This window comes from Borostomias antarcticus (genome assembly GCF_949987555.1).
Source record: "Borostomias antarcticus genome assembly, chromosome: 13".
NCBI lineage: Eukaryota > Metazoa > Chordata > Actinopteri > Stomiiformes > Stomiidae > Borostomias > Borostomias antarcticus.
In genome coordinates this window covers 10877555-10949643 of record NC_140246.1, presented here as the reverse complement: position 1 = coordinate 10949643, position 72089 = coordinate 10877555, and the positions used below count along the sequence as shown (strand labels likewise).

The 72089-nt window shown below is 45.4% G+C and overlaps 3 protein-coding genes across 3 annotated transcripts; 2 read left to right on the top strand and 1 right to left on the bottom strand.

Moving 5' to 3' along the window:
- Window positions 1–16367: 16367 nt before the first annotated feature.
- Window positions 16368–24472, top strand: e2f7 (E2F transcription factor 7; the record flags this gene model as incomplete). Its single annotated transcript, XM_084447768.1, has 11 exons — window positions 16368–16616; window positions 16924–17089; window positions 17468–17716; window positions 19167–19325; window positions 19453–19590; window positions 20324–20509; window positions 20768–20852; window positions 21398–21776; window positions 22834–23002; window positions 23237–23616; window positions 24320–24472. The coding sequence occupies 11 exons, from the start codon at window positions 16368–16370 to the stop codon at window positions 24470–24472; spliced, it is 2313 nt and encodes a 770-aa protein (XP_084303894.1).
- Window positions 24473–36087: 11615 nt separating this feature from the next.
- On the top strand, window positions 36088–41950 carry csrp2 (cysteine and glycine-rich protein 2). Its single transcript, XM_084447532.1, has 6 exons — window positions 36088–36229; window positions 37556–37677; window positions 38723–38891; window positions 39742–39871; window positions 40430–40523; window positions 41713–41950. The coding sequence occupies exons 2-6, from the start codon at window positions 37566–37568 to the stop codon at window positions 41787–41789; spliced, it is 582 nt and encodes a 193-aa protein (XP_084303658.1). The 5' UTR covers window positions 36088–36229; window positions 37556–37565; the 3' UTR covers window positions 41790–41950.
- Window positions 41951–44571: 2621 nt separating this feature from the next.
- On the bottom strand, window positions 44572–71569 carry zdhhc17 (zDHHC palmitoyltransferase 17). Its single transcript, XM_084447627.1, has 17 exons — window positions 71498–71569; window positions 63462–63565; window positions 61504–61626; window positions 59376–59453; window positions 58146–58290; window positions 57484–57548; window positions 56643–56805; window positions 56175–56300; window positions 53497–53639; window positions 52934–53034; window positions 49294–49418; window positions 48516–48578; window positions 48199–48292; window positions 47038–47121; window positions 46394–46551; window positions 45007–45101; window positions 44572–44830 (listed from the first exon to the last, which is right to left on the bottom strand). Exons 1-17 carry the CDS (start codon window positions 71558–71560, stop codon window positions 44692–44694), a joined length of 1869 nt encoding a protein of 622 aa, XP_084303753.1. The 5' UTR covers window positions 71561–71569; the 3' UTR covers window positions 44572–44691.
- Window positions 71570–72089: the final 520 nt, after the last annotated feature.

The following is a 72089-nucleotide window of genomic DNA, read 5'->3' as shown; positions in this document are numbered from 1 at the left end:
TGTTGCAGGACGCCTTAACCATAACTCTGATATTTCTAATTCTACAATTCCATTTTTTCAATTTATTTTCCTTCTCTCCCTGCTACTGTTGTTTTATAACTGTGTATAATGGGTAATAAATACACCTTAATGGGTAATAAGTACCATATAAATTGCTTGAATGACACACAATGAACATTTTGCAAAATCAAAAAGAGAACATTATACCCTTATATAGCCAGTTAAATTTAATGTCAGAAAAAAACGAATATTTCCAAGTTTTTGCTCTCTGTAAAAACCATTATATGAGCATACTAGTACAGTATTCTGACTCCAATCTTCTCTATCATCAATAAATTTAATGAAAATCAAAGCTGATATTTTTTTTAGTGCCAGGGTGGCCCTCATTTCACTTACTGTATATTATTCATTCAACTGAAGCCACATTTGCATTCTGCAGTGTAGACAACAAGGTGTTGACTGCTTGTAGGCTACTGTAGCTGCGGCTTTCGCTCCTTTGGAGGCCTACTTTCCTCACCACACAGCTTTGACTGTGTCAGTGTATTCCCTCATGCCTCTCTGTGCCTCTCCGCTCTCAGGCTTGAAGAAAGCGCAGCGCTCCAGCACCCAGCACTGCTTCAGCATATCTCACAACACGCTCATCTAGCCAATTGGAAGGCCGCAGGCTTTTAATATTGTCAAAGAACTGCTGACATTTTTTTTTCTTTGGAGCTCAAGGCTCTAAAGACTGTGGAGATGGTTGTGGACGTCAGGAAGATCACATACCAGTCAAAACAAGAAATGGTCTAAGTGCACCCGGCGTGGAAGTCCTGTGGCTACATGTTCATCTACCTCATCTTAAACCTATATTAGTGGGCTGTTGCTACAGACAGTCACTAATGATGATGATGATGATGATGATGATGATGATGATGATGATGATTAAGGATGGGAATCGAAAACGGGTTCTTGTTGAGAACCAGTTCCCAGTGAATCGATTCCTTGGAATAGTAACCCAAAATCCTGATTCCGCTATCGATTCCTGTCGTTGCTGCGCATGCGCAATGTCGTGGTCATCAGGTGTGCCTGACTGCAGCACAATGATCAGGCACACCTGAATAATCATTTCATCCAATAGTGTGAGACAGGAAATAGAGAAGCATGTCTAATTTCAGGAAGTACTGGAGTTGTGCATATAGTGAATTGTAAGAGGGGCATGTGATGACCACAGGGGGGCAGCATTGCATTTCGCACAGGTCTCACATAAATACATTAGCCTACATTGATTAAAGGTGGGGTAGGTAGTTTGACGTCAACAAGGCCTCCGATTGGTCATCTTTTTCATGATGTAGTCCCTCCCTCCAAACATGACTGGTAGGTGTGGCGAGATAGAGACCCTGATTGGTCAATACATTCGGGCGCGGTGCATTCTTTGAATCCAAAATACAGAGGCAGCGGTAAACACGGAGATCCAAGTTTATTCTCAGAGCACTTCTGTTAGGCTACTGATAGCTGAAAGGATATTATACCAATTTTACCAAATAAAGACAAAAGTAAACGACCTATCCCACCTTTAACCTACTAGCGCAAATTTTAACTGTGTATGAGCCGACATAACAAAAACATCAGCAGTGGGGTCAGATTACAATAATAATAATATTCTATTTGTTAATGTTGTATTTTTCTCATCTTTATCTTCTTTTTATTATTTTATCTTCCATCTTATTTTCCCTGCTTTTATGATAATTTCATGTCTATTTTTATGTGAATGTAAATGTCCTGTTGTAAAGCAGGTGCTATCAACATATTATATCTATTATCAACATATTATTATTACATTATTACTACACTGTAGCTATAGCTTACTCACCACTTGGTAGAGCTGGAGTCTGCGTTTCCCTGCATTGTTGAATCTCCTCATAACTGCCTCTTTCCATTCGTTTTCAAATTAGTCAAGTCTCTTTCAAAGGCCAGTTGCACTAAATGTGCTTTTCGTTGGTTCAGCGTGTTGCCTGGTCCTCCATGCTGCTAGCTGCCTGCTCCGCTGTGCTAGCGGAGAGATTAGCATATAACATACATGTGTGTCCTGTAGTTTCTAAAGGGTAACACACACTGGTAAATATACAGTAGCTGCTCTGTCAACTGGGCCTAGCAGAAGGGTCATGCTAAGGGGTCAACTTTGGGAATGCAGACTGGGAGAGAGGCCTAATCCCACCGTCTAAGATAATATCTTATTTAGAAAAAGGCTCTCCTGAAAGTCGTAAATTCATTTATGGTTGAAGTCTAGGTTGCATCATACGTGTTATGGAACCTTCATGTCTAGACCAAGTACACTGGGAATAGCAAGTAAGAGTCATCTTGGCCCCCCTAGCACCATTTATCAGAACCCTAGCTGATACCGATACGCAGGCAGGAAAACAGTAGGCCTATTTAAGGGGCATTTTTGCCTCGGAACACTGATTTGGCTCTGAACGTGGCCTTTTCATGATTCGCTGTTCAAATGCAGCTGGATTTGAAAGTTAACGCACTGTCTCCGCCCCTATGCCCATGATTTGTGGCGCTTGACTCCAGACTAGTTTCCATATGACAATATTACATGCAAAGTACAGAATTCATAAGCTGAATCATAGATAAGTATGCAAAGAGAAAAATCATCCGCCAGAACTACTACCTTACCCCACTACAGCACCTTCTCACAACCTTGTTCTCAGGTTGCATCACATCAATGTCATTACAGTGGTCCCTGTGGGTCTACACCACTTTCCATAACATTGTTAAAGTGTTGAACTAACAATGTGTTGATGGCATGCTAATTCTACACACTGCCAAGGGGAACCTGACATTGCTTGTGATCTTCCTTGTCTGATTCGAGGTGACCTTGGGAGATGCGTTCAAGCATGGCTGCACTGACAGATATAGAGTAATACAGATGAAGGTAATGAGAGATGGGGCATATTTCACCGCTGCCAAACTCAAGATCAAATCAGACTCAAATCAGATCAATGCTGGCACAGATGTGGATAAGTGGGAACTCTCATCCATATGTTACAAATAAAACATTTGTATTTGTCATGCAGTGAAAACACAGCAATGCCAACACACACGCACACACACACACACACACACACACACACACACACACACACACACACACACACACACACACACACAACAGGAGAATCCACTAATGAAATATTTATCCTGCTCTTAACCCATCCTGTCGTCCTGCCTCCAACGGCAGCAGGGAGCAGACAGTAGGCGCGTGAACCGCGCTCGGGGACCAATCCAAGCACTCCTCTTCGTCAGGGATGGACAGCGTTAGAGATCTGTTCTTCTGTATGTTTTTCTTATTATGTTATTTATTAATGGGGGAAACTGAACACAGGGAGAACATACAAACTCCACACTAAGGCCCGGGAGTATGGAAGTTTGTTGGCCTCTTTATTCAAATACAGTGCATTTCTAGAATCATCCACTTGAGTGCAGCTCCCTCCTGTTTCCCCCTCCTCTAGGTCATTGTTGTTGTCATTGTTGACATGTTGTGGATTCTGTAGTTCAACAGTTGCTGTTATTGTTGTTGCTGCATGTGTTGGGTCTTTGTTTGTGAAGATGTGAAGAAAAAAATATTATAAATGGAGAAAAAAAGAGGGTGGCTGTGGTGGATCTGTGGCTGTGCTCCAGTACTTTTAGAAGGAAGGAAGGGAGGATGCATTTCATGCAGTGCTCAAACATGGCCGTATTCTGGTTTGGACTGCAGTACCCTAAAGCCATGGGCTTGAGTCTGTTTAGCATACATTTTAAAAGACCTAGAGCTCCTATCAATGTTTACTGTATGCTGACAGCACATAGACTATATCCACTCACAGGCTAAATTTTACTAGTTAGACCACATATACAAATGACATGATCTGGAGTGTGAGCATAATTGCTTATGTAATACATTTAATGCATACATATATAAATGCACTATGAATTTTCAAAAGTTAGGATTTCCTCTACGGGGCAAAGATAGACTATAAACATTTATGTTTAGGATGTTTGCAAGCTACAAACTGGAGAGGCAAAGCAAATGAATAATCTTTGGTCGCTCCTCCCTAATCACACTAGCCAAGCCTCTCTCTCCTGCAATATTATCTTTTAAAGGCCTCTATTCCGAGAGCACTCCATAGGCCTCGTCTGTCTGTATCTCCTACCTCTCACTATAAGATTAATCACACATGCTAGTCAAGCAGCAGCCATGGAATGTACCCAGAGATACCCAGAGATGAGGCATCTGAATGCTCATCTCCAATGTAAATGAGGGAGGGGGTGTGAGGGGGGGCAGTCCAGGCTGCTCTCCTTTCCTGAAGGAGAGGTCAGGAGGAGCGAAACGGGAGGAGCGAATAAACTTGTGTGATCCTCCTCACTGTCTGTGTGTGCAGGAGGTGTGTACAGTATATGTGTGTTTGTGCGTGTGCTCAGTTGCTGGAAAGGGCTGCATCGATTCCACTAGGGGGAAGGAGAACGAGAATAAGAGCAGGAAATAAACAATCAGCTCCTCTGGTTTTAGGTTGCTCAACCCTGAAGTTGACATCTGTTGGGTTTTTTGTTGGAAAACAAACCATACCTTAAATTCCCACCCTGATTCAGTTCTTTCCTCGTCCTCCTCCAGTGTCAAATGTCGGAGCACATGGTCACAGATCAAGGCAGGTAGGAGGGACACAGCATGGGGCTTTTCTTCCGCTGGCAAGACCTTTACCTCCTCTCTCTAGTACAAAACCTCAAACCCTCAAGTTTCTCCCTAGCCCTTTGAATTCCAGACCTGTGCACTACATTGTAGCAACGTAGGCTGATCTCTCTAGGTCGTCCTCGGACCTAGCGTCCTCCATTGGTGCTTCCAGTCACCCTGATCCTCCATTCATCTGGCTAGCTCACCGGTACTTTCCGCTTCTGCATCTTTCTTGGGTGTGTTAGTGTGTGACACCCTTGTGACCGATGCCTGTGTTGATTCCCACAGCACCAGTTTGCTGGCTGGAGCCTCCTGGTGGGCAGTGACTTGCCAGCCTAATTCTCCTGGCTTCCATTTTCTCACTCACCCTTGGTCACCCCCTCATACAGATGCTTGTTGGCAACGCGCTCGCTCTTGTTGATGTTAAGTACTGCACGCAGCATCTTTTGTAGCACCCATCTAGGGATTTCTGCAGGAGGGCTTCATGGTCCAGCATTCACATCCATACAAGAGAACGGACTCTACCATCGCATAAAAGAGTTTTATTTGTCTGGGGAGGTTGGAGATCCACACACTGGCCGTGCTGAGGATCTGTCAGCTGCTCCATTGTTTATGTATCATGTTTACAGTGAAGCACTAATGGAGATGGAGGGCAGCGCTGACTGATTTGTGGGGAGGGGGGGAGGGTCCAGTCATGGATAGTGCCGAGTCATGGTTGAGGAGGGGTATGGTCCTACTAGCAAGCTACCACAGAGGAGAGATCATGTGGCAGCAGGCTTTTTGTTGCCATTGTCTTGGCTGCCAGAAAATCTTAAATAAGGAAAGCTTATCTGTGGGTGAACAGGCATTGGTTTGCATGCCTCTGCCTACGTGTGTATGAATGGAGAGGGTGAACGTGCACACCGTTAGAGGATGGCGGAAACATAACCAATTACAGCTGGATCGACAGCACTGGATCGGGGCGTTTTGAAGCGGAAGGAGACAAAATGACAACCAATTACAGCTGGATCGACAGCACTGGATCGGGGCGTTTTGAAGCGGAAGGAGACAAAATGACAAATACATGAGGGCCTCTAAAACTTCTTAAATTTAAAAAAAAATCTTTAAAATCATGTCAGATTTTTCACTCCTCCTGACCTCTCCTTCAGGAAAGGAGAGTAGCCTGGACTGCCCCCCCTCCCCTCACACACCCTCCCATCTCCCTTGGAGATGAGCATTCAGATGCCTCATCTCTGGGTAAATTTCAATGCCCAAGTAGGCATTAGCATGTTTATTCTGCACCGCCCGGGGATTTAACTCACAACCAGACACCAAAGTCATGTTCTTGTTTGCGTCAAGTGAGAAGCTGGGAGCTTGACCTACAAAGTATAAATGTCACAGCTAGATATGCACATGGCAGGAATCCAGCATGAACATATAAGCAGGCCTACGTACGCTGATGGGAACGAGTTGTGGGACTCTGGCCTGAGCATGGATTAACAGATTGATTTGATTGGATTGAACACAGGTGGGACTGATTGAGGTAAGCAGACAAAAGACTGGACAGATGAAGTGACGCAAACATGAAGAAACAGCTACAGTACAACAAACAAGATGAAACGGTAACAAAGTAACACAAAATATCGTTAAAAAATAATCATGTCACAGAACAATGGAGTATGCATTGGCATTCTTATTCTGCATCCATTGGGCTTGAACTCTTGAGCTACCTGGCATGTGAGAAGACAGATGGTTTCACACTCACTTAAACATCACAAGCACAAGGGTTGCACAGAAATGCCAGAGGTGCGTGTAACATGGATGTTTCAGTTTCCTCAAAAGGTTTGTTAAAATAAAGGCACCACGAGAGGCAAAAACCAAAACCAAAGACTAAACAATAAACCAAGGTAAACACTCAACAAGTGGAGAACAGACAATACACAGCTTACAAACATACAGACTTACAAGTGGGCACAGGACACCACCAGGGACAACACACAGCTACAGCAAATAATGAACAGACGAACAAGAAGGGAGCTACATGTAGTCTATATACACACAGACTAACAAGACGGGTGGAAACCAATCAAACAATCAGTGGCACAGGTGTCCTCTCAATCAGTCATTTTAGCCAGTTGTAGTCCTAGGGTCCGGGTTGCCAACAGCAACGTCTCTGTTTGGTGGAGACATTGCTATTGCACTATAGGATTGTGGGTTGTGTATTTTTTGCTGTATGAACAGCAGTAGTTTGAGGGGACAAAATTAGGACAGACTTCAAAATACTGTCAAAAATTCAGTTTTTGAGATATAATTCAGAAACATTTCTCACTACATCTAACATGTCATGAAAATTTTCTTTTTTCATGAACATTGGGGATTTATTGAATGAGTATTTGCAGTAGCTGCATACAGTACTGTTTACAGTAAAACATTGTGATGCGCCGTGGGCTCACTTTTTGAAATTTAAAAAATCTGTGAAGATGGAGGACAGTCTGGAGATATAGAGTAGCAATTGAAGTGTCAATTGACCAAAAAATGTGTGAGTAGTAGGGTTCGATAGGTTTTACAGTTTTGACTGACTTCATAATTACTGCCAGCGCAAAGGATATGGAAGTTTCTGCTCACTTGGGCCTACATTTTAGTGGTGGTTGTAAAGTGATAGCACACACAGCTGATTTGTTATGATTTTTTAAGTTTTAAACTTTAGACAGTTGCTGTAGCGCCACCATCAGGACTATTGGCTGAGGCAGCCCGGCCCCTAATGAGTGAAAAAGCCAGTAAGCAATGCAATATTGCATTTATGATACAGGAGGTAAAAGATTGAGGTTTGTGCAAAGAGTCAAGGGCCGGGTTTCCCGATAAAGAACCTTCTTAAGGAACCCTTCTTAAGCAACCCTTTGCATGGGAGTTAAGAAGTACTTTGGAGTTAAGTGCTTCTTAACTCGTTTGGGAAACCCAGCCAAGGTGAGTCTGGCACCACCAGTATGATGATGATCAAAGCACTGCACTGTCTTTAGTTGCAGCATGTGGTACAGGAAGAGAAGGCATGAGCAGCAGAGACACCTAGTGGCTAACAATAAGCTAAGCTGTACATGAATCCCATAAAATCCCAGTTTTGTACAGTACTGACTTTACGTGAGAGGACCAAAGGGATTTAGTTAATCTGCAGTTTAAGATACTACATTATTGCATTAATCAACCAGTTCATATCTACTGGGAGCCAGCTCATTCATTTCATCACATTTCATCATTTACAATAATAATCCTAAACAATTTAGAAAGTGAAAGTACCGTATTGGAAACTGTCTCTGTATCTGATTTGTTACCTATGCAATGTCACAACTGCCTTTTAAATGTTTGTGTTGTTTGTATGAAACTTAATATGTTTTTAAGCTGCCCTCTTGGCCAGATCTCTCTTGAAAATGTAAAATCTCAATTAGTTCTTAGCTGGTTAAATAGAGGTTTAATAATAAAAAATAATGATTGTAGAGAATTAACAACAGCTATTGATCATAGTTCAGGGAAAACTAGCAAACAAATAGCGACCAACTGAACTAAATCTTACTAGAGTAGGGTTATGGAGTGTGTAGCGTTGATAAAGTGTATGAGTAACACAGCCGCCAATTAACTAAATAGTGCTTGCATTCAGTATTCAAAATCCCCTGTAGCAGGTTGAATTCTGAGTGAGCTGTGCTTACAGGGTACAAACACTCACTCAAAATGAAACGTAAACGGGAATACAACCTCTACCGCAAGCTGCTTTTTTCAGGGTCTGAGGCATGAATCTGACACAAATGATTTCCAATTCAACAAATCAGAATTGGGGTCAGCGTTTGTTAATTAAAGGGGTAGTAAAGGGGAAAATCATGTGTAGCCCTGTTTTAAGGTTATTTATGATCGTATACAATGGTTCAGATCAAAAAGTTGACAAAACTATCACTTTTGAGAAAGTCTGATAATTGCTCTACCACCGTTTTGGTCATACATACATACATACATACATACATACATACATACATACATACATACATACATACATACATTCATATGGATGTGGATGGGCACCTTGAAAAATCATTAAAAAAACATGTTAAACTCTCAATTTTAAAGACAAGAAACTCACCGAGGTGTTGGTTGGCGTTATGACATATAATTCGCCATAAAGTAAGATTCTAGTTCATCTGGAAAGGCTTTTTTAAATATTTAACATAGAACTATTTAGTCGCAGCACATACGTGTGTAAACTTCCGCTTCCTGAATCCCCTCTGCGGATTGATCTACACATCTACAACGGTCGCGTCAATACAAGTCGATGGATTTCATAAAATGATCAATAAAACCCTACAGGATTCATACTTTGGCGAATTTGATGTCAGAACACCAACAGACACCAATTACACCCTCGGTGAGCTTCTTGTCTTTGAAATCGAGAGTTTAACATGTTTTTGAATGATTTTTCAAGGTGCCCACCCTTGACCACCATTGTATGACCTAAACGGTGGTAGAGCAATTATCAACTTTCTAAAAAGTGCTAGTTTTGTCAACGTTTTGATCTGAACTATTGTATATGATCATAAGTAACCTTAAAACAGGGCTAAAACATGATTTTTCCCTTTACTACTCCTTTAACCTCCCCATTACAAGGCAAACTCCAAAACCTGTGTCTGAACAGCAGGCCAGGCATACAGGTAAATGGTAAATGGTAAATGGACTGCACTTATATAGAGCTTTTCCACCTTAGCGGCACTCAAAGCGCTTTACAATGGCCTCTCATTCACCCATTCACACACACCTTCACACACCAATGGAGGCAGCTGCCATGCAAGGTGCTAACCTGCATGGCAGATACAGGTACAGGTATCTAAACACACACGTGTGAACGCACACACACACACACACACACACACACACCCTTACTAGATGATGTGAGGTGAAACTGTTGTAATTTGCAATGGATGAAGGGTCATACCAATGTTGGCACCAAACTCAGGGGGCCACAGACAGGCACACCAGGCCTCTGATAGGGTGAGTCAGGTACGCTTCAAGAGTCCCTCCCGGTCCCTCTGGCCTCAGTCAGCCGTTCACTCACAACTCACTGCAGTCAACTCTCAAAGCTGTGAGCCTAAGAGAGATTCACAGAGATGAAGAGATGGAGAGAGAGAGATCAAAGTCAAAGTCAAAGTCAGCTTTATTGTCAAACCACTATGTGTCCAAGACATACAGATGGTTGAAATTGCGTTTCCCTCTTATCCGCGGTGAATGGACTATAAAAACAATAAATAAAAAATAGTAAAATGATATAAGGACCAATACAATATATACAGTATATATAATGGAGAGGGAGTTAGAGTAGGGAAACACTCAAGCACAGCCAACCCATATGCGGTACAGCAGATGCAAAAGAGGGCTCTTAGTAATTTGGAATTCATTGCAGACTCTGGTGTTGGATAACTCAGTCGTGAAATGGATCCCTGGCCTTATAAGCCATTTCACTTGAGCGCTAGCTTCCATGCAGCGTTAGGTTTGAGGCAGCCACTCGACTGTGGGCTGCCAGCGAGCTCTAATACTAATACATCACAAATGTTAGCAGCTAACGCACCATACCCAGTTGCAAATTACACCAAATTATTTCCTTCTTGTCTTTGCTTTAACATAGGTTGGGATGAAAATGTCAGATTCTCTGTATTTGGTCTATTCCAACAATTAAGCACCTACTGTATAGGAATAGGATTTCAGTTCACTGGGACTGAATGCTTCCCCCCTTTGTATGTGTTGTGGTGTGTTCTTAAATGTATATTCACACTACAATGACAGAAACGGGCTGGCTGGGTAGGTCCTGTAGGGTGGTAGGGAGGGTAGTAGGGAATGGGTGAATGAGAGGCCATTGTAAAGCGAAATGGATAAAAGCGCTACATAAGTGCAGTCCATTTACCATCCTGGGGGCCTGGTGGGTACTGAAACCACACCCAGGGACATTCTGGTTCTACTAGGGAGAACTTGGCCCACATTTGACAGTTTATTAGTTCATTACAAAAAAAGCAAACAATTGAAATTGTCTTCAGGCCAAGTCATTGGGGCACAGTCTCTAGTCCAGTGAGTAATACTCGTGGCGGCAGTCCCTGTTGCCACTGTCCTTCACCGCCGACACAAACCGCGAGATAAGTCCAGCAGCAGAGCAGCCCCACGAGAGAGACAGACGTTTTCCTAAATAGTCTGCTGTCTGCTGCTATTAAAAGTGGTGTCTGCTATTACTAAAACTGGTCTATATTACATTATTCACAAGGACTGTATAAAAATGCTTGGGCCAATTAGGGGAGATAAGTGTACAGTAGTTTACAAAGGTGGAAGCAAACCAAAACAAACAATTCACTTCAAAACCAAATTATACACACTCCAAATAGTAAATAATCAAGAAGAAATAAGCTTCATGAAAACACAAAGCAAGCATGAAATCAGTCTATACTACATGAGCCTGCTAAATCATATGTATTTATTTCAATGCAATTGGGGGATAATGTCAAAACCAGAAACCCCAAATGTGATAGAGCTACAAGAGCTATAGAGAGTGAGACAGACTGAGAAAGAAATGTTCACTGTGACGTACAGTAATCTAGATGTGGGGATACGAAACCCCATCAGAGCCTTTCAGGACCTACTGATCTTTTGTCTGTTAAGAGAGCGAGCGAGGGACAAAGAGAGCGGGGTGTAGAGTCCTACAATCAAGTGTTCCAATCATCAAGACTGATCAAAGGCACCCTAGATGACCTCACCTGACTACCTCTTCTCCCAAACCAATTTACCTCGAACAAAATGTGAACATGTCCCCTTTGGATACAAGACATCGTCAAATATGACTCTTTCCTCCCTGTTCAGACATTAAATCACAGAGGGTTATTTGTGGAAGCACTTAAGCGGAACAATCTATGCTCTCAGAGTGGATGGGAGTTGAAGGAGCCAGGTTCTCTTAGCATACAGAAATAGACTGGGACTGGGTCCCAGCGCCAGCCCCATTGATTAAAGACCCCTCCCTCCCTTCTTCCTCCCTCCCTCCCTCCCTCCCTTCTTCCTCCCTCCCTCCCTCCCTCCATCCCTCCCTCCCTCCCTCCCTCCCGCCCTCCCTCCCTCCCTCCCTCCCTCCCTCCCTCCCTCCCTCCCTCCCTCCCTCTCTGTGACTGCAGCCTGCACACCATCTGTCTGGTTAGGACTGGGCCAGATGTACACCTGAGGATTGCTGCAACGTCCAAAAAACGTTGAGAGAGCTGCCAGTGAGAACTTGAACGTGGGTTGCTCAATGAACAGGTAGCTGATTTTGTTATTGAATTGCAATTGAACATCTACATTAAATACTCAAAATTGGTGTTTTGATCTGTTGTAAAGTTGAGAGCAACCCGTGGACCTGTGGTCCCAATATGACTGAGATACCAGCCACTGGTACACACACATATACACACACACCTCAGGACCGTGTTTATGGTCCCCTAGCTACATGCACGTACATGTATTGGCCTTTATTTAACAGCAAACAATGCTTATTCTTGGCTTAAGTGTTCCTCTCATAAGAATACAAATGAATCACTCACTAAACTGCAGTGTATAAAGACACCCCCATTACACTATTCACCTCTCCTACATGTGCTGTCTGTCATAGGGGAGTTTATTTCAGACACCACCACCCACTGTACTGTACATCTGTTGATGGGAGTTGAACTTCTGGTCGCTGAAGAGACGTAAGGTACACTGTCATACATTTAGCTGGCCAGTGGGTGGTGATCTTCTCACCACCACAACAGAATATACCTCTCTTATAACAACAGAGACAAAGTCAATCAGCTGGTCAGGTGAGTCCCTCCCAAACAGAAACCCAGCTGAGTCCCTGTCAACCTAAATGGCATAAACAGAGTAGGCCACAAGGGCAAGCCTCAACTTGTCCAAGGGAACAAGGGGTCCTGTCAAGCAGGGGGTTGTTTAACCTGATTCTCCCACTACTAAAAAGACAGGACAAAAGACGACCTGCCACGCCAATGTGACTGCCTGATTGAGGGGCCCCGCACAGGGCAAAAGAGAAGACTTGAGCTGACTGCTTGGCTAAACTGAACCCACCCTCAGTTAATCTCTTCTGTATGCAAAACAAGACTTTCCATTTTTTAATGCAGTGATTACGGGGTAGAGTGTTTGCCCCAAAATAAATGTGAAGGTGAAGTAGATGAAATTGGAAAAAGAGATCAAGCTGATTCATTGACCTTTTTTGTAAGCAGACATGCCTTGATTTCTATTAGGACGCTGTACAGAGCAGTGTGACTAAACACTTTTACACACTGCTAATACAGGGACTCATGAAATGCCAATCCTTCCAATTTAAATCAATCTGAATCTCACAAAGGCCAAGGGGCTTTTAGCAAAGTTCACTCACAATGTTGATGCAGGGAGAAGGGATCAGCTCAACCTTGTTTATCATGAATTGCCCTGATTGGATTAGGCTGAATCTATTCCTTACTCATCGCTGGTTTTCTCAATGACTCTGATCAACACTACATTCAAGATTGCCAATGCAAAGCTATTTGTGGAGCATCCACTTTAAAATCTCATAGGACGATGAGATTATTTGTCCACAGTTTATGAATAAAAGGCAGAGGGGTTTGGGCCTACATCTATATTCTCCTCTGTCGCAATGCTACAGTATGTTGGTTTGGATATAGGCTACTACTCATTGGTAAAACCAGCTCAGTGTCTGCCCTGAGATTGGGAGGTTGGGGGTTCGATTCCCGGCCGAGTCATACCAAAGACTATAAAAAATGGTACCCAATGCCTCCCTGCTCCCTACTCAGCATCAAGGGTTGGATTGGGGGAAGTCCCTGCGACATGCTAGCTTCATGTCCGGGGGGTGTACTTGTACATCAAGCTGCCTCATGCTAAGGAATCAGGAAATAGGCCTCCTACCCTATGGGCCACTAGGCTTGAGAACCATTGGTTCTCAAGGCTGCTTACTTTACTTACTTATTGGGGGAGAAGATGGGGGTAATCATTCACCTAACCAATGGAAGGCAGATGGCGGACTTGTTCACACCCTTTCAGATAAACTAAGTGTTTGCCTCTCTAACATGCTGTCTTTAACAGGCAGCTGCTATGGCTCCACTGAGCCCTCTGTGAATGTTTGAACCATCTGTGTTGCCATGGACACATGAAAACCCTACAGTAGTGTCACCTGAGAGCCACAGAGGTGATGCTGGTGTCACATGGCCAACTGAGCTCAGCTCAGTCTACATCAAGCCAATGGACAAGCCCTATCACCACCATGCTACTCAATCATTTATCTTCCTGGTCATTTCTTGTTAGGGTTTGTGTCAGAACACAACTCCTCCACTCCCACCTGCAATGGCTACTGTCATAAAAGGTAGCCTATGTAAAAGCAACAACATGGATGACTATTCAACTAATGTGTCAAATATATAGAAACAGCACACACACACTCACTCACTCACACTCACACACACACACACACGATAGAGATTCCTGCAAACTCCTGGTGCAGTACCAGAGACTACTGTATAACACAGCTGCACCATGGGTCTCTGCCAGTCTGGCCTGTAATGGCACCATCTACCAGAGCTTCATCAGTCTGCAAAACCAGCACACTGCATTGCATGTGCATAGCTGTACAACGCATATTCATATTGTATTGCAGTTGGGTTGATAATTAATCTGTTTTTCACAGCCTGCTGCAATTTTGTAATTTATGGAGTAAGGACGTTTTAAAAATACTTTTTGGGGAATCATTAAATGCAACAATTGGCAAATACTGAGATTAGCCTAATACATTTTGCCAGACAATTACAGCTATCAACAGCCAAAGGGCAACTGCTGTCCCATCCCAGCCAAATATAGCCTATAATGTGACTGACTAGGATTAATGTAATTTGGAATTCAATCAACTTTGTATTATAAAATGCATCTAGCAGGACACGAAACACCGTGTAGCCTAGTCAAATGAGCACGGTGGCGCTAATTTGTATGGAAAGAGAACAATTTATTCTGTAGGCAAAGTGCATTCAACCTCATAAATTGTAAAATGTTAAAGTACAAAATGTAAAATGAATACATTCCTCTCCTATCTTGTAGTTGCATAGCACAGCGAGCAGTTGAATTTGTAGTTTTGTGTATTGGGGCGGAATATGTGCAACGATAAGGAGTCATTGCAAAGACTATGGGGCAGCCTTGGGCGGGACCCTGCTCGCATTACAACTTTTCGCGGGGTGTCACAAGTAGTATTAGCGCCACTCTCCTGCCCCATCTGTTACCAAGAGCCACACAAGCTAATTAGACCATGGAGCCACAGAAGGTCTTAACCACTGTACACAACAGCAACAACGCCTACGTGATTAGATGACATTAATATGGGTGTCTAGATGCTCACCCCTGCTTTTAGCAGTTCTCGGTACAAGAGTCGGGACCGCGCCGACTGCACCGCCAACAAATCTCAGTGGGCGTGTTTGTTGCCCCGTGGTCATTGGATTAAAGAATTACGCACCAAAATGCCTGGTCGCTGATTGGCTGGACGCTGTGAGATCTCGGAGAGCGCCAGAAAACAAGCTTTAGCGGGTGTTCTCCAACTCTCCCATCACTATGCGATCCACACACCAGCGGTACCAACAGGAGGATCTCGTAGGAGAACATTTGAGGACAGCCCGCTTATTTTAAAGAGGGAAATTAGCTAGGTGGCTAGCTATGTTGATTTGAAGAGACAACTTGCCACAACGATAATAGTGTAATAGTGGAGAGTCGCAATTGTGATCTTTCACATCGTAGAAAACAGTGAAGGTGAGTAATCCGGTTTACGTTATTATAACACGTTTCTGTTCAAGCTGCAACGTTAACCTAATAAATAACCATTGCTGGTTAAGTTAGCTAATGAGCTCATAAGTTAGCTGGGTGGCCAATTCATTGCAAGCCCAGCAAACTTCTAGTTTGAGTTGCTGGATATTACAAATTATGGAGGGCACATTTGCTTAGACACGGTGTATAGCAGTTTCGTACAGTACCGTAGGCTATCTATCTAGCTTTTCTCTGATGAAGCTAGACTAGCTAACCTTTTGCCTAAACTCAGTTAACTAGCCTTAATCACAGATTTCTCAGTCTTGTAGCTAACTTAGTTAGCTAGATATATCCAGAGACGATGCTAATCAAAAGAAAATAAGGCTTTCGTGCTATGCTAACTAGCTAGCTCACCAACTTGCTAGTATGTGGGTTAGAGGTCTTTGCGCCAAAACCGATTGACCACTGACTGATCTCATGTCATGACCTTGTACTTGGTATATGATGACCTGAAATGACATGTGATCATGCTTGCAGGATGATAGAGAGGTATGCGATTTGTGTAATTTTACTGACTTCTGTGTTTACTTTTTAGAAATGGAAGTTGAATGTTTGGCATTGAGAGACCTCATAAGTCCAATGAAAAACAAAGTCGATGAAGCACGAGGTGAAAGTGAGCAAAAGGTATATTGATACTACCCAAGCTATCAAGCCAGATATGCTTATAACTAGATATAGCCAACTATGCTATATAACATGGTTATACCTAAAGTAATTCAATGCATATTATTCATCCACCATTTCTAAGTTAATGCATCAATGTTCCTCATAGGAGAACATCTGTGTGGAGAGAAGGAGAACCACTCCGCTCAAAAACGAGCCTGCGGCCACGATGCCTTATGGCAAGAAGGCGAATCCCACCCCGGACCTGGTCCACATCACGCCCATAAAGCACCCAGACCCGTCCCACCCCCATCCGGAGCCCTGGACCCCCACAGCTAACCTCAAGATGCTAATCAGCGCCGCAAGCCCAGACATCCGAGACCGAGAGATGAAGAAGGTTCTGTTCAGGCCCATTGAGAACGAGAGGGAAATGGAAGCTGAGCCACAGGAGGAAACAGAGGTGGAGGATCCATGCCAGGTAACCACAGATCCATCACATACCCCTATACTTGACTTATAATGTGTGCTCTGAGAAGAACTGAGTATTGTTTTGGGGATAGCTGGTGCTGAAACCTAGCTTAAACAGCGGCATAACATTGACTGTGTTAATTGTGTTGTAGACTAGCTTCTCAAGATATATTGAGAAGCTTATTCCATGATTGCCACTACATGGAAATTGTGTTTACAATAATTCTTCCCTCCTTCAATGATATCCATGAAACGGTGAACAGTCTCTTGCTGAGTTTGCTGAGGGCTCTCTGCCTGTGTGCTTTCTGTCTGGTCAGTTTGACCCTGTGGAGGAGGAGGCAGAGGAGGATGGAGAGAGAAAGCCCAGCAGGAAGCAGAAGAGCCTGGGTCTGCTGTGCCAGAAGTTCCTGGCTCTCTACCCTGACTACCCTGCGTCTTCAGAAGACATCAACATATCATTGGACGAGGTGGCCACAAGCCTTGGTAAGAAAGCCAGTGAGACCGGGTGGGGTGATAGATGTTACTCCAAACTGCCTGTGCCAAAGTAGCTGCCGTAATTGGGACCTGCAGTGGGGGGAAAACAAATAGCTCATATTATCTCTTTCATGAGCCACCTGAACCTTTGTGCACTGCTGGATTCAGACAGATGGTTGCTATCGCTACCCATTTGTCATGCAGACTTCTCGTGTCCCAGAGTATCTGCGAGAACAGCACTGAGCTTTCAGCCTGGCCACGTCTTTAGCCGGGAACAAACAAGAGACGTGATGGACCTATATGGAATCGTCTCATCTTAAACAATTCTGTGACATCATACGACAGACATCACTCTTGACGCGCTGCCATTTGCATGTGTTTCTGCAGGCGTGGAGCGTCGGCGGATCTACGATATCGTGAACGTGTTGGAATCGCTGATGATCGTGGCCCGCATGGCTAAGAACTGGTACGTGTGGCATGGGCGGCAGCGCCTGGCGTCCACCCTGGCCGAGCTGCATGAGCTGGGCAGGCGGCAGCGCTACCACCTCCACATGGACCAGGCCAGAGAGAGCAGCCTCCGAGAGGAGACCGCCACACCGGCCCCGGAGGACGGGGCCGACGCAGAGTCTGGCTATGGTGAGGAAGTGGGAGGCGGGCGCAGAGCGGCAACTCGAGAGACGAGTGTGTATTATTTTGATGTGTATTCTGTTGAATGTCTGCGTGTGTGGGATTTCTGTTGGGGACGGCATGGGATGAGTCAGGTGTACAATTCAGCGTAGTTATCCCGTTCACCGGAAATCAGAGTAGGTTTGGCCAACTTGCAGCTTCAATCAATCAATCAATCATTCAAAGCTTTATTTATATAGCGCATTTCATACCCAGAGGCAACACAATGCGCTTTACAGAGAACAAGGGAGGTGGGCATACGACCCACTCTCTACATATTCCAGAGGGAAGCAAAAAAACAGTAATCAGGGTATGTTTGTCTACCGGCTGAGAACATTTATGAAGCAATACATTGCATTAAATTACATTTCAGAGTGAGAGAGGCTAAAAGCATCATAGGAGAGAGAATATTCTACGGACATGCTACATCAAGGCACAATACATTGAGATTGAGCATCCATCTGGACAGGTAATACATCACTTATGCACCAGTGTCGTTACTAGTCAAACAGTTCAATACTAATGGGCGTTGAAGATAACTAGTTAATGTGTGCTGTAGTCACCAAGCCTCCCTCTTGTCGCTATGCCTCTCCGCATCTCAAGAGTACTATTATTGACCCGTCGCATTGATGAGGGACGCTAAGTCGATGCACCACACCTCTAAGCTAATACTCTCATTAATGATAAAACTTAGTAGTAGGCTAATCTCTGTTTTGGTGTCGCTATAGCGACCAGGAATTCTCTCATTTATTTGGGCTTAAAAGGCTAATGGAGAGTTTTCATTTATGTAATGTAATTTTGCCCCGGGTGCTGCTGGGTTGGAACGTAATACCCCCTCTCTGGGCATGGAGTAATTAAAGCAACTCCATTTTGTGTCAGGGCTCTCTGCTGCCATTGAAAAAATAATGATGGCAAAAACAATGACAATCATTTTTGTTTTGGTCTGGACAGAATGTTTGCCTCATGCTAGAGAGAGAGAGAGAGAGAGAGAAAGAGTCAAGTGCCTCTTTTGGGTAGAATGTAATATTAAAACCATTGTATACTGCTGCTGTGGTTGTTAGAGGGTGGTGAGTAGTAGCAGCAGCAGCCTGTTGCTAACCTGAGTCCAAAGCTAGCTACTGTTCCCTGGAGGCTGTGGTTACTGGTTGCCATGGCACTGGCTTCCCCGCAGCTGAGAGTTTGCTAGATCTGCCACCTCACGTCCTGTATCTCACCCAGGGGCCACACTCAGGGAGGGGCCTGCTTCAGTTCATACATAATAATCATCATGTCCATCTTGGCTATGTCTTGGTGAGCCTGTTTGACTGGTAAGTCATGTCTTGTGTAAATCCAGTAACACAATGGCTTCTTCACGTCCAAAACATGGAACTAATAGCCCTAATTGTAAATGTCTTGCCTATCTATTTGTATTTATCTGCAGCTGCTGCCAGCAAGAGGAAAGACAAGTCCCTTCGCATCATGAGTCAGAAGTTCGTCATGCTCTTCCTGGTTTCTAAGACTCAGACGGTCACTCTGGACGTAGCTGCCAAGATTCTGATCGAGGAGAGCCAGGACACAGCCAGCCACAGCAAGTACAAGAGTAAGAACCAAAAACCTGTCCTACAAAGTGTGTCATGATACCATCATATGCATATAGACACCATGCCATGGTGCCCTCATTTCGGCAGTTGTACGAATGTGTGACCGTGTTCAAATCTGTCCCTCAGCTAAGGTGCGGCGGCTGTATGACATCGCCAACGTCCTGACCAGCCTGGGGCTGATAAAGAAGATCCACGTCAGGGAGGAGAGGGGGAGGAAACCTGCCTTCAAATGGATCGGACCTACTGACTTCCAGACCAGAGATGGTGAGAGTGACCTCTCTAATTTCTTAGCTTAGATAGGCATCAGCCCGTTAATCTTTATTATTACACGGCAATTTAAAATACTCTATTTTAATTGGACAATCGATACATAATTATTTCTAAATAACTGGCCCACGTTGGGCAAAGGAACAATATTGACCGCTGCTAGGGACAATACTGTTCAATCATTTTTTATCTAGGTAATGTTAAGCTAATTATCTGAAGGGGGAAAAGTGTAAAGTTACTTGCTTGTGCCATTTCAGTGGTGTTGGCATCAACTGGTTGTAGTTGAATGAACGTAGAATGGTGTCGGATCAAGTAGCAGGAACAGAAGATAATATAATTTCGCCAATGGTGAATGGTCCACTGCCCAGTAGTGAACCTAGGCTTCCTGAGTAGGCTACCACATCTATACAGTATGGCCTAAAATGTTGCTATGGGGCCAAACAGCAGCGTTGCTAAGGATGATTTTTCATTGCTGAACCATTGCTTTATTTTTTTTAGCTGAAGCTACAAAATAAACATCAAATATATTGTAATGAATATTTTCTCTGTATGTATTAATGTCGTTAGTATCTGTGTAATAAGCGGGACAACTCTTATTTATCGATAATGACCAGCTGGTGTTAAGTACGCTGAGTTTAAATGTGTCTTCTTAACTGTACTTACCAACTCCTCCCTCTTACCGACTCCTCCCTCTTACTTACCGACTCCTCCCTCTTGCTTTTCCCTACAGAAGATTCCCAGGCCGTAGCGGGCATCTCTCTCCCAGTCACGCATGCAGACAGACAACTATTAGCAGCACATGATGCCAGGAAGCAGAAGCTGGCACGTCACGCCTCCTTCAACGTAGTGCCCACCTCCGCGGCAAACCAGCGGCGCATCAACTCTGCCCCAAGCAGCCCACGCAGAGATCTGACTGGTAAAGACCGGTGACATCGCAAACGCCTCATTGTTCTTCCAGGGTTCAGGGCTGAGTTTCCCAGAGGCATCGTAGAGCTACGTTCATCGTAAGCTACGGCGTTCATCGTAGCGCTGCGATGAACGTAGCGCTACAATGCCTCTGGGAAACTCAGCCCAGTTCTGTAAAAATAGGCCTTAATCCACTCCAATCCTACACAGGGCGGCCTCTAAAATGCCAGCCTTCCAAACTTCATTTCAGTTCATCTGTTCTACCCAGGTCAGTTGCCCCAGCCCATGGACTATTCCAGAAGGAGCGCAAGCAACAGCGCTGTGTATCGGCTGCAGTTTGGAAACACCACTGAGTGAGTCAATTCTCTCTCACACACACACATCAGCCATCAATCCGAATTTTAACCCGCCCATAATTTTTCATGCTCTACAGTTTAATAGGCTGCTCGGAGCTCTCTGAATTTTGTTACTGGTCCAAGTTGTACAGTTAATTGAATTCATAAAGCATTCTTTCGTAGTATTCAACATAACATTCTACTCCGTGGTTGTTTGTATTGGCTCCAGTGGCAAACTTTAGGCTTGGGTTTACGTGAGTTGGCATTTTTTTTTTTTTTTTTTAACCAAAGCTGTTGGTTTACAGTGTTTCTCCTACAGTATGGGATGGTGTGTTTTGCAGAGTGTGCAGTAGAGGCGCATGCACTGAAGGCCAAGCCACAGGAGTCTCAAGGCTAAGGCTGCTTTGGAAGTGGGGGGGGGGGGGGGGCGACAGTGCTTATTAACCGCTGAGAGGGAATATTTCACTCCAGAAGTCTGGTGTCGATTAACACATGGACATTAACACAAGCGAGAGAGAGAGACAGAGACGAACGCCTTGTTTATTTTCCTTTGTCTTTTACAGCACTCAGACCACCACTGGACAGCGGAGCCCCAACCACAGCGCCGGCCCCCTGCTCCGCTCCCCCCGCCCCGCCCCCTTGGCGACGCCCGTCCACCCAGAGGGTCCCTACGGCTCCCTGCGGCCCCCTGCTTCCTTCTCACCGCTCCACCACCTGGCCTACCTGCCCAGCCTGTCCCAGCCCTCCGTGGTCATGCTCTACGGGGGCCCCGCGCCACAGGACGGCCCCGACGGGACTCTCCAGGGTCAAAGTTCACCAGAACCGGGGTCGCGGCGCAGGGAGAGTGTCCTTGGGAAGAGGAAGAGTGATGATGACGATGATGAGGGGAGACTGACGAAGAGAGACAAGTGGGAGTCTGCAGAAGTGGAAGAATCTAGAAAGGTGAGTTTTGCTTAAACAAGATGGTGGCTGTAGCAGGCCTGTATGTGCTGTAAGTGTCATGTGGAACACATCAGCCTTCTCAGAGACGGCCTCCTCACTAGACTGCAATTACACTGGAGGGAAAGAGATCATCATTCAGTTACTGTACTTTACCAACTTTGTCCTCTCGTACTTTGACACAACGTATGCTGGATGAAGAGTAGTCTAACTGGTGCAATACCCAAATGTTACCGGGAATGGTGTGTGTGTGTGTGTGTGTGAGAGCGAGAGAGAGAGAGAGCGAGAGAGAGAAAGTGGGTCTGTGTGCGTTTAATTTGAGGTTTATTACACGTGAAGGTGAAAGGCATAACTCAGATAAATGCGCCGTTTCTGTTTTGTGATAAAATAATATCCTCAACTGAAGTTCCCTCAATTTAAGTGTTGTAAATTTGATTGGATTACGATATTGAGATTTACGGATTATAGGAAACAAGTTTTACTACTTAAGGACAACGTTATGAGAATTTCCAGTACCATCCATCCTCAAGTTTAATTTTGCTGGTCAGGGAATCCTGTTAATGATTCCTGAAAGTGGAACATTAAATTAAATTATATGAACTACTCCATGCTCACTGACGCTGGCTACGATAAGTCATTTCAGTTGTAATTAAATAAGATGGAGTTATCATTTTTGATGATGTATGGGATCTTCTTTAATTGTGAAAGACCATACTATTAATGAAGTATCATGTTATTCAAGATACAAACTAAGAATAAGGTAGGCTATAAGTAGCACCTACGTGACAACAAAACCAACCTTGGCATGCCATGATCCTATGTATGTCAATGAGCCAAACATTTTCATGACTAGATATTTTTCTTAATATGAGAAGTGTGATCAAGGTTTATAACTTAATTTCAGTGAGATGACAGCTAGGAGGATGCACCTGGGACCCCCACAGTGCTGGTGCCGTGTTGGAGGGCGGCCATATTGAAATTGACTGGTTCGAAGGCTGAACTCTACAGCATGCTGGATTTCTGAACAGCAGCATCTCTGTTTTTTCTTCCTGTTTTGCAGAGGCGTGTGGAAGGTCAGAGCGAGGAGGGCGCAGGCCGGTGGTCGGACAGCCCTGGGACCTCCCCCAGAGACGACCCAACCAGGTTACCCGGAGATGGGGAGGCGGCCAAGCGCAGCCCCAGCGACCTGGCCCAACCCTCACACTACCTCTACGTACCCAACTCCGCAGGTACGTGAACACCTGATGTGAACAACTCAGGACATCTCCAGTAACCATACCAGCACGAGCTTTACTTTGTTTGGCTAAAACTTTACTTCATAATGTACTAGTTCACTAGTATTGACATAAGAGTGTGTATACAGTCTGTGTTGACTCCTAGAGGAGCTCGTAACCTTAAGGAATGACCCCAACATGACGTGTTCCTCGGGTGACTCACTAAGTCCATTATTCTATCCCCTCCAGGTTTGAATAGTCTAAATTTCCTGCTGTCCGCTGGCCAGACGCCAGGCAGCCTGGCACTGCCCCCTGGCAGCGTGCCCACCCTGGCCTACCTCCTGGTGCCCTCCAACCTCCCCCATTACCCCCTTATGGCCAACGGCCTCCAGGCAACGGGCACCGAAACCCGTGCCAACCCCAGTTTCAACATGCCCACCGTGGTTTCCCCCGGACACTTTATGGTGGGGGCAGGGCACTACGCTGTGGCAGGGCTGCCAGAATTCAGCGGGTCGGTGCCAACCCCTGCCAGCCCAGAGCAGCCCAGGGTGTACGGGTCAGCACTGGTGCCTCTGCACTCTCCCTTGGAGCCCAGACAGCACATCAGCATCCCCCAGACAGAACCACTGGTAAGACACACACACACACACACACACACACTCATCCACTGTGCATCTATTTAGGAGACAGTCAGTGACTTATGCCAGCATTATGATATATTACCTTTTGTGTATCGGACACCCTCAATATGTCACAGCCAAACCAGAGCATATCATGTTGAAAAGCAATTCCTCATTGGAGTTCAGCTCTTTTCTCATCCATTTAGAACCCCAAAATGTTGCTTTTGTCACCTCAGTAGGGTTGATTAATCTTGAGGTCATTAAAAGTTAATTCATGCTCCTGGTTACGGTACCCAACACAACTCTGATGACAGCTGTGTACCTCTGAGAACACTTCTTCCTCTCTAGACCTCATGCGCCAAATTAAGGGGCCGGTTATTAATGACAGAAGAGCCAGCGTGTACGTTGTCACAAGGCATAAGTCAGGGTACTCCGCTGGCCCCCTATCTTTTCTACCTATAAGCTCCCTACTCTTAAAACATCAACCAAGTCATAAAATATTTTCTGACTGAAACATAAAATACAGGCCATCTTTTTTCAGTATTTTGTTACAGCTGAAATGTATACCACACCTTGGAGATTGGGGAGTATTGAATACTTTTAAACGGATGCTTGCCTGCGGTGGTGATTGAGTTGAGTGAGATGTATTGCAGATGCTGCTGTCCCATATCTGAGGTTTTAGGCCCCTGTGCTCTCTTCTCTCCCCCTGCAGACACCCCTGACTCCTAAGGAGATCGCTGCCGGAGGCTCCAAGGCCTTCTTCCAGACGCCAGGAACCCTGGGATCTGTAGACACTGCCCCTGCCGTCCGCAGAAGAGGCTCTGCCCAGAGGAGGCTGGACATTGGGCACCCACCGGCCAATTAGACATCTGGGAGATCTAGAAGGAGACGTGCCACCTGTTTCTGAGTTTTGGGGTATTTTTCAACAGTGCCCACATAGCGTGGGTGTTACTGTGCATCCATGCCACCTGCTAACATTGCTGCTAGCTGGAGTTCTCTCCCACATAGAAACGCTCAGGTGTTTTGTGACTTGCATTTTGGTTTGAAACCACTGGTGCTTTTATGTTAGAACTGGTAAATGAATGGTGGTCTGTACGGCACCTGTTTAAAGTGCCTAACTGTTGAACTGCTTGCTAAGGAATCATTGAAGCAGTGTTTGTGTTATAGTGCCCTCCTGTGGTGGGAGAGAGGTACTACTGAGTTGTACTTGATTTTGCATTTCCCCCCTAGAAACATAATTGAGCTACCTAATTCCCTTTGACTTGTATCATAAACCCAACTTTAGTTATATATTAGCTAATATATATGTTAAGTATTGGGACTGTAATGAGATTATCATTATGGTGTTACTTTTTCAGCACTAAGTATTTAAAGAATGTACGTCTGATTTTAGATCAAAGTCCTTCCCCTCAAGGAATCCAAAAGGCAAGTAGGAAAACGCAGCAGCTGATCATAGGTTACGAATATCCACGGGAGCTGAATGTCCCTCCCTTGTTACATTGCAGAGGTGGTTATAATTGAGTGATTGTAAAGCCTTCAGTAAACAGACAACCTCACCTGTGTGTTTCTTTGTAGCACATGGATACGGTAGGAGGGGTCTGAAAATCACTAGATGTTTAGCCAGCAGAACAAGTCTAAGCATGAGCAGTCAGGGTAGCATATCAGAAACGTTAACTTTCTGTGTGAGTAGGAACATTTAAAAGGGAGCAACTGCAGTCTTTAAGGACTGTGGTCAGACACTAAAACATTTCTGCCTGGCTTTTCGCTAATAATGGTTATATTATTGAACATCCTTTTGGTTTATAGATAACATATTCCAATGTGCTGTACAGTAAGTGCAACACCAAATGTAACCATTCCTCTGCTCGTGTGTATCTGTTTAAGGAACAGCATGCAAAGGGAAAACAATGTGAAGTCATTTGGTGATGCTCCACGATACTTGAATTCCTTGTGAGAGTTATCCAGTGGTATTTACTGGCAAAGTGAAATATCCATGTACTGTAAATGCATGTAATGATGCATGCGCTTAGCCTCTCTCAAATCAATTTGAGGGTAATTGATTTAAGTTACACCAAAGGGTGCGGATCATCTACCTGGGATGTGGATGTGTAGTTAATGTACAGGTATCTTTTTTTTTAACCATTAATTATTTTTGTATATCGTATTCAAATATTTGACGGCGTTACTTGCCGTGAAATGCAGATTGTTTGTTAATTTAATGCTGCTTTCTATCTTTGTAATAATAATTGCACTGCTAGTTGCTGTAGTTAACTGTTACTTTGTAGGAAACCTTTTATGACATTACAATACATTAACTGTTCTTTTAGCTTTGCTTGCTAGCTACAGTACTGTGTTGTGGGGCCAAACGTTTTTCTGTATTCATCTGCAAACCTTTTTGTAATAAAAATGTCAAAAGCATTCCTTTTGTTTATTGAGTTACCTAATGTAACCAGGCCAGGTCCAGCCTGGCTTATGTGCATGTCTGGCTTGTTTCTGTTCAGGACTGGTAGAACAGAAGCTAGTCATGCCACTGAAATAGCTGTGAATTGAAATGACATGAAATAATGTCTGATAAATTAAGATAGGTCTTGTCACCTGGACACATCAGTTCCAATGCTAATCCAGCACAATAAGAGCGGGATAGCCGGTTAGCTCATGAGCTCACAACAACTAGCAGCAGCTTCCATAACATTAAAGGAGTAGTAAAGGGAAAATGCATGTTTAGCCCTGTTTTAAGGTTACTTATGATCATATACAATGGTTCAGATCAAAACGTTTACAAAGCTAGCATTTTCGAGAAAGTTGATAATTGCTCTACCACCGTTTTGGTCATGCAATGGATGTGGATGGGAAAATTGAAAAATCATTCAAAAACATGTTAAACTCTCAATTTCAAAGACTGGGTGGGAGTCCTATGCTCTCACCACTACTCTACTTGTGCAGTGGAGGTCAGTAGGTTGGTTTTGGTGTTCTCCTTCCAGGGTTGGGGTTGGGACAGGATCTGACCCATAAGTCAAAGGGTAAAGGTTGGAGTGAAAGGATGAACATGTGGAGGTTTGGGGTATAGTCCTATAAAATCATCCCCATCGGGCCCTTGAACCCTGATCTCTCGCATGAGAGTCCATTGCTTTCACTGCTACTCTACCTGTGCAATGGAGATTGGCAGGTTGATTTTGGTGTCCTTCCTTATTTTGGTGTGCTGGGTCTACTGCCTCTTGTGGTGACAACAGAGATATGCTGGTCAACATTCAACGGAGGGAGGGAGGGAGTAATAACCGGACAAACGCTATCCTATGTGCACTGGCTTACAGCCATGCACAAAAACATTCATTCAAGTACGCAACGTGTACATACACAACATTGACCAGCAGATGGCAGCACCCCACGTATCTGAATTCAGTCACTCATAGCAAAGAGTATGGAATGCTAAGAGAGGGCACTTAGGTGAATTTTGGCACCCGCCTGAAGAGGGTGCTCATGTAGCGATTCCGCCATTATGGACTGTCATCTGCAGCCAAATTCATCAAGTCAGGTCAACATGAAGACTAAATCAGCAGCCGAAAAAACGAAAGACAGTGTTCTGCGATAAATTGTCAGAACTATCAGAGTACATGTCCAGAGCTTGCCTTTCTTCGGTTTTCCAAAGATTGTGACAGGTAAATGTTCACAAAAGTATCCTATAGAAATTGAAGTTTACTGGACCTGTCAGTGTTAGCCAAGTTAGCTAGCTAATGTTAACTGTTCACAAAAGACCCTGTCAGGTAGCCTAATTGTTGGTTTAACTTGTTTACAAAAGTGTAGAAATTGAAGTTGACTGGACCCGTCAGTGCTAGCTAGCTAGTTAGCTAGTGTAACCACTGTTAATACAGTTTACAGTTACTGCTAGTTTGCAGTTAACCATTGTAAACTAGCTGGCTCTGAGACTTGTTGATGGTTGACGTGGTTTTTAACCGACCTATACACAGAAAGGCATCACATCACAGCCATATACAGATAGACAAGACGATCCCAGGCAACACTGCTCGTCTGGAACCGTCTTGTCCATCTCTATAGGCTAACTATGGTGTGATGCCTTTCTGTGTACAGGACACATAAAAACCATGTGAACCTAAAGCAAGTCTCAGAGCCATTCCTGCTAGTTTACAGTGGTTACACTAGCCATGACAATAACTATCTAGGTATGTCGATAACAGACTAATCATCGACATGGCAGTGTCAGAAATACTGTTAATACCTTTATTCACACTAACGATAATCTGAATTAGTCAGGTGCTGAACTGAGTAAGTCATATGAGAAAGAATAACTTTGCACACTGTGGTGGTAATACATTGTCCTTTCACAGTGTGTGCTAGACCTGCAGAGTGTGGTGACACCACCGATATCAGCTCCTGTAAACAGAAGCCATGAGAGTAATCAGGTCTGCATCAACCCTGGTCAGGGACGAGCACAACTATGGAGCTAGGAAGACTTCTGATGACCAGAAGAGAAACAGAACATTTCTCAAAATAAGTCATCAGTAAAAAAAACAAAAAAAAAACAGCTTTGTTGTGCAGAGAGAGAGCTGAGAATAATTGTTATCAGGTATTATAGTGAGTGTCTGCCCCTTCATGATAGCAGGCTTGAAGGCAGAAATTAAATTCAGTGAAAAGTCTTGTCGGAGGTAATAAACCTGAGATTGCTGCGCAGGCTATATACAGTAGACTCGTGTTTGGTCCTGTATGTGTCTACGACATTGTAAAACAACAGCCAGATGGACACATGAACGTTATAGGCCATTCAATCACTTTCCCAATGGTCCCACAGCCTATTGGTCCCACATTACTAAGACTTTTTTTTTTCTTCAAAATTAGGCCCAATGGTCCCACAGCCCATTGGTCCCACATTACTAAGACTTACTAAGGCTGTGGGACCATTGGGCTGTGGGACCATAGAGCTGTGGGACCATTGGGCTGTGGGACCATTGGGCTGTGGGACCATTGGGCTGTGGGAACATAGACACGCTCCCATCATTACAATGGACATCATTAAATTGGATTCCTCTAGGCCTACAGCATCTATCTGCTTTTGAGCAGTAGGCCTATGTAGTCGATTACTGTTAAAGCGGTACACAGGCACTTTGCACTAGTTTGAACAATGCACAGACTGGAATGTAGGATAGCCTACTTGTCCTGTAATCTATTCCAGCATTCAGGCCCCAGAGTGAAACTGCACTCTAGATCACTTCTGAATGCCAATATGCCGTTGGGATCACTTTATACTGCCCGTACTGAAGCCATAGGCTACTCCTCAACAGACGTAGCCCATTATGCAAGCAGATCATGTTACATTACACAGGTGTTAGGCTATAGTTAATGTGTGTGGACATTGACAACCAGCCCAAAACAGCATCAATATCTTTGTCTGGAGGAAACGTATAGCCATTGTAGTATGACTCCCAAACAAAGCAAGGTAGCTTTAGCCAATCATTTATTTAGTGCAGTTAAATGTTCAACCACCTGTGCCAACTATAATGCACATTTTTTGGTAGACCAGACTGAATGTGTTCTAGTTATCATGGGGAGGAGGTTTTGAGTTATGAAACACTGAAATATCTGAATTTGCACTATGAAACAATGCCCATTTATAGATAATTACGCCATATTGTCAAGCGGTGGACATTATTATTATTAAAATGGCATCAGCAATTTATCAGCAAAGCAAGCAATATTCTTCAGATCCATTCGTCGCTCCCCAAAGCCAATATCCATAGTTTCTTCTCTAACAGCAAGCTTCCTGAACTCACAGTGTGATAAAGCGACCCGTCAGTGCATGAGCTGACTGCCAACTATCACAGGTGTTCTTGGTGAGAATATTTTCATTGAAGCAGTTCCTCCACCACATCACTGCTGAAACATCTCAGGTCAAATTACAGTAAACACACAAAGGAGGCCTTCAACAAGCTGCTAATTATTATTTTTTTACCTCTGTATTAAACATGGCTCGAGCTTGGGGGACCTTTATAATTTCCCACAGCAATTGAAATCATGTGAATGTGTTCCTCTGACGTTCTACTGTATCTCAGAGGAGAGATAGACTATAAACAGAAAGAGAACATAGGGGAATACGTGTAAAACACTGCAAGGTTGTACTGCCCATTTGGTTCAATTTTCACTTTTATCCCAGTGTGGTTTTGTGGACACTCTCTTTTAGCCTATGATTTTCTATTCCAGGTCTCTCTAACCATGAAGGTATGAGAGAAGAGGCTACGTTACCTGGCCCATCTGGTTTACATTACTCTTCACTTTTTCCTCTCGTCTGCCATACATTCTTTGTGAATGACATTTGAATATTATTATTCACATTATTTGAATTCCAGCTGACAGCTTGAACCATGCCAGACTATCGAAATGAAGAAGAAATAAGTAAAGTAGGCCAGGAGAGGGAGGTTGAGTTGAGAGGCAGATTTTACTGTGCAGGTAGCCTAGGCTAGATTGCTTGTTAGAAATCTTGTTTGTCATAATCGAGAGTAGACGGGAGATGATTAAGAAACACACATCTGCTGACATCCCACCATGCTGCCACATGTCCAAACCACTTTGAGTTCATTAAAAGGGAGCTCAGAGATTTGTCTGAACATGTGTTATAAATTATATGTAGAATAAAGTGTACTAAATGGAAAGTAATTACAGATTATCTGTGTACACTGAAGTCAATCTGATCTGCCATTCATCAAACCTACACCCCTAAATGGCATTCATCTCTGGGTTCCATCTTCCATTTGAGAGTTCAATTCAACCATATCAGTAAACTCTGTGTCGCCATGCATGACATTGTGGGTCACCTCAAGCCAAGTCCTACTGTAGCTCTTGCTTTGCCATGGTAACAGACGTCACCGTCTTTGGGGCATTTTAGCTATTTGTTATGGTATCACATTACGAAATGCTGTCCTTAGCTGTCCTTGATTTTTTGGAGAGGAGTTCAGAAGGGCTTAGGAGAGAGAAATAGAGAGATATGTTTCTCATTGAACACTTTGCCTTCAAACTACAAAGTTATGCCCCTTGTTTATGTTTTTCCTTCTAAATCCCTAATCTTCCTATATTTTGTATTTGAAACCAAACATATTAAATATGTAGTCCCATTCATCAAAGACCCACATGGTTGCAATTTGACTAGTTAAGCAAACTGAGAAACGAGGCTGAAGCTGAACCTTAGTTGTCTCTCAATACTCATCTCCAAAAATGGACTGGGACTGGTGGCTAGAGCTAGGCAGGAAGACACACTAAAACACAGGGAAGACAAGACCACGAACACAAGACAATACACACTAGGAACATCAACAAAACATAGTCACATAAGTGCAGCCAAACATTTCATGGTGATAATGGTGCACAAAGTCTCGGGGTGGGGGTGTGTGCAGGGTAGGAGGGCTGCAACAGGCAGACATGACCCAGAGGGGCCGTTCCCTGCAGCCTACTCCTCTCCGTGGGTGCGCTCAGGGGTGAGTCCCAGGGGAAGTGCAGGATAGGAGGGCTGCAACTGGCAAGCACAGCTCTGGTATCGATGAGGCAGAGCCGTGCCGTAAGCTCATTCACTGCAGCTAGTCCTGGTGCTGGGCAATGAGTCAATATGAGGAGAGGTGCTCAGAGTCCAGGGGGCAGGAGTGAGCCACTGGGAGGAAAGGTGGGGGCGAAAATGGGGGAACCAAGACTGAGAGTCACTCAGAGGCAGGGGCGAGAGTGGGACAGACAGGGGAGTAGCGAGGATCCAGGCTGGGAGCAGGGGGCGAGCAGGGCGGACCCGGACAGAACCATAATAAATATACTCAGTTCCATCTGAGTACTAGCACAGACTTACCTTTCCTATCCTCACACATGGGGCAGAAACCTATACCCTGTGTGCTATCTTGACTACCTGGCATGTTTCAAACATTACGCAATCTATCATCTGCAAGACAGATGTGCAGCATAAGTGAGACAGATAAATGGATAAACATATGAGTGAACACCCAGACCCTGCCACCACTGTCTCAGGTCCTAACCTGGCCTCCAAACATACTGAGAAATGGACAGAGATGATGATGATGATGATGGTGATGATGATGGGAGAAATGGTTTCCCTTTTAGACTAAATTGAATTTAAATGTATTTTATATTCTCTTTTTCTATTCTATTTTATATTTTAAAGAAATGAATGTGACTAAGGCCTTGTTGGATTAATATGGCATCTCGCCTCTGATAAGAAGATTGGTCTCAGGTCTTTGATGTACATGAAGATGGGCATGACATTGGCATCACAGTGTAAGTAAAGGATCTCTGGATAATGTTGGAGCCCTGGCCTCAAAGAGGGGTGGATATTTAAAGTCAGATATAGTCAGAGATTCATTCATTCATTCAGATTCAATCATTCATATATAGTCCGAGATTCATTAAGATTCATTCATATATAATCAGACATTAATTCTTACTATAATTCCAGGAATTGATGATGACCGACGACCGCACGATGTCCGCAATTATCTCAACAACTGGCCAGTGTATAAATCAACTTCATACATTCCTCCAGTATGTTCCTCAGCACCCCTGAGTGTGCAGCGTCACCTTTGAAGTTGTTTGGATCAGCGGTTCTCAACCAGCGTTGTCTGGTAAACCAGGCCAGGTCAAGCCTGGCTTATGTGCGTGACTGGCTTGTTTCTGTTCAGGACTGGTAGGATGGAAGCTAGTCATGCCACTGAAATAACTGTGAATTGAAATGACATGAAATAATGTCTGATAAATTAAGATAAGTCTTGTCGCCTGGACACACCAGTTCCAATGCTTCCAATGCTAATCCAGCACAATAAGGGATAGCCAGTTAGCTCATGAGCTCACAACAACTAGCAGCAGCTTCCATGACATTAATGGTAGCGGTCAGTGGCTAAAGCAGTTACACTGATGATTCCTGTAACGTTAAAGCAATTTTGCTGCAATTGGTTCAACTTCTGTTTCTGGACAAAGGTAAGGGATAAACCCAGTTAACACAAGGCTAGCGAACCTACAGTGGGTCCCCGATGGATGAGCTGGCGGACCTCCGTCCGAATCCGCTGGTGGGTTCCTGGCCATTTGCACATCGAATGGCAAGTGGGCCTCTGGCAGATTATTAGCGTCAGCTCCCGCTCTAGGTCTAGCGTTTCCGCTCTAGACCGGCGAAACAACACCGAACTAGACCTCCATGGAAAGGCCCCAGACTAGGGCTAGCAGTGGAGGTGATGAAAGCGCACACCGTAATTGTACAGCTGTTGCATGAAATTAGTCGTCTTCCCGTGGATCTAGTGGTGAGTAAAATCAACCAGATGTCAAGATATGGACATCTTTTGATTCCTCTTGGCCTACAGAATCTAGCTATCTGCTTTTGAGCAGTTTGAAGTCAATTACTGTCGTTATAAAGCACAGAGGATAACCGTCCATTGGCTGCCATTCTGTTGGTAGATCTATTAAAGGAGTAGTAAAGGGAAAAAGCATGTTTAGCCTTGTTTTAAGGTTTCTTGTCTTTGAAATCAAGTTTAACATGTTTTTGAAAGATTTTTCAAGATGCCCACCCACATCCATTGTATGACCAAAACGGTGGTAGAGCAATTATCAGACTTTATCCATCCATGGCCTAGGCCTACTATACATTTCCCCATTCATTTGCGGCCGCTTCGATACCCGTATCTCAGCTTCTGGGGGATAACAGAAGGGGGACGCAACTTTGTCATGGCAAGTGCATTTTGAATGGGCATAAATCTTAAAGCTAAATCTTGTTGTCCAACTGCTGAAATGGAGCTGCTCAAAAACTTCCGGTCAGAATTAACAAACTTTCAGAATAAAGGCCTTTCACTGTGCACTAAAATAAACGGTGTTCTACTCAAAATACTATTAAAACAAACCTGTCTTTTTCCAATCACTAATTCCATTGTAAAACTTTAGAATAAATATCACTTATAAATAGTTAATAGATCATTCTCAATGAGTTATTAATGTGTTAAAGGTTTGCTAATAGTCAGTTAATGCTTTACACACATCCCTTTTTAATAGTTAATTGATCGTCCACAAGCTGTTACTTATTGTGTATTTTGTAAATTTGTAACTTGTAAGTTTCATCCATCCATCCATGCACTAGTGTTAGTAAATGAGGAATAGTGGCAACTTTAGAATAACGTCCCCAAAAGGTCTACAACTCATGAACATGACATTATTCAATATATTAACTGACCTTTTACAAAAGAGTTGATAATAATTACTTACCTATTTACTAATATTTGTAAACATTAGCAAATGAGGAATAGTTGCAACTTTAGAATAATGTCTACAATGATGTCTCTATATATACTATTGACATTGTCTTATGGGAGCTCCACACCTATCATCATCTGTGCTGTATACACCACCTTCTGGATAGCATTCCTGTCGTGGGCGGTGGTGTTGCCCTACCAGGCTGTGATGCCTCCGGTCAGGACAGTCTTGCTAGTGTTCAGGGTCAGGTTGTTGTCTTGACACCATGTTACTATGTCTGACACCTCCTGGAGGAAGGCTGATTCAGAGGATTAATTGGGGGAGATCAGGCCTATATCACAGTGGTGTTATCCGCAAACTTGATGATTCAATTGCTGCTGTGCTTGGCTGCAGTCGTGGGTGTACAGTGAGTACAACCTGGGGCTTAGGCAGCAGCCTTGCTGGATTCCTGTGCTGATGTTCAGTGTGGATGAGGTGTTGCTGCCTATTGTCACCATTTGTGGTCTGTCAGTGTGTCCAGAGCCCAGCTGCATATGGAGCTGCTCAGACCTACACCTCTCAGTCTAGTGAGTCTAGTATGATGGTGTTGATGTGTTTCATAACTAGCTTCGGGACCAGGTTGATGGGGCGTACGGTGTTGAAGGCAGAATTGTAGTCAATGAATGGCATCCTGGTGTTCTTCTTGTTTAGATTAGCATACAGGAGCAACAGAAATACATCAGAGACGTGTGTGTGTGTGTGTGTGTGTGTGTGTGTGTGTGTGTGTGTGTGTGTGTGTGTGTGTGTGTGTGTGTGTGTGCGTGTGTAAAAGGCATTAATCACTGAGTATGACTACATAATGGATGTCCTTGACTTAAGTTAAATACCATCTACACTAGCAGTCAACTTGATGATGAAGTAAAAAGGTTTAGCCCAACATTATTGCAGCCTTTTAACACATAGCATGTGAGTGCTGTGCCCAAAGGGAGGTTGTGTGTGTTTGGGAATGTTCGGGATTCAATTTCAAAGGGGTGCCTATAGGTCTGTGCATTTCTGATATCCAGGCTCTTTGCTGTCTCATCTTATATGGGAGTTAGGGTTTCAAATGTACGCCGTTGACTGGCCTGCCCTTTTGTGTTCCAAAGTTACTGTTGAACAAGCTACCTTCTCACATGTAACCAAATAAGAACATATTGTAGGTGGCTTTCAAGATCATAGTTTTACCATAAAGGGATAGTAAATTGCTACATTAAATGTACTAGTACTATTACTGCTCTGTGAGGTCTCAATAGAGCATATCATTGATTTGAACAGATCTTAGTACAGGGATCCTCTGTCTCTTGTGGGTCTGCAGACTGCCAGCTGACTGAACCATGAGACTGAGGAGGTCTCAGTGCATAGTGCTGTGTATATAACAGTTAGTTATAGTTCTTATGTATCTTCATTCACATATTTTGTTGTTATGACTCTACTGTAGTTGTATTTTTCTTTTCAAAACCTTTTTATTGAGTTTCAACATTGCAAGTCAGCAACATAACAGGAGAAAACCAAATACAATCAGAATTGAACCCCACAGGGAGCTAGGTACGGCCAGATGTAGTTGATTTTTGATTGATGATTTTATTCTTTAGACAACCTTTCTGTTCTGTTCTGTCTTATCTACTGCTGTAACGACCAAATTTTTCCCTCCTGGGAATTATTAAAGTTATATATGATTCATCTTATTACATTGTTACTATATGGCCTATAGTGCCTATGACTTTTACAAAAAATAATCATATTTTATAATGAATAGCTCCTATAATCCTTTTCTACATTGAGTTAAATTTTTATTGTTCAATAAAAGGTTGCAGGCTAGGTATATGATTTAAATGTACAAAAAAACAAATGAACATCATCTTACTACATTGAATGAAATGGTTACATGTTTCCTGTTTAATTAAAGGTTTTGCTTTCACTCCCCATTAAGTTGCTTTTCTGGGTTTTTAGAGAAGGTAAATAGTGGCTGCATGTTAACTGGAACCATACGGATCTACAACAGATAGCCAAGCCAAAACTACAACACGTTCAAGCAATGTTACAATGTTTAATTGTTGTTGCATGTTATGAGTAATTAAGTTTCACAAGGAAGGCATTGATGACAAAAAGGCCAACAAAGTAGCCTAATGTGTGGCAGGTTGTCTGACTTGAAAATCATTGCGAAACACACTCTTAACCAAACCACTCCCCCCAGTCTACCGCAGCTGAAATGTGAAATGCCCTGGCCGGGATTGCCTTGCTCACTATCCGTGAAGGACCTGGGGGAACGCACGGCTTTCTACGTTTCAACAGATAAAGCAGCGCTTCGTTCTTTGACTGTGCTCGTCTGTTACTAGGCAGAGGAATTACGTCTGGTGATACCTGGATTCGAAAGGTACATTGTCTGATATGCTCAGTTGTCTGTGAACTATCGCACACAGTCGGCTGTAAATTATAGGGCAAAACCCAGCCGACCAAAAATGAATAGTCAATGACCTGAGTAGGTTGAACTCTGACTGAACGAAATCGGGTTGTTGAATTTAAAATAGTCTTGTAAAGAGTTGAGTTTCTGCACCACGATTGGATTTAAAGTATCTGTTAGCCCTTCCCCGTCAATGTTAATTGATCTCACCTCGCCGGAAAGAATTAGCCAAGGGAATAGGAAAGTTATAGTAGTCACAGGAAAAATATCTTTGTGTTTACATTCAAATGCATAATTTGAAGTCTTCAACTTCAGGTATATTTGAATGTAGAGTGGACTTGTGTCGGCTACATCTCGAGCTAATTAACACTAATAGGGAATTAACACTGTGACATAGACATAGCCTAAGAACGTAGGCTACGTTTATTTTTATTTTTTTTACTCCATGGCCTATGAGCTTTGCAGTAAAACAGTGCTGCGGTGATCTACAAGGATGGATTTTAGAATATGGGCATTGAGAGTCTTCTGAAAGTAGACACGTTATACAGTCCTTCTGCCCTAAGGGAGTAACTAGCCTTCTTTTGATCCTCTCATGCTCGTCACACAGCCTGTAATAAGAGCTACGCTTGATTAATAACTAGCACTGGTTTGTGGTAAACTTAATTTTTGGATGGTGACATCATGAGCCATGACTGTTTCGTTTGTGCTTTTCTTGGAAAGCAGATGGGAGATGCCTCTTATGTTTTAGGCATCCATTGAAAATGCAATCTTCAAGTTTGTAAACAGATTAGAAATGAATCAGGCCGTAGTGGTAAATAATATGTAAGACTGGTTTCAAAACAGACTGTCTTGTCTGTGTGTGTGTGTGTGTGTGTGTGTGTGTGTGTGTGTGTGTGTGTGTGTGTGTGTGTGTCATATAAATGAACGAATGTTATGACAACAGTGTTAGCCTATACTTACTACAGACCATTGGTATTCATACTCCATAAATGACCCATTAAACAGCACATTATTCTATGGTGTTGTAAAACCATTATAGAATCCATCCTACATTCTTCTGTCCCTTTTGTTTTGCCCGGACTCAAACCCCAACAGTCTGTTTACTTCTGTATGTGCTTCCTGCCGCTCAGTGCGAGTTGTTGTCTTTTGCCTGTATCTTATTGGTCCAGACAGGTGTGCCACTGATGTGTTGGCTCACACAGACAGGAAGGACTGGCCCGTCCACTTCCTCCATGTAGAGAGGCTGATTCTTCTTTGTCTGTTGCTCACATCCTCTGGGTTGAATATCTTTCTCTACAGGAGCGTAACAATGCCCAATTGGGGAGGGGGAAACACGTGCGGTGCGTGCCAGGGGACGGTGTACCACGCTGAAGAGGTGCAGTGTGACGGCAAGAGCTTCCACAAATGCTGCTTCCTCTGCAGTGAGTGCAACATCATTTTGTTTCCCATTTGATTTACACTCTGTACTGTACATGTCGGCCCCTTCCTCCCTCTCTCTCAGAAGCTTGAGACTCTGGAGTCCAAAACATGCAAACCTTTCAATCTGGATCTCAGCTCACTCAAGATGATGAGATCTCAAACAGATTGATGATGAACTTCATTTTGACCTTCATTCAACTTGTAACAGGCTTCATGCCATCCGTAGTACATGAACTGAGGTCTTTCCTCAGTCCAGTGGTCAATGTGATCTCTGTACTGTCCTGCCTGGCATAAGGAGTTTGGTGTGTGTGTATGCCCCTCTCTTGAACTTTACTAAAATGTCAGTGAAGACGTAATCACAGAAGATCCTGACCCGAGCACCCCAAAATCACACACGCTTTCAATAAGTTCTAGCCATTATCAAAATGGCAAAACGACAAGGCCTACATAACAAGTGTTTATTTTCCTGGGGCTCACACATAAGCGGCTTTGTTGGGAGCCGCCATAGAAGACCTAACAAGCTGAGGGGGAATGTGGATCACCCCCCCCCCCCTCCCTCCCTCAAGTATCTATTTCTGCTCTTCCCTTTTTCATTTCTTCATAACATATCGGTTTTCAACATGGTTTGCCATTTTGCTGGGTCCTAGATGAGATAGATCTACGATCTAAGTATCTTGTCACGGGTGTCTGTGTCAGTGTCCATGTGGACAGAATAAGGGAGTCAAGCGAGTCCCCTGCCTCGGAGTCACCCGGACAGTTCACAATTTATTCCACCTGATTCATCCAATTGGATTAAACCACCCAAATCTGGAAGAATGCTCCTCAGTCATTGGAACTGTAGTCAGACAGGCGCCATCTCAGTACATGGTATCAGATTTGTCTCCATCTTTCCTGGAATGAGGAGCCAATAGTCCGATATGGAGACTAAAGGAATTACTGACCATTTATAAGTGAGCCACTAAGCTACAATGCAATATCTGTTGGTCTGGGAGACAATGCCATTGTGATTCATTATACACAGAAGTGTTGTTCTCTTGTGTTTTGCAGTGGTCTGCAGGAAGGGACTGGACAGCACCACGTTGGCCATCCATGACAAAGAGATTTACTGCAAGTCCTGCTATGGGAAGAAATATGGCCCCAAGGGCTATGGCTACGGCCAGGGGGCGGGGACACTCAGCATGGACCGCGGAGAGAGACTGGGCATCAAACATGAGGAGTATGTGTGTTCAGTTCTGTGTGTGCGTGTGAGAGAGAGGGAGAGATTTGGTTTCTGTGTTGACAAAATGTATTGGACTGTAGCACCACAGTTGCACAACAATGATTTGGCTGCAATTTTCATCTCTCTTAAAATGGTAGTGGCTAGTTCCCATCAATGCAGAGACTGGTCAGACCCTAACCCCAACCCTAAAGCTAACCCTAACCTGAACCCAACCCTAAACTTAACCCTAACCTAGCCGTTACCTATGAAAATACAGTCTCCACTCTAGAAACAGAGGTCTGGGCAATCTCATAATCTAATGGACAAATAGACTAGACTTTCAAGAGAGATCTGACCCATTGTATTGCATTACTCTCTCAATGAAGGCCTTTCTAAGAGGCCCGGGAATAGCCTTGGTCCCCTGATTATCTCCTGATACTATACCCAATCAGTAATACCCAGAAACCTCACACACATATGCACACACACGCACGCACACACACACAAGCGCAGGCGCACAAACATACACACGCAAGGACTGTTTACCCGTGCCCAGAGCACAGAGCCTGGCATCAGGTGATTGTTATGAAAGGCTCCATTATGTAACCCTGGACTCCTGAGCTGCCCTGCTGACCCTCATCTCGCTCCAGCTGTCCCCCGGGTACAAAGACGTCCATTCACGCGGTTCCCCTTCGTTAGGCACAGCTCCAGGGCCCCAGCGCTGGTTGCTTCCCCACCTCTGTGTGAGCTAAGTGGGAAGAGAGTTGAGGGGAGAGGGCCCTCTGTCCAAAGAACCCAGAGTGGAACCTTCCTCCCACCTCTTATGTTGTCTTTTGGTTGTTTGTTTGTTCCTTGTTTATTCCTCCAGGACCCAGACCCACAAACCAACTACCAACCCCAACCCCTCCAAATACGCTCAGAAGTTTGGTGGGTCGGAGAAGTGTGCTCGGTGTGGGGAGTCTGTGTATGCGGCAGAGAAGATCGTAGGGGCTGGCAAGGTGACCGTGTGCCCAGGGGGGATGAGAGATAGTGAAGGAGAGAGCGAGGAAGTGGAGCAGGGAACATTGTGTTCAAAGTTCACCTTGAGTCTGCTTCAGTGAGCGGTCCACTATTCAAAACAGGTGGCTTTACTATACCGAGGCGAAATGGCTGGATTCACCATCAGATATTAATAACAGAGAAATCCCATGATTTTTATGGGGGGCTGAAGGTTTTTCATAAACTCTGGATTTGAGTGTTGGTTTCCAAGCAGCCGGTGTTGATATCAGCCAAATGTGATCACACACGCATGCACACACATACATACACGCACAAAGTCATGTATTCTGATGTAATCTGGCTCACACACGAGCTGCACTCTGCTCTTCCAAAGTGGGTCTGTGTATAAGAGTTGCAGTTTATGCTTCCACTCCGATCCCCCTATGACTACAGAATGAGCAAATTATGTTTTCATTACGCAGTGATTACTCCAGTATTTATACTCAACGGCAGGGATATTCTAATTTCTCCTGATACGGTCAGTCATTTGACAAATCTCTGTTCCCTCCCCATCGCAGCCATGGCATAAGAACTGCTTCCGCTGTGCCAAGTGTGGGAAGAGCCTGGAGTCTACTACTCAGACAGAGAAAGAGGGAGAGATCTACTGCAAAGGTGAGACCCTTCCTCTCCTAATAATCCTCTTCCCCTCCCTTGACCAGAGTGGGAACTCCAAACATGACCCAGCTCAACCCAACTCCCTCCCTCCCTCCACTGGGGGCAGATTGTGTGATTAAATCAGCAGTGGAAGAACTGGTTGAACTAGCTGTTACATAATACAGCTCTGGACAACAACAACACCGGTATTATAATGGTCATTGTGGGATAGACGGCATAGTGCTTGTCAAGACAGTTTCCCAGTTCAAGAAAAAGTGCAAAAAGCAGTCCTTAGCTACCATTTTGACCATATGCTTTTGGTATTTGGTCTACATTCTGGTAATTCGGGTGAACTAATCCTTTAATGTATATTCACACGTCAGCTGGAAAGCCAGCTAATACTGACCTAACGATATTCCAAACAAATGACGCCCCCCCCCCCCCCTCCAATGGCTGGTTTCCCTGGATCATTCACACAATGGCTTTGGAATGTTTTGGCTAAACAGAGAGCACATTTAGATCAGCACACATAAACACACATTTGAGGATGAACCCCGGCAAATAAATCAGTTGGTTGGAAACTCAACTGGACTGATGAGCAGAAATGTGGTATCAAAATATTTTCATCTGAGCCACCCATAAATGACAGTCAGCAGTTGTGTGGTAAATTCTTCATATCCTTATGGTGATTAGAGGTCTTGATTTGATTTTTCCATTTTGTGGGGGCCTCACATTGTACTTATTATCTGGTGATAAACACACTATAGTCGATGGCTGGATTTAACAAGAGCAGCAGAGAAAAAAAAGATGCACACATATGTGACAGAGTCCAGTATTTGGACCTTATAGGGCAAGTCGGTACACCGGAAATCACTAAGCAGAGAAAAAGTACCTCAAAGATTCAGAACTGTTCACACTTCTCACAGGCGGGTGGGAACAATAGCTTGCCTACTTGAACAAAATATGAAAATAAAACTGTTGTTTGTTACATTGAGTGGGCTCTTAAATACTCCAATTTTCATATGTAACATACTATGGAAAAAACAAATGATAAAATAAAAATGAACCCCTAGCGCATTTTGAAGACTGCTGACATAAGGACCAAAACACCAGACTGTCTCATTCATTTGTATAGTGACCATGGATGCATTAGATACTGACTGACAATCAGGGTCATTTGTCTCCTTGTTTTTCTCTTCTTCTCCAGCATGTTATGCCAAGAACTTTGGACCGAAAGGATTTGGTTATGGCCAGGGGGCAGGAGCTCTGGTCCATGCCCAATGATGACTGGCTCTCGCCAGGATCCACGCTCAAGACAACCATGCATCTCTGTACATTTACACTGTCTTATGTGATAAAATGCTGGTGCTTCTTTTTAAAGGGTAGGGGGGCAGATGGGTGACTTAAGTTTTACATAACCACTTACAATAAAGATATAAAATGTTTCTATGGTGTGTATGTATTGCTTGCAAAAGCTGGAGGAAACACCCTGGATTTCAACCAGTTTTTCTATAAAAACAGACAAAATATTCAACCTATTTTATAAATAAGACCTTAGAGACAAGAAAAAACAGGCCACAAAGTAGTTTCACATTTGACTATTTTATTATTAAAGCCATTAAAATTGATCCATGCCCAATGTTTACATCTGAAGCGGAGTTACAGTGATGTCCTGAAGTACGTAGGTGGAGAGGCACTGAGATGATCATGTGCTTTTCACATGGTGGGATGAGAGGACAAAATGAGATTGTAGTTGGAAGAACCAGTGTGGATATTTCTCTGAAACGGATATTAAGGTCTACATGAGCTCTAATGTGTTGTGAATGGATGATGATTAAACTGAGCCCCTTGCAGATAGCCTGTGAAATATACACCGTCTCCCCCGCTGATGATGCGAATGTGGGCCCAAAAACTGGGACTTATACCTCTCTTAATGCTATCCTTGACTATTGCCTGATGTCGACACAATATGATTAATCTTTTAGAAAAACAAAATCTGTGTTTGTCCTTAGTTCTCTAGTGTCTTTGCTTTACAATTTGTACATCCAGTGGTATAACAAACCCAGCAATATGACATAGAAAAAAACCTTTAGTTTGACTATAATCCACCAGTATGGAACATTCAAATATAGTACACTTCAACAGATGGGCGAAATCTGTCAAATCTGGCAACCTGCAGACCAAGGAGGACTTGCACAAGATACACACACTGGATAAAAAAAATAAACAAAAAGAACAAAACGCAGAAAGTACTTGCAAATACTGAACATTCACTAGCTATATACAGACACGTGGCTTGCTGGGCTATCACTTGGGCAGCTTGGATGGCGATAGGTGAATCATCCGTATGGCGACAGCCCAGTGTCCAAGCATCACACATGCAGTGGAGGTTTTTTCCGCAAGGGGTTAAAATGCTTATAGACAGCAGTGTTGGACATCACTAAAAGCTATAGTCATACAATTGGATTATAATAGTTTTTTCTTCTTTCCTTTTGGTTGGATGAAATCTAAACGTTTTTTTTTTCCAGGAGCAGCTTTAACTAACACTGACGAACAAAAAAAAAAATCGAATTGAATAGAACAAAGTCACTCACAGGAAAAAATTCTAGATAATTTATGTACAGATGCACATTCTTTACATGTCAGTCAGTCCTGTTGCTGCTGCGTGGAGTCCACTCCTAGCGGAATCCAAAACCCAACAGATGAAAACCCATACGGGCTGTAGAGCCCAGGACCCTCCTGACTCTGTACATATGGAAGTGTTGATGGGAAACTGCGCAGGGCGGCCTTCTGTCTTCAGTAACGGCGAGAGCAGAAACCAAAACAAGGTGATCAGTGCATTGTAAGCAGACAAACAAAAACAAAATGAGGATAAAAAGTTACTCGACTTCAGAAGTCTTCTAAAGAATACACATGGAATGAACCTTTCTTGTAAACTCACAAAAGCCATTCCATTTAAGTCACAGATGAAATGGCATTTTCTTTCTCAGTCTCAAAGTAATCAATTTCTAAAACTACTCTTCTAGCTACAATTATATTAATAAATATATGTGTATGCATGTGAGACTGTGTACAGTTCTGATGAAGATTTCATAGGGCACCATGTCAAATAACCTCTTAAGATTCATAGCTAATGTTCTCTTGATAAAAAAAACAACATAACATTCAACAGCATAAAATGTAAAATATGATGGTACCAGGACATAATTTCATCTATAAATAGCTTTAAAATAAATATGCTTGCATCACATTATTTGAAGGATATCGCTCCTATCTCCACCCAAAACTTTGTGAAAGTGACCACTCTGCCAAGTCCCCCACTTAGTTGCCATCTTATGACACCAACCTCTCTACGTTTTATCAATGTTGGCAATCCCATGGCATCATGGGGTAACTTGCGCAAAGGTTTGAATGAAGGTGCATAACCAAAAACATTGAAGTCAACCCTTATCAAATCCTGACGAAGAACCAACTCTTCCACACACAAACCGTTCTTCCTTCATCTCCCTGGCCAGCACAGTTAAGAGGAACAGCAGAGTTCAAGGACTCAAAAACAAGACATATAGAAAAACAAAAAACAACAAAAAGTGAACATGAAAATGGCATAAAAAAAAAGGAACAACTGAAAGAAAACGAGGAGCCCCCCTCACACCCGATACTTCCGGCAACCGTACCGCATGCGCCATAGCGTTGGACTCCAGTACGGTAAACAAAGAAAGATCCCTTTTTGAAATAATTTGTTCATCTACTGGCCCTCCCTCTGCACGCCTGGCAGCGGTGCACTGTCCAATGGGCAGGGGAGAGGAGATGAGGGGGAGGGGCCGGCTGAGGAGACGGAGGGCCCTGATAGGGGCGATGGTGTGGCAGCCTAACGTGTTTCACCTAGAGTAATAGTAGGTGGTGGCGGTGGTGGGGACGACGGCGGCGGTGGCGTGGGTATTGGTGTAGCCTTGTCCCGTCACAGCATGCTAGTCCTGGCTGAGTTTCAGTCTGATCGGTGAAGGAGAGATGGTCCAAAAGCCAAGCGCTCCAGAGAACAGCCTCGCTCCAATATGAGCTCGGGGTGGGGGGGGTGGGGGTGGGGGGGAGGAGGGAGGAGGGGGGCGAGGATGACAACTCCTGTACCCTCCTCCTCCTCCAAGACACCGCTCCTCCTCCCCCGACCCTTCTTCTCCTCCTGCCTCCTCTACACCAGCTGGTAGCCCGACCCGGACGTCTGGTCGTACTCTATTGTGTACTGTGTGGTCCAGTCCACCGCCACGGGCCGGATCAGTCCGCAGCAGCGGATCTCAAAGAAATCTATAAGGTTCCGTACACACCCGTGACTGGAGACAGAGAGAGGGGGGGGCACATGTTAAAAGACTTGGATAAACTTTATTGCACTAGGCTAAGTTCTAAAAACCCACTGTTAAAGTGACATTTTATAATTGATGGCCAAAGATAACTTTCTACAACCAGTAAGAGTGATAGCATGAGCCCACGCCCCGGCATCTGTACTCACTTGAAGGGACTCTCGATGGATGTGGCCGTGACTTTAAAGTGCTTGTATCTCCTGGCGTTCATCCTTTCATTGGTGGTGATTCCCAGGCCAGCAATCTGGAGGGGATGGACACGCACAGGAAGACAGCACTTAGCAACGCCGCAAAGGACAGGACACTTAGGCTGAATCCCAATTCATCCTTTGGCCCTACCCCTTACCCCTAACACTGGTCGTCCCTCGAGGGTGTCAACTGTATGGGTAAGGGCGAGGGCTACATAGCCCTCGAAACAGAGATTTTTAGACCCACACTTCAAACCAAGGGCTATGAGCAGCAACAAAAGAACGCCACACATTTCTGAAATACTACAGCTGTTGTGTCAGGAATATCATTTTAAGATTTTTTTTAGGCAGTAATGTACTTGTTTAACTTGAAATCTGTGGTCAATGTATCAAGACGTTTTCGGAGCTAGCTAGCCATCAAGATGACTGGGCAGTCGGCGCTCATGGTACACCGTCGATAACAGCCTTATCTCCGCAATTCATTTAGACATTTGCTGCTAGCTCTAATGTCTGTATCATGGTCCGTTTTGGGTAGGCTAACATTAGGCAGACAATCGGTCTCAAAGCAAAAGAAAAGCACAAATTCAGCTTAGTAATTTCTTCATTAAGAAAGGATCAAAAACTATGATAACCAAAGTATTATTTTTGTTTAATATTGTTTCAATTATAGACCTTTTCTTTATAACAAGCATCGCCTAACAAAAATCGCTATGGCATGCTAATATGTCTTGGCTAACAACATTGTTTTAAGGCTGATTTGTGCATGACAGTCCCGCATTTTGACACATTTCCCCCTTTGATAGCATATGAGTGACACTCAAAATGTAACTAGTCTACCAACAAAGTTGCTGCACTTGTTACCGCTCCGTGCAGACTGGCAGATTAGACTAGAGAACCCACTGATGACGTATCGGTCTTGAAGGGGTGTCCCCTTTCATAGGGGAAGATTTCAACCCACTAGCCCGAGGAGCAAGGGGTAGGGGCAAGGGGTTGAAATGAGAAATGGGATTCGGCCTTAAGCTGTGAACACACCAAACGTGGTGCGAATTTTCGCCTACTCGCACGCAAATTTGTCGCTCGAGTTGAAAAATATCACCCGGGACAAATTGTGTTTCATTCGCGCTGCCCCAGTGCAACTTTGCGTCTACTCGCGTCTTTGCATTGACTTTTCGCATTGCGTTTGGTGTGAACACAGCTATAGATAAAATGGTCTGCGTTCGGCATACACGATTCCCACAGTGGAAGCCGAGCACGTCAGTATTGACATCATTCCAAAGGAAACTTCGTAGTGCCTTGCCAGACTAAACAGAGGTGAAAAGGATAAGCAAACAAGCGAGCTTTCTCTGACCTGGTACAGCTGGCACATGATCAGCACGGCCACCCACATGAAGTGGAAGATGCTGTTGATGAACATCCAGAACATCCACGGGGAGCAGGAGGCGATCTGGGTCAGGTACAGCCAGAACCCGTCCTTGGCATAGTTGGTGGCACAGTGGATCCTCCAGTCTGGGTGAAGGGCGAGGGGGGGGGGGGGGGGTTATGACACTGTTACTGCTGGGGGAACTTTTGGGTGGGAGCAAGGACGACCCTGTCGCTATCTGAACATTCTTTCAAACCAAGCGCATACTAGGTTAGACATACAAACATACTCCTGGAGCTCGATCGCCTTGTTGAGAGGGGTCAGGGAAGAATTTTTTACAGCTCACTTATCTGGCCCCCGGGTGATTACTGTTTTTTTTGCTTCCCTCTGGAATATGTAGAGAGTGGGTCGTATGCCCACCTCCCTTGTTCTCTGTAAAGCGCATTGTGTTGCCTCTGGGTATGAAATGCGCTATACAAATAAAGCTTTGATTTGATTTAGGTTTACATATTGAAAACGGTATAGAGATAGACACCGTCTCTGAGGAAGGTAGAATGCAGGTTGCAGACTATGACGGCCTGTGTCTGTCAAGCTGTTGTGAGTGTGTGACGGGGAGGACGTCCCCCACTTACAGCAGATGCAGCCGTATATCATCCAGCAGATCATGCAGAGCAGGAAGAACAGGTACCCCATGAAGTAGCGGTGGTTCCCGCTTCCTGTCCGGGGGAAACAAAGCAAACGAAGAGAGAGGTGAGCCTCGCTTCCCATCCTCTCCTTCTCTCCGTCTCTGGCTCTCGTCCGGGCGGAGAGGAAGAGAGGGGGAGGAAGAGAGGGGAAAGATTAGAAGCCAGACTGCTGTCAGACCGGCGTGGTCATGCTCAGCTCTGTGAGCAGGTGGTGGAGGCTGCTGTCCAATACTGTATAGGGCTGATAAGGATGTGAACGTGGATGTGTTCCAAAACTGCAATTGGGTTTTGTCGGCCGTTTCCAACTGTGAAAAGAAATATACAGACTGGAAAACCAGAAGATTAAGTGGTGAATTATCGTCTTTTTTAATAAAAAAAAAAGGTAATTTTAAACCCTATATGAAGTCAAAGTTAAAGTCATCAACAAAAATTGTGTTTGGGATCTCAGCTGCAACAGTGAAAAGCTTGTCTGTTCATGGGGAGCCAGCGAACAGTTTCTATCCTTGTATCAAGGATTCAAGGATACGAAATGCACAAACGTTTGTTTAATCCTGTCCCCTTGCCTCACACTACTTCCGTCCTACACCTGGCTAAACAGGGCCGAGGAGGACCCACGGGAAGTTGCTCTACGTCATTGCCTGTCTACAATGCAGGCTCCATCCTGTCCATCTGGTGTTTCGAGGGACAGCATAGAGGTTAAAGGACCACACTTCCTCCCCCTCAGTCTGACATACTCCCGCCACCCCAGACATGTCTAGACAGGCATCAGCCCCTAAGCAGTCTGTCGCCTACCTGGAAGCTTAAAACTGCGTAGGGGAACACGAACAGCTGCTAACAAGCCTAACAAGATGGCTAGCGTTCACACTCCTGGCGACTTCAACTTCTGAGTTCAATTGCTACACTCAGCTAGTCTCTTTGTACTCAGCCAAAACAACGTATTCACATGGGAGGCTCCTTTCAACCAAGGCCCTGTAGTCTACCGCTTCTTCAGGGCTGGAATTTGGGACTAATTCTGTGAACATAAATTACAATTGGCTGCAGCTGCAGAAATGTGTTGTTGTGATGCTAAATATGTTTGTAGACTGGAGTGTGGCGGTTGTTTCGTACCGACGCAGTTGCCCACCCAGGGGCAGTGGTGGTCGAACTTGGCGATGCAGCGGTTGCACACAGCACAGTGTTTGGACCTGATAGGCTTCCGTATCTGTGGGCCAAACACAACACAGCCGTGAGGCCTGGTTCGTCCCATTGTCCAGTCCTTAAAGGCAACTGCAATATAACAAAACCTCGGCCACGTAAAAGTAAACCTCGGCCACGTAAAAGTAACAATAGCACACAATAAAACAGGACAAAGGACTGTTGACGCCTTGTCTAGACAAATGAAGAACGGTGTACGGTACTTTGTAAAGATTGATGTTTGTATTTACCAAACAAGTACTGCAGAATATGCTGAGATCCAGGCTGCCTGTCTCTGCCAGCTCAACAATAGTCTGGAGGAGAAAGAGACGGGGAGAAAGACAATGAGTGAAACATGAAAACAACAAGCACACGAGACTTGTACAAGAGTTATTCAGGTGGCCAGGTCACCTTCAGTCCTAAATCGACACCGAGTCGGACCATGGGAAATGTAGGGACCCCTGGGGGAAACTACAGTGGAGGTGAAACACTCCTGCCCTCCGGGAGGAGTGTGCATGTCCCTGGAATGGGCCTGGAGGCGAGCCTGCCGGACCGTGCCCTGGTATAGCACAGCACTAACGATGTGGCGCTATATTTAGCGCTCATCAATCACACAATAGGGGAGCGGGGCCAGCTGAGCGGCGGAGCCATTATTATACTCCATCAGTGTGTGCTAATGAGGGACACTCAGAGGCAGGGGGGGGAAGGGGGGGGTGAAGGGGGCGGCCGGTGGAGGGTTTCTGGCTCAGGGCCAGGGAGGCCAGGGCTCCATACAGACGGACAACACAGCCACTTCTGTCTGTCGCTCTGGTCAGGAGCAGAGGGAGAGGTGGACGGTTATGGTATTTTTTTTATCATTCAAAAATAGGATGGATCTGACTAGAGCTCTGATCAAGGTGTGGAGAGGAAACGTGGGGGTTTTAGGGGACAGTATAAAGGCCTGGTAGTAGTGCGGTATGACGCCTCATGTGGCAAACACCAGCCCGGTCCACTCGGGTAGGTGGTCGGTTAGGGACGGTGAACTCTCACCTTTTTCTTCTGCTCCTCAGAGGCCTTGATGATGCCGGGGTCGGACTTCCAGGACTTGCCGAAGTTATAGAACAGAGCCACGCTGTTCAGCAAGAAGGGGACGTGGATGGTGGCGAATGGCAGATGTGCAGAGGAGGTTAAGGAAGATGTATATATATATCCCAGAGGAGATTGAGAACACAGCTAAGTGTTTGTTAAATGGAGTATTGGTCCAGACAGGGGTCAAACAGATCAGACGACTAGGCTGGCTCTATCTAGCCACAATGTGTCCTCATCCTGTCAGACACACGACTCATCCTCTTCCTCCCACCCACTCAAGCCTGCTCTGATGAGTCACACCTTTACTAACATGCACATAAAGATCACAAAAAAAACAATCACTCAGCTGCACATCATAAATCAGCTTACAATGAAACCAGGGTGGATGGGAGTAAGTGCAACAAATATCTAACAAAAATGAATTGTTTACCTTGGCAGGGAAGGCCTAAGCAAAAAAGTGATATCAGTAATTTCACTCTTGGCAAAAGAACCAAAATTGTGTTTACAACACGAAATGAGGTCATATAATTACTTGTAAGGCTACTAGCTTAGCGGCTGAGCGTACAGAGTTTGTTACCGGGCGTACTGTATGTCTGCTGCAGCAAAGGTACTGCAGTGGCGTCTATTCATCACGCGAACTGCACTTTCCCCTGGTGTGCAAACTGTAGAAGGAATGTTAATTCCCTACATGAAAGAACCACTGACTGATCCACTGTACAAATGAACTTCAGGTTCCAGATCTGCGTTGACGTCATCGAGTACCCTATAAATGTAAATGGGTGTCGAGTGAGGAGAGCGTGCGCTGGTGGGACTCCAGGACATCTGGGCTGGTAATGTAAAGAAGGATTTCCTCAATTACCAGGGGAAAGCAGAACCAGTCACGGCATGACTAATTCAGCTGATCCACACCCGTCTTTGGGGTCCACTTGAAAACAAGCACGTTTTCAGGGCCAACGCATTGAAATGAATGACTGTCAAAAATGTATGTTAGCCCCACACAATATCACGTACTCAGGCTCATAAGAGGTGTAGTTTGCTAATAAAAGGAGGCAGATGTTGGACATTCTGTCTATATCCAACTGTTGTCCTTAACCAACTGGGAGACAAAGCACTTGGGTCATTATTCAAACACTGTCCAACATCAACACTAAAGGGTCACACCCTGGATTTAGGTGGCCTGCCCTGAATGAGTGGGGCTGTGTGGATGTCCAGACACCATGTGGTCAGTGGGCCATGTTTATCCCTTCACCACTCTCCAGATGACCTAACCTTGGGCTTTTCAGGACCACAATGGTCTGTGGTATCTAGCTCACAGGTCAGCTATTGGGCTCTCACAGGTCAGCTATTGGTCTGCCAGACGGCCCAGTCTCTTTTGTTATCCCTTCAAGTATTGGTTAAGAGAGATTTACATGTTCATGTTTGGGTTGTGTCTACAGGATAAAAAGCTATGCTCTGTACCTCGTAATTGCGTTTGCTGGTGAGGTTTTGATGCAGCAACACTGATAGTCATGACTTGAAAACCTCCCTCCCTGCAGGGCAACTATGAATAAAACACTTTTGTGTGAATGGAGAAACAAGACTATTTCTCTTTTAGAGTTTACTAGACAGAATTCTACGATAGTCCCCTTTGAGTCCAGTAGAATATAAAAGCTGGGGTTTGTAACAACAACTCCACCGAGACACTTGATCTGATGTGAACCGCAGGCCTGAGGAGGATAATTTGTCTACATTAGCTCGGGGGAGACCCTCCACCAAGCCCATACCTGCAAGAGTGCAGACACAGGGGCTAGACAACAACGGATTCTCATTACAGTGACGTCACATTCTCCCAACACCATGAGACAAGCAGGCCAATACAGACATGTTTACACGCTGAACAGGTTATGACGGGCTGTGTACATGGCACTGCTTATGCCTCTCGTTGAATTTACAAATCATTCCTCGAGAGGGTGACCGTCCGGTAGAAATCCTGACCGTTTCCACAGGAACAGGTAGACCAGTAAGTCACTATGCCCCCTGCTGGCACCAGACAGAGAAGGGGAAATGGGCATATGGACTGATGGATGTTCTGCACCCAATGACCACAGGGTAAGAGAAGAGACCGGGACGAACCTGCCTGCTCCTCATCAGCCTCACGTAATAAAAGGGCCTGTGTGCCGGTGTGGATTTCGATGCGGTCGTATTCATACCAGGTCATGCTGTGAACGCTCGCCAAGCCATGTTCCCATGAACGCAAAATGAACACACAACTGAGCTAAAAGAAAAGCACATCAAAGAAAAACAAGCATCACCGGGCACTCTTAACGGCTTCAAGAAGTCCTCGCCTCCCTTCCCATACGCAGCCCAATGAGGCAGATAATTAGAGCTCTTGAACAAAATGAGAAACACCCAATCTGCAATTAGCTCTCCAACTGGTAAGAGACTATTTCCGTTAACAAAAAGCCAGAGCGGCAGCCATCTTTGAGGCCTAGAGAAACACATTGGTTCCAGGCGTTGCTGCTTTAACTCTTGCCAGGCACTAAGTGTACACTTAATAACAGTGTTTAGCATACAAAGAAATCCTGCCCTCAACGCACACTTCAGCGATTTTGCAGTCATTTAGAGGTACAGCAACCTGGAAGTCTGACTTTCCCCTCTTCTGTTCAACTCCTTCATTTCCTGCTTTTATTCAACAATCAGAGAGCCCTCCTCTTCCTCCCAGCGTCTTTGTTACGCGTTCACCTCTTTCTGGAGAAGTCCGCCTCACTTCTCCAGAGAGGAGGAAGAGTGACACAGCTGGAGCGGTGATATGAAATGAAACAACCACAACACAAGCGCGCTTGGACCATTCTCATTGCCTCAGGGTAGGGAGTGAGACAGTTGATCTGATAGGAGGCTGGCCATTACACAGACTCTTTGAAAAGAGCAAGGGATATCAGATGGAAGGAACAGAGGCGTTCCCTGACTGGCTCCAGTGTGCATCAGTCATGGCTTTGCCCCGTTACTAAACAAATGACACGCTACACGTTTCCTGTCTAGATATGAATCCAAACTCCAAATATCTGCATTCAAGTTGTAAAAAACCTCTGGCAGACCCCTCGGCTACGTCAGCAGAGAACAAACAATAACACAGCATGACAAAGTGCTTCTGAGGCGAACTGACGTGCCGTGATAGCAGCAGTGAACATGTAGTAAGCTACCTTACTAACGCTATACAGGGACGGCCTCGGGGGTTTCTACCACGCTGCTGCCTGCCTTCTCAGCTGCAGACGGGAGGGAGAGAGCAGGTGACAGCTCTTCAGTTGGGCTCCCACACCCCAGTGCACTGTGGGTAATGATGAGATTGGCCAGATGGAGGACGGGGGAGGTCCATCTGTCTGCTGCGTGGGCTGTGGGGACTGGGCTGGGGCCTTGAGCCACATCCTGAAGAGACAAATACCACGAGGGGGGACCTCTCTCTCTCACACGCGCGCACACCCCCGGCAACGGATACCCAATCACACTTATTTGTTTTTTTTGTTTTTCATAACAGGCAACTCCTCCCTCCTTGTAGGGATGGACTGATTCCTAAGCAGAGCAGGGAGGGTTCTAAAGAGAGCCAAGTCTGAGCTGAAAAGGATATCGTTCCAGAACCAGTAGAACCAGGTGATGTACATCCAGAACTTGGTGGCCAGGTAGATGCCCAGGGGAAGAGCGCTGTGCATGGAGTGGTCAAAGAAAGACCTGCGGAGAAGGCGAGAGGAGGAGGGAGAAGGGAGGGAGGAAGAGGGGGCAACACCGGACTTGAGATATTTGCTGTAGCAAATGTCTTTTGCAGAAATGTCTACTTCTCTGTGACGCTACGGGGGTTAAACCTACCCACATTCAAGCCTGACTACACAAGTATGCAATAACTTTAAACAACCATCACAGTCATCCAGACAGGCAAAAATAAGCTAAAACCTAACCTGCTGACATCGGGGCAATATTTACACAGGGAGAAAATGGCAGGTATGCCAGTGAATGCCTCTACTGTGCTGAATATACGCTAACATGGTTACGAACCCGCCGCCACTTACAGCTACAGCAAGCAAAGACTGCAGGACCAGATGGCTGAGGTAATGGAGTGTAGGAGGGGGTACAGAGTGTGTGTGCGTGTGTGTGTGTGTGTGTGTGTGTGTGTGAATACGCAGGCAGGCGACGTACTTGGAGAGAAACTGCACTGTGACCCACACGCCGGCGTACATGAGGGCCTTGACGAGCCAGGAGTCAATGTCCAGATCAGCGATGAAGCCCACCAGCCAGATGACCAGGAACGGGGTGGCCAGCATGACCTTCTGTCTGAACTCCTGGTAGAGAGGGAGGAGAGGGAGGGAGAGAAGAAAGGAGGGAGAGGTGAGGAGAGGTTAAACTGCTTGGATGCTTAACTGACTGTGGGGAAGAATGTAAGTAGTAGTAAGCAGTATAGTCTAGGACAGGGGTGCCCACACTTTTCTGGCTTGTGAGCTACTTTTAAAATGACCAGCTCAACAAGATCTACCCCCCACGCCCCTGGAACCCCCACCCTTCTCTCAGTTAACATTGGCTAGGTTTTAATTAACGTCTCAAATTCAACACACATCATCAAGTCGCCTTTTGAATGTCTTTTCTTTTGAATGGCTCCAGATCTACCAGCATAGCCTCTGTGATCTACTGGTCAATCGCGATCGACGTATTGGGCACCCCTGGACTAGGACCTGGCTTAGAGTATGGACTTCATTTAGGAGAGGATAACTCAACTGTTATAGGCTAATATGACCTTAAGGAACAACTTGGGATGTGTGCCAAAATCTCAATCCGGGACAAACAACCCAAAATGACCATGCGCTTTTTAAAATGACTACACCCTAAGTGCTACTCCCGACATAGCTATCTTCTAAACTGTGGGACTTGGAGCCACAGATTTTCTGAGGTGCTCAAAATGTTCAGATTGGCTATGTTTAAGAGGTCATAGAAGAGAAAAATGGCTAAAAACTGTTAGGTCAACTCCCATAGAACTACAGGAATTTTCTCTTTTTTTTTTTATTACTTAAACTAGGATTTTGGCACACATCTCAAGTTATTCCTTGGGGTAATATTAACCAATAACAGTTGAGTTATCCTCTAAATTAAGTGCATACATGTCTAAGCCAGGTCCTCTACTAGTAGTAACTAGTAGTTACTAGTAAACAACTAGACATTTTCTTCAGAGCTAGATGACAAAGTGTCAATTCTACATTTCTGTCGATTCTATGTTTGGTACAGTACCTCAATCTACACTACAATACCAAAGGAAGGTCGTCCTTTTGACATCCAGCTACAAAGAAGTACCTTGATCACCTAAAATTGTCCAGCGTTTCAATCAAAAGACAAGAAGCACGGTTAAACAAAGAAACAGACAAGGGCTGTGGGCCAGTACGTCTGGGCCCACACGGCCGTGCACCCCGGACGCCCCGTACCGACTCCCTGTTCTCCCTTTATCAGGGTCACACAGGCCTACTCTCACCCTGGGGAAACAAGTTGCAAGCAAAGAAACAGGCAAAATCCTTAACCTCATCAAAATTAACTGCAAAACTGTTTTTTTGTTGTTGTTGTTGTCTTGATGATGATGGTGGAGAGGGCTATCTAACACAGGACACTGCAGATATAGAAAAAGGCTGCAACATACTCCCTAGAAATGTCTTACAAAAAAACAACAATGCATAGACCTACCTATTTAGGAAAAGGATACGCAATATGTATTATTGATATATCATTTGACCATTTGAGATTAAGAGGAATAAAACCGTGTGTGTGCTTTTGAGAGCGTTGACGTCTGGTTCACGCCAGGTCAAGGGGATAAAACGTCAGGCTTCAGTGAGTCGTCAGGCAGTCATTATTGGGCGTTGCAAAACATATTTTACACAATTGGAAAGCAAGAGATCTCCTCTTTCAAACGATAGCAATAGCCTATATAAAGGCACTGCTACCGAAAATCACAGAGCATGTCAGACTAAATCCAATGCAGCTACGCAAGGCCTTGCTTCCCAGGTCATTCTAGTCCCGTGTGAATAGGGCTTTACTAGGCCCACGAACCGATATAAAGCCAACGTCGCGAAACGACAATTCAGATAGTAGCTTACATTTGACATAGCAAACATAGTAGGCCTACCAATTAATTTCATTGACAGCTTCCGCTATATCTCCCCAAAAGCAGCATTAACATTTCATATTATTATTGGGCTCCGTCTGTCATTTGCTCTCTTCAGCGTTCGGGACCAATATTCCTGCTGCAGAGCTCTGGGGACAGTGGAGCTGCTCATTGTAGCCCTGAGGGACACTGACGACTGACACCGTGCACAGACAAAGAGCCGGGTTCGGACGCAAGATAATCACCACCTCTGATGTGTAATGACTTCCCGTCACAGGGGCCAGGAAGGGTTAATTCAGTGTTAGCCTGCATCGCATCAACAAGAAAGCAGCAATTTCTCCTCAACAGTCTCTTTTAATGTTTTTTTTTGGGGGGGGGGGGTGTCTGGGATTCCACTGGGAAACAGGTGGCCAACAACCCTTTAGTTACAAAGAGGAGAGGCCTCATGTCCTTGACGGTGTGTGTGTGTGTGTGTGTGTGTGTGTTTCTGAAAGCGAGGCTGTATTCACTCTCCACTATCCTTGGTCTGGAGAAGAGTTTGGGCTTTTGTGACATCAGGGTTTTGTAGTTTTGTAGTTTTTTTTGTAGAGTCGGGACACAGTAGGGAGGTACAAGGTAAAGGTCTGATTAATTAATGAGTGTATCTGGTTTAAGTGAAACCGTCTGAAGACAGTTTTGGCGTGAAGTTGAGAGTGACTGTGTGTGTGTGTGTGTGTGTGTCTCTCTCTCGCTTTACCTTGTCCATCTTGAGTCTCTTCAGGTAGGAGGGGCTGTCGTAACCCTTGGCCTGCCGGGCCTCCTGTAAGTGGTTGATCATCCAGACGTTTTTCCTCTGCTTGGCCAGGTCCAGCGGCGTCTCGCCCTGTTAGGAGACAACGCCAGAGGAATCCATGAGAGGGGCCGTTCTGACCTCACACTCACCACGCCACCAGCTAAACTCACCTAGCCGCTACATCCTGGGCCTTCTAAGGGTCAACGGCACCGAAGGAGAGGAGAAGAACATGCATAGCGCTCTCTGTCTCGCGGTAAACCACAAGGTCGTTTCCCATTCGCCCGATTAAAGGTGATGGATACGTCTCGTACGATGAGGCGGAGTGATGAGCGAAGGAAGGAAACGCACACACGCTCGCACACACGCACACACCCACACATGCTCGCACACATGCTCGCACGCGCTCACACACGCTCACACAGTCCCCCTCACCTTGATGTTCTGGCCGTCCACGTTGGCGTTGGCGTCTAGCAGCAGGCTGATGACCGTGGTGTTGCCGGCCAGCACGGCCCAGTGCAAAGCCGTGTTCTTGTGGTACTTGTCTCCCAGGTTGACCGACACGTTGAAGGTCAGCAGCAGCCTGGTGGGGTCCACACTGCGGGAGGCAGGCGAGGGTCACAGAGCGGTTAGAAGTGACCGCATGATGTAAGGGAATGAAACGGGAAAAGCGTGGTTGGATAAAGGTTCGGCTAAAGGTCTGCCAATGTATGTGGGTGCAAAACTCGCTTTCAAGTCCAGATATCCCACAACCTTCCTTTATCGTTCTGGAACTCTGTCCTACCGACTAGTTGAGGAGCAAATAACACAACACCTGGTTTCCCAGAAAGACATTAGCTCAGTTACAAATTACAAGGCACCGGCAAAACTGACTCCACTCAAAGAGACCCAACAACACTGAAGAGAACTGAGGAAAAAAGATCATGGTAGAGACTGTAACTCTGTCATGGTATCTACAATATTGACAATCGAGGGCTGATTTAACCACCGGAGGGTTCGGAGTCAGACTACAGTCAGCAGAATCATGACACCACAGGCCTGGCCTGGGAGGATGTGGAAGACTAACTTACAGGGGGATACACTTACTTGTATGAACGAAAGTGAAAGGACTGATCTATACCTGGTTCAAAGCCAGCTAGCATACTGGAGGTCACAGAGATGTTGACACCAGAGATGCTGCCTCAGGCTATAGGCCGGCTACATGTTGGGGTTGTTTTGGCTGGCAAGGTTTGTTTCACACACGGGCGCCTGCGCACGCACACACACACACACACACCTGTGTGTCCTGTAAGATGCCCACATCAATGGAGTCATGCCGTTCTGATCCATCATGTCCACGTCCTATCAGAGGAAAGAGGGAAAGGGGGAGAAAGAGAGAGAAAGAGAGAGAGATAGAGATGGAGAGAGACAGAGGAGAGAGACAGGGAGAGATGGAGAGAGAAAGAGAGACAGAGAGAGAGACAGAGATGGAGAGACAGTCAGAGAGAGAGAGAGAGAGAGGGAGACAAAGAGAGAGATGGAGAGAGACAGAGAGAGAGCGCTGTTACAAACAGTTTGAAGGTGTCTGAGCTACAGAGCAGACATGGAGGCAGAAGAAGGAAGACCGTGACAGAGTTCCAAATATGGAATGCAGCTGTGCGAAACACATGACCACCCCCTAGTGGACAACAGAAAGAACTCTGTACTGTTTAGAAACTGTTCTGATGCATGACAAACTTCAGTATTTTGGTTTAGTACTGAACACAATATCAGTGAGACGAATACTGATACTATATACAATACTAACACGGTTTTCATACTGTACTAGTACTTTGCTGATCATGATGTCATTAACGCATTCATATGACAATGGGAAACAAAGATGACATGAAAACGGTGGCCTCCATCTGACAGTTTGAATCCCTGGTTGACCCCCTCGCCCCTGTCCACCCTGCACACCTGTCCCTTGGCGATGAGGTAAGCCACGATGGAGGTGTGTCCAAACTGGGCAGCCAGATGGACGCAGCTGCAGCCCTCTCCGTCGATTAGCGAGGGGTCTGACCCATACTTCAACAGCTGCACGACCATGGACAGGTGACCCTGTCTGGAAACACACACACACACACACACACACACACACACACACACACACACACACACACACACACACACACACACACACACACACACACACACACACACACACACACACACACACACACACACACACACACACATGATGATGTGTGTGTAGATGATGTGTGTGTATGAGTGGGTGAGTGCCTCACATAAGCGTTGATAATGTTTATAAAAATGATTGTACATTATACATCATAATCCCTGAATATCAATGCAGTTGAAAGGCTGAATTCAGTGTGTGGCGGTGTTGTGCACACTAAAAGTCTGATGCTCAAGTCTGATAGGACAGCAGCCGGATAACACACACACACACACACATCCTCATGATACTGCAAAGCGATGCTTTCATTTTTGCGATTCCTATGCAAACCACAACATGGAAAGCTTTGCCAAAGCTCCACCCAGAAAGTGTTCAGACCAACTGACAGACCAGTCTCCATTTTGGAAGGTCACTGGCCGGGGGTGGTAACAGAAGAGCCCAGGTAAGTGTGGGCAGGTGCAGATGGATGATGCGCCCCCCCCCCCTCCATCAAACCTATCAATAATGTAGGACAGAGTTCTCCCAGGGGAGAGGGGAGGCAGCCATGTGTGTGAGAGAGAGAGAGAGAGAGAGAGAGAGAGAGAGAGATAAAACTATAATTTCTAGATAATCTAACTAGAGAACGGAAGGAGAGATCAGACCTATAAATACAGGGAGGATGGCAGGATCTCATTAGCTCTCATTCACACACACACACACACACACACACACACACACACACACACACACACACACACACACACACACACACACACACACGAGTTTATGACACTTGGTATGACTGTCGACGTAAGAGGGTTGGGATCAGAGGAGTACTGCCCTCTAGGTGGAGGGGTACGGCCGGGACATGTTAGAGTTAGCATACTGGCTGCTATGTTGGTTTAATCATCTCTTCATCTGCCATTTTGAATATCAGGTCATTCTGGACTGCTGGACACATGGGAGCTGTAGTGTTGTGATATGATGTCGCTGCAGTTGATTTGGTCAACGTCATCGTCATCTCTTCTCACCTTGTGGCCCAGTGCAGGGGTGTGGAGTTCAGGTCACCTCCCAGCTGATCCACGATCGCCCCCTTTGATATGTAGTACCTGAGGGGAAACACGCAAAAAGGATGAGCGCGTGTGTGTCATGCAGGCAGACAGGCAGACATACAGGCACACATGCGCACGCACACACACACACACACACACACACAAACACACAGGTGTGTTACAGAGGGTCGGAGAGTGGATTGGTGGTTGGCTGCATCTCATAATATGTACAGGGATTAAAACGGATTAAATTTCAGCTTGGTTTCTGCTCCTAGTAGTATAATGCATTAGTGAGAGTATTGTCCCTTCAATGTCCCTTCAAGTTAATTGATCACTCGGAATCCAAAGGAGTCTGACCAAGCATTCGCTCTCCTCTGCTGCTAAACAGAGGGCCTTGGGGTCTGGGTCTGCCAGGGCTTAGCTCCTCCCCCTCCCACCCACGCGCTCGCTCTCAGGGGGGGAGCCTGGTGGCAGTTTCCAACACTGCTGACTGCATAGATACAGAGAGTCCTGATTCACCCCCATTCATTTTTTTGTACCAAGATTACACAAAAACTACCAAATTGATTTTTATGAAACTCGGTGAAGGGGTATATGTATCATGGGGCCACCTTAGAACCCATTAAATTTTGGAGCAGATCCGAATCACGGGCCAGATCCACAAATGAAAACAAAGCTTAGAACGAAGCCAGCTCCCTGTGTGGGGGTGCTATGGGGTTTGGACTGAGGTGTGTGTGGGGAGAGCCCGGAGTGCACTGCACTGCCCCCCGCCGGCTGTGACCCAAGGGGGGCGCCACAGAGCCGGCCAAATAAAGCCACACGTTCATCTCCAGTCATTCTTTGGACTAGTATTACACAAAATGAAAACAAAGCTTAGAATGAAGCCATCTACCTGTGTGGGGGCGCTAGAGACACGGGGTTTGGGCTGGGATGTGTGGGGGGGGGGGGGGGGGGGGGGGGCTTGGTGTGCACCACACTGCCCCCCGCTGGCTGTGACCAGAGGGGGGCACCACAGAACCAACCAAATACAGCCACCCATTCACCTCCACCCATTCACCTCCAGTCATTTTTACCTCCTCCCCAGTGAATCACCCCCGAACACGGCCCGGCCGGCCATTTACCTACTTCATTTTTTGGACTAGGATTACACAAAAACTACCAGACCTCTTTTCATGAAACTCGGAGGGGTGTAGCATGGGCCAATTTAAAACCCATTCAATTTTGGAGTGCACAGAGCCACGAAATTCAGGGGGCGGAGGTCTGTGCTCTCTCAGCACCATTTCTAGTTTCAACTTTGACCTCGGTTGCCGCTGACCTTTCAAGCGCAACCAATGAGATGACAGCTGTATGTGACCTAGCCAGAAGCGACATATGATGCAAGCAGGGGAGGTAGAGAGAGAGACTGGGAGAGAGACTCTGGGTTTCAGAGTATTTCCTAGTGTTTCATGTTTTCTCGAGCTCTATAGCACGATATAAAAAAATAAAAAAAACATGATCTCGGCATGAAAAGTAATGCATGGTGAAACGTCCGCAGTCAGATGGGGCTTCCGGGTTTATGAATAGGCATAGTCTAACGAACTTAGCTAAAACCAATGCTAAAGTTAGCGTAGCTGTTTATGTACATACGTTGCTATGCCAGGCAAACACAGTGACAGGGGCTCTGCTTCTTATCACAAGTTTCACTAAACAGCCGGTGGTTGACCAGAAAACGCTAGAGAAAATCTCCTGTGCTTTGGACCAAGTGTCGGCACTATGCTCTGCGCCCGACCTCGCAGTGAGAGATTTCTTATCATTCTGAAGGCGCCTTGAGGAAAAGCAGGTCAAAAAAGCAGGTCACCCGTGTGCCTGCCTGACTTTATTGGAACACATCAATCATTCCCAAGACTCAAACAGTGAGACAAGTTTAAGGGCTTTTCTCTTTGTGGGTTGATGATGTGTGTGGGTGTGAGAGGGAAATGGGAAGAGGAAAGAGACAGATTGGGAACGAGGAAACAGTGTGAGAGAGAGAAGAATCTGTGTGTGTGTGTGTCTGTGTGTGTGTGTGTGTGTGTGTGTGTGTGTGTGTGTGCCAGAGAGAGACGGAGAGAGAGAGGGAGAGGCCACTCACTTGACCAGGTCTATTCTATTGTTGATGGCGGCCCAGTGCAGGAGCGTGACGTTCTCTTTGTCCGGCTGTCGCACGTCGTAGCCCGCCTCCACCAGCTCTCTGCAGCGCTCAAATATCCCATACCTGGACCACCAAACACACCAGGGTCAGAACACAGCCACAAATAACACACAGACAGACAGACAGACAGACATACAGAAGGTGAAAGGGAGTGTGATCTTGTCCTGTTCACAATCAAAATCCCTTTTATATTACAGACTAGTGGCCCCAGTATTCAAGCTTCTTCTGCAAATATATACAAAAATGAATGGACCATATTGACTTAAATAATAAAACAAACACAAAGTCTCCTTGGTTTTGACTGTTATACCACCCTCCCCCCCACACCAGCACGCACGCACGCACACACACACACACACACACACACCACAGTGGGAGGCACATGCCGTTCCACAACCAAAACCACTTCTGGCAGAGGGGGAAATGAGATTGTGTGATAATTCTATCTGCTTCCGACACTCGTTAGGCAAGAAAAACCACCAACGGGGGGGAGGCTAATGCTAAACCACCCAGGCGGTCAATCCTACAGTGAGTTGGCGCTGTGCTCGCGTCCTTGCTACAGCCTGTCACCTGGTACGCAGACGCACTGAAGGAGCCATGGCGGGCGGTGGCGCTGGTCTGGCCGTGGCGAGCAGCTTGTGGCGCCGTGGGTACGAGGCAGCGAACGGGACGGCTGAATGTGGCTTTCCCCGCAGCGTCAACAACACCGTCCATTATTACAGCCTTCTCAGCCTCCAGCAACCATGTGGTTATTTCTTATGCCTTTCTTATGTCATCTGTCACCTTACGCCTTGATGTCACTCCAGTACTTTTAGTCTTATTGCAGGATACTTTTTTTTGGTACTGTTCTATGTATATGCTTGATGTATATTAGGGGCGACTGTAGCTCAGGAGGTAGAGTGGATCGTCCCATGATCGTAGGGCCGGCGGTTCAGATCCCAGCTCCTCTTGTCCACATGTCGAAGTGTCCTTGGGCAAGATACTAAACCCTAAATTGCTCCCAATGAGCAGGTTAGCAACTTGCACGATCCACCCTCTTAAACACACATCGTATTTTAGATTGCTATTCTTGCACTTTGCCCTCAGCACTAGATTATGCTTTTAGTCACTGGTTTTACAAAGGAGATGCACTTGTGAGTTCTGGCAAGTAGTAGTACATTGGCTTTTCCTACGTTAAATGCAATTATTCTAAGTTGCTTTGGATAAGAGCGTCAGCTAAATGACTAATGTAACGTAATAAAATGTAATGTGAATGGGTGAATAAGAGGCCATTATAAGGCGCTGTGGATAAAAGCTCTATATAAGTGCAGTCCTTTTACTATTTTCTTTACTCTGATCTATTCTGTACATTCTCGCTGCTGTAACGCTCGAATCCCATCACAAGAGGAAGTGCATGTAAAACCAGTTCTCCTACAAGGAAATGTTCTCTGCCTTCACTGTGCTCACTGACAAAAAAAAACAACACATTCTCTCTCTCTTACTCTCACGGAAAACCGCAAGTAGATGTAAACCGGGCTGCCAAGTTTGACCAAAAGTTTGGAGTGATATTTTTTCACTTAGCCCCCCCCCCCGGACAGCTCTCTCCCAGGTTTGAGTAGCGTTCTTTGGACATGGAGGACGACTGGGAGGCGAGAATAGCGTTCTTTCAAGTAATTTCAAAATAAGGGTCCCATCAACATTGAACTGCTAGTATTTAGAGGCTGGTCATTTCTCCGCGTGAGAATCGTGAAGTGTGGCGTGTGAGCGTGAGAATAGGCTGAAATGCGTGTGTCTCACGCTCGGTGCGTGAGACTCGGCAGCCCTGGCTGTGTATACCTGGATCCATGTGCAGTTGTGGACACATGCAAACACTAAGGACACACACAGACAGTACGCACACACTGGCGCAGGGTACTCACTGCGTGGCTTTGACGATGTCCCAGGTGCTGTAGTCATCCACGTGGCTTTTACGGCCCACATTCTCGCTGTAGCCATGGTTGTAGTGACTCTGGGGCTTGATTTCCTGTGAGGGAGAGAGAGTTCGCATTCAACTACACCATGGCGTCACTGGGCTTGCGCAGAAGTCATGCTATCATCCAGAGAGAGAGCGAGTGTGCCCGAGAGAGAGAAAGAGAGAGAGAGATAAAGAGAGAAAGAAAGAGAGAGAGAGAGAGAGAGATAAAGAGATGAGAGAAAGAGAGAGGTCAGTGAGGGAGAGAGCTGCTGTCACTGATGACAGAATCGCGGCTGGCCGCTCACTCAGGCCCTTCACATTCAATTAGCTTCCACAGCAACGCAGCAGCAGCAACGGAAATCATCCTCAATCTCTCAAAGAGGTTTGCTGCTGCATCCTTCCTATCTGGCAAACACACACACACACACACACACGTACTTCTCTGTCTGCTCAACCTTGATCTGAGAAAGACTACTGACTGCCAACATGAGGCATGAGCCTGTGCGCTCCTCTGGAGAGCGCCGGAGGACGGCGCTCTCCCAGGAGGCCCTGCGTGTTACCGTAGCTACGGACGATCACGTCCTTACATAACCACAGCGCTCTGAGGTCATTCGACATGATCTCAAGAGCGCTCGGCGCTCCCAGCGGGTCGCAGATTAATAACGTGACATTGATCGGTTGCCGGATTGAGACGAGGTTAATGCGGAGATGATGGTTTCCGTACGGGCGGTGTTCTAGAGAGGCCACGCCACCGCGCTGATGTCACTAGGGCCTACCGGGGAAGAGAGGGGACGAGGATGGAGCCGGAGGAGGGGAGGAAGCGAGGGATGGCGGGGGATGAAGAGGATCGATGAGAGGAGAGGGAGGATGACAGGGAGCATGGTGGAGAGGCGGATGGAGAGGGGAGAGGAGTGGAGGGGGTTTAAGGTCGGAGGGTAGAGACGACACGCATACGACCCTATGGACTGGGAGCATGTACGACCCTATGGACTGGGAGCATGTACAGCCCTATGGACTGGGAGCATGTACGACCCTATGGACTGGGAGCATGTACAGCCCTATGGACTGGGAGCATGTACAGCCCTATGGACTGGGAGCATGTACAGCCCTATGGACTGGGAGCATGTACAGCCCTATGGACTGGGAGCATGTACAGCCCTATGGACTAGGAGCATGTACAGCCCTATGGACTAGGAGCATGTATGACCCTATGGACTGGGAGCATGTACAGCCCTATGGACTAGGAGCATGTACAGCCCTATGGACTAGGAGCATGTATGACCCTATGGACTAGGAGCATGTGCCGCTGGACCTTTTTCCAAATCGACTGCAGGCAGTAGGCGGTGATTCAGTCACTCGGGCAGGCTGAACAGAGGTGTGTTGGGGAGCCAGCAATAGCCCAGTAGCAGTCCACTAGCAGCCCAGTAGCAGTCCACTAGCTGAGGGCAGTTTGTTCAAACCACCAATTTGTGGAAAGGAAAAGGAACCACTCCCTGCTGTTACGAGTGGTAACCTGATCTGATGAACACTGAGAAACAGGCCAGACATCCCATCACGAACGTGGATATATTTCAATACTATAACAGGAAACACACATAGCCTAGCCTACATGTTATCGGCAAGACCGAAGATGTTTTGGGAATACAACTCCCCCCCCCCCCCCCCCCCCCAGGTCAGAGACGGCAGAGGTTTCCAATCATTTTGTCTCTGGTGCAAATTAGCTAAAATGTGATCAGTATGACAAGAGCTGCAGTCCTGGGGCCCAACAAGAGACACTTGACAGGCCAATGTAAAGTGTGTGGGGGCTTCTGGGAGGGAGGAGGAGAGAGAGAGCTGGGTGGGGGGGTGCTTCCGGGAGGGAGGCAGCAGGAGGGGGGGGGGGGGGGGGGGGCTAGGGGGGGTGCAGGCCATGTACACTGGCGTAAACTGTACAGTGACCGTCTCAACCTGCCTTGCAGCATTTCCCCTGCCTCCTCCTCTACTGGAGCGAGGGAAAACGCTGAGCCAGCACTGCTAACCTCATGACAGCCAGGGAACGCGGGGCGGGGCGGGGCGGGACGGACACCTGGGCTCTTTCTTCAGCTCTGGGCGGTCGCACCATGTTAGTTACAGAGGCTCTGGGCGGTCGCACCATGTTAGTTACAGAGGCTCTGGGCGGTCGCACCATGTTAGTTACAGAGGCTCTGGGCGGTCGCACCATGTTAGTTACAGAGGCTCTGGGCGGTCGCACCATGTTAGTTACAGAGGCTCTGGGCGGTCGCACCATGTTAGTTACAGAGGCTCTGGGCGGTCGCACCATGTTAGTTACAGAGGCTCTGGGCGGTCGCACCATGTTAGTTACAGAGGCTCTGGGCGGTCGCACCATGTTAGTTACAGAGGCTCTGGGCGGTCGCACCATGTTAGTTACAGAGGCGCCGAGACAGACAGGCCTAGATATACGGCGTCAGTGTAGAACATGCATTGTGTCCGGTTCTATATAATAGGGGGATATAGAACAGGGGACTGAGTCCACTATAGGTTGTGTTCATCTACAGCTTAAAGCAGAGGTGCAAACCAATCACAGGTGAAAAAAGGTGACAAACATGCAAACCCATACATACACAGATCAAACAAATGACCTATTTTGGATTAAAAACGGCCATTTTCACCTAAAGGTGACAAGTCTGCACCCCTGTTAAAGTGAGGGGACGAAGAGTTTGAGAGCGGTAGATTGTTGCCCGGCTTAATCTCGAGAGGAAAATGCTACTGCTGGACACCGATGGGAGGTGCTTGGGCAGCCTTGCACCAGTCAGGGAGTCGAGCGGGTTTCACCTGCAAGTCACAGTGGATGCAGATGTTATCGACAGTGTGCGCCAATCCCATTCTGCACCGCAAAGAAAAGAACGTCAGTAGTGGATGATATCTAATCCAAATATTTAGATCATTGTGATCAGGGCTTGGCAATTGCTACTGTATCTCTACTCATCTCTCTTATCTATCTACTGTCTCTACTCTGAGAATGGGTCCCTAAATGCCAGGGTGATCCTACTGTGGATTGTACTACTATGCTGATGATACACAGTGCTTTCTCTGAGATGCCCTTGTTACCCAGACAGCTTTGTAGAAAAAGTCATGAATTCGTCATTTCAAATCTTCATATATGAGACACTCACATGAGACACTCACATCTTTAACAATGAGGACTAATCTGGCTGTAACATAAGTGTGCATAGGAAGAAGCTTCGGCAACTCTAAACACATATTAGGCTATTCCCAGATACTAATCACCCTTTCACTGACCTCGGAGACGACCTTCGTTTGACCCCAAGGTAGTAATTTCCTTCATTTATCATGGTGCTGCTGAAGGAAGTTGTGACTGAAGGCCGCGCTGGAGCAGATAATTGCAGTGTGTGCAGTTTTTAGTTCTCTAATTGGGTGCCTGCTATTTGGTAATCTAGTCAGCGTTGGGCTTAGAGTCCAGGGCGTATTGAGGAAAAGGGGTGAATGTTATTCTAGTGGGTTTTACAACATCTGTTTTGACTTGGGGTCTGAATTGAAGCTCAGACCCCAAGTCTGCCATCCAGAAGCAGTCATCCAGGTTTTTCCTCAGTCTCCCCAGGGAATGGTGTCATGTGGTCATGCTAAAAATACAGGGAAATCTACGAGCAGCCTAATAACTAGGCCTACTTCCTAAAGTGAAATTCAAAAAGTCAATGTATAGAGTAGGGGTATCGAAACAAACTGTGTTTCAAATTCAATGTTTGGATACATCACAAGAGACAACACTGCACATAGCATAGGGCTTTTCCTGCTCATATTAGCCTAGGTTACATTTGACTCCCTCATCATTTATTGAAGCACCTACCTACCTCCATTTCTTCAGTAGAGCTGCTACTTCACAGTGCTATGGCTGTGTCTCCGCCATTCTCTCAGCTGAATGAGTTAGGGGAGCAGTGAAGAGAAGGCTCTACTAAATGTTGACGACCAATCTGAAATGCAATCTTAAATGATGGTCATTCTTCGACACCAATTCAATATTCAAGACACATTTTGAGTTATTGCGGGAGCACAATGATGGTCAGAAGAGAAGCAGCCTCCTGGAGAAGACATGACAGACCTAGCCAGGCCATCTCTACACAAGAGTCTGTCTTGTGCTGTTGTCTGCTGTCTACACTGAAGCTGCAAAACCTGGTTTGGAGTGAGCTTCTAATATGCAATTGAAATGATTGACAGCATTTTCAAAACAGGTCAGGAGCCCAGGAGTTTTGTCTTTGAGAAACAACAAACAAATGGGCAACGAGAGGTTGGAATTGAAAATACAAGGTACTCAATGTGGTTCTAGGGGAGATGAGCACCAAGCACGATCATTCAAACCGGTCTTGTGCTTCCATCTCTCTGGGGCTACCTTGGCACAGTGGCTGACGCCCTAGATTTGCACAGCTGAGCAACACCGATGAACATGAAGCTGGATCCAATTTGTGCCATTTTGTGGCACCATAATCAAAGTGGCTACGACTTTCAGAGCAATGTGAAAGGGCTGAATTATTGGCAGCTACAGGAGGCCTAACCTACACACCAGACAGGCAGATGATGTTGAGGATTTAGCCTGCTCTGTTCCAAGAGTCTGTCATTTAATTTTCCACACAACCCTGTTACTGCTCAATGCCCAGTCACATGACAGCTATGGCAGGAGAACCTTAGCAGGTCTAGAAAAGCATTTAATCAACTGACTGGAAGTCAGACTCATGCTCCAGAGCAGTAAGGGCAATGGTGACTCTACAGTTTTGACAGATGGAAGCAAATGTTGGCACTCTCCGAGGATTAGACAGTCAGTTTGTTGTATCCATAACTGCTGTTATTTAACAGTTCCTCTCATCAGACAGTTACAACCCTGGGGCTCTGGTACAAGTTCATATTGTCTCATCAGTCTGAAAACACCAGGCTAGGTCTAATAACGGTGCGCTCTGAAATCACACTTAGCCATACCATCATAACATACCATACGATAACGGGCTTTCTAGAGTGAGGAGTGATGAACAAAAACTCTAACAATAAAGGGAGCATGTACCAAGCGACCAAGGGCCAGATGGTGGCAGGCATCCCCCCCAAGGAGTCAAGACAAGTCCGTCTCAAACAAAAGAGCACACAGGGTCTGTGAGTGGGGAATTATTGATCAGCATATTGAATTAGGCTTACAGAATGAAGCAAAATATTATAAATAAGTGCAATGGAAAGCTATTATATTATATATTATATTATATTAAGTAACACAATCAAACTGGTTAAATCGCCAATGAGCAAATCTCAGCTAGCGTAACCGTTAACATTAACCCAGTTGAAATGGTATCAAAAAGGCCGCCCGACTTGGTGCAGATGGTTTCCAAGCCTTTGTTTCCAATTTCACCTTCTCTCTCAACTGACATGTACAATGCAGTCAGGATAAGGCTTAACAATTTTGACAGAGATATCTCAATTACAGTGTTTTCCTGTGCTCCTCCACCCCCCCACCCCCCCCAACTGTTCCGCATAGGGCCAAAGATGAAGTCATAAGAACGCCCTGCCCGTTGAAATCAGCTATCGGATAGCTTTTGGAAGCATCTATGGACACAGTCTCTTAAATATGTGTTCAGTGATTCTGGAACACAAATGCGACGGTGCTGACTGCACCTGATTAAAGTCAGCCCAGATCAGAAGCGCGTAGGCTCCTCATTTGTACTTTTCGCTCCGGGCATGTGCAAGAATAAACAGCATTTCAGCCCAGAGGGGGGCCCCAGTGAGTGTGAGTCGTCGTTTACATCGGAAACGGGAATTGCTCTGGATGGCAGGGAAACAAAACAACAGTGAAGGCTGACACATGACAAGACAACGAATCAGGTGTATACAGCAAGAATAGACAAGAAGAAATCAGAGTCCGACCGTAAGCCAACCTTGACACTGGCTTTATCAGGGTTAGGCTTACGAAATAGTTCGCACGCTGCATCCTGTATCTAGCCTACTTATGAATAAACCGTAAACCACCCTCTCAGTGGCTTAGCTTTAGTTAGTTACTGTAAATCATTATGCACTTCATCATGTCTAGCCTCATCTTCATTTGCATCTGGCTAGAATTGCCCTCTGTTGTCTGTCCCTTCCAGCAGTAGCCCAATCCAAAAACCAATGTGCACTGGTCACATACAAATTGATTCATCATAGCCTAAATGTTGATTTTGGCCTAGTGCCATCAACAATGAAAATCCTGATGATTAGCCTACAAGTTAGCCAGATGTTTTGAAAATGCAGCAGCAGTACGTCCTTCTTTATTCTCCTAGTCTTGAACTTGTGCCCCTTTCTGCACACTCCCCCTCCTCCTACGTGAAAACTCCACTATATATGCCGATTGGCTCATTTCCTCCCGACTTCTCGACATGTTGGCAGGCGATTTCTTTGATAAGTCAGGTCCTGACAGCTCCAAACAGCAGCCGAAAATGGTGGTCACACCAAGCCTTCCGACGGTTAAACCCCACTGTTTTTGTTGGACCGTCAACTTTGTGTATTTTCCAGTTTAAGCCTTAAGGACAAAAGGGGAGTGACTGACAAAAAAACAAACAGTTGAAGTAGGTGAGATATAATGCATGCTATGGATTAAAAACTATTGATGAGTGACAGGCTTCCCTTTTGGCAGCATGGCTACTCTAGTAGGAATCAGGACAAATAACGTTTTTTCCAAAGACAATAAAAAGCCAGGTATCACTGAATTTTCAGTTAGGGGAGTTGTGTTTCAAGGGATTTATGAAAAAGTGAGACAGCAATTCTTAATGCCAACAATGGTAGTCTTAGATCATCACAGAACGTGTTTGTGTGGTAAACTACTCATAATAAAGACTCATCTGAGCACCAAGACAAGAGTGGGGTAATTAATGTTCAATCAGCTCCCTGCACTGGGTGGATGAACAGAAAATGAAACACAAGCAAGTTCATAAATCATTAATAAATGAGTGGGAGGTCCCCTACCTACCTAGGTCTGGTACCTTCAAACAGAGGAGAAAAAACTGGGTTACCTAGAATGACAATCAAGCAGTATCAGGCTACTCAGGGGGCTAGGAGGACAGTCCATATCTGCACTAATGAAGGCCCAACTGTACAGTACTATTATACCAGCTTTAATTAAACGTCATCCATCAATTGAAATGAGACCTAACATGAATAGCTACCATGAACAGTTGCAACTGTAAGGAAACAGACATTACCCAAATGCCAACCCATTCAAGCTAGCTAGCTTGTGACAGCAGCAGTGGTAGAGACATGGTTCCCACTTCAGGCACCATCGCATTCATCCAAAACATTTGTCGAGGCTGGAGCAGAAAATGGCTCAGAATATGAAATGTATGGTGTGGGGAAACAATCCATGCAACTGCTTGAATGGACAATGGACGCTTAGCACTGATGTTTACAGTGCGTCACTCATATTGCGTTCGTAAATTAATTCACAAATGAATGAAACGTACTCTAACGTTAACTACTAGCCAAACACAATGAGCTAGTTCACCACAAGTAGCTGATCCCTTGCTTCTATAAAACCGTGCTCTATGAAACCTTCTGATTTCAGCAAATAGCAAGCTAGCTACTGAGGCCAGATTCAGCTTGACAGCTACCTAACGTTGCTACGGTGTCAGCTAGCAAGCAGTCGCACACGCAACCTCCACCTCATAAATACTTGTGTAGATGGATAATGTAGAAGTTATATTGCGCAATAGAAATGCGGATGGAGTCTATGATACTACTGATTCAATACGTTACTACCAAACGACTTTTGACGATTTAGCTTGCAAGCCAGTTGACTGGCTAGCTAACGCAGCAGGGGCTAGCTAATGTGAGCTAGCTAATGTGAGCTAGCTAGCTACACCGAGTCTGCCCTCCCGATACCGGGGGCGTCGTGGGAGTCCAAAAACACGATGGATTTGTAAAAGTACGGCAATCCCAACAAGCACAAGATGCATCCTCGCAAACTGCACCATTCACAAACGCGGAGGTCGAGTCTCATACCTCTGGATGGAGAATAGGGACACAGCCAGCTTCTTTCTCATATTCATCCATAACGTCAGCCATCTTGGTGGTCAAGCTCACCAAGCATTATGGGTAATGCTCTGTGGAAAACAGGAGGATGTTCTATCAGAACGATGCCCGGGGCTCAAACCAACCATCGCGACTTTTGCATTACGTAATTATCTCGCATCATCTGGTTATGTATAATTGTAACCAGCTTTATATATAAATATAACCAGATATCTGGTTATGTATAAATAAAACCAGCTTTATATATAAATATAACCAGATATCTGGTTATGTATAAATAAAACCAGCTTTATATATAAATATAACCAGATATTACAATATAATTTTACGAACAGGAAGACACGTATTCCTAAAAAAACAAACAATATCTTTGGATATTGGATATAACATAACAATCTTAGGCGATTTTACCCTCTGAGAGTAAGGGGGGCAGCATTTTGACATGAGAAAAAAAAACAGTTCTGCTGTCCCGTCCCATCTATTTACAAAGAATGCCAGTTGTGAATAGTATGCTAATAAGAAATCCGTATGACAATTCAATATGCACAACGCATCAAACTTC

Bases quoted from the DNA above. Each gene is read 5' to 3' on its own strand.
- csrp2 (XM_084447532.1), top strand. From the start codon at position 37,566: ATGCCCAATTGGGGAGGGGGAAACACGTGCGGTGCGTGCCAGGGGACG. The intron at 38,892-39,741 runs GTATGTGTGTTC...TTATTCCTCCAG, and splicing joins CTGGGCATCAAACATGAGGA to GACCCAGACCCACAAACCAA. The intron at 40,524-41,712 runs GTGAGACCCTTC...CTTCTTCTCCAG, and splicing joins GGGAGAGATCTACTGCAAAG to CATGTTATGCCAAGAACTTT.
- zdhhc17 (XM_084447627.1), bottom strand. From the start codon at position 71,560: ATGGCTGACGTTATGGATGAATATGAGAAAGAAGCTGGCTGTGTCCCT. The intron at 56,806-57,483 runs GTGTGTGTGTGT...TGCCTCCCGCAG, and splicing joins GCATCTTACAGGACACACAG to TGTGGACCCCACCAGGCTGC. The intron at 53,035-53,496 runs GTACGTCGCCTG...CCTTCTCCGCAG, and splicing joins ACAGTGCAGTTTCTCTCCAA to GTCTTTCTTTGACCACTCCA.